The sequence below is a fragment of the Carya illinoinensis genome, chromosome 9 (genome assembly GCF_018687715.1).
Source record: "Carya illinoinensis cultivar Pawnee chromosome 9, C.illinoinensisPawnee_v1, whole genome shotgun sequence".
Taxonomy (NCBI): domain Eukaryota; kingdom Viridiplantae; phylum Streptophyta; class Magnoliopsida; order Fagales; family Juglandaceae; genus Carya; species Carya illinoinensis.
In genome coordinates, this window is record NC_056760.1 from 22,187,191 (window position 1) to 22,259,279 (window position 72,089).

At 36.5% G+C, this 72,089-nt stretch overlaps 2 protein-coding genes and 1 long non-coding RNA gene across 4 annotated transcripts; 2 read left to right on the top strand and 1 right to left on the bottom strand.

Annotated features, from left to right (window-relative positions):
- The first annotated feature begins 5,612 nt into the window (after positions 1–5,612).
- LOC122276441 (transcriptional adapter ADA2-like) lies at positions 5,613–27,916 on the top strand. Of its 2 annotated transcripts, none has more exons than XM_043086160.1 (14): positions 5,613–5,880; positions 6,234–6,299; positions 6,631–6,686; positions 7,094–7,272; positions 9,650–9,715; positions 9,837–9,962; positions 10,108–10,183; positions 19,023–19,083; positions 19,169–19,224; positions 20,378–20,473; positions 21,076–21,298; positions 22,507–22,717; positions 23,079–23,387; positions 27,257–27,916. In XM_043086160.1, exons 2-14 carry the CDS (start codon positions 6,247–6,249, stop codon positions 27,446–27,448), a joined length of 1,704 nt encoding a protein of 567 aa, XP_042942094.1. In that variant the 5' UTR covers positions 5,613–5,880; positions 6,234–6,246; the 3' UTR covers positions 27,449–27,916. The 2 variants fall into 2 exon arrangements, with proteins under 2 accessions (XP_042942094.1, XP_042942093.1); XM_043086159.1 differs by having other exon boundaries at positions 5,614–5,880; positions 20,372–20,473.
- A 10,237-nt stretch (positions 27,917–38,153) lies between these two features.
- Positions 38,154–39,442, top strand: LOC122276733 (transcription factor JUNGBRUNNEN 1-like). Its single transcript, XM_043086645.1, has 3 exons — positions 38,154–38,389; positions 38,553–38,854; positions 38,953–39,442. Exons 1-3 carry the CDS (start codon positions 38,188–38,190, stop codon positions 39,361–39,363), a joined length of 915 nt encoding a protein of 304 aa, XP_042942579.1. The 5' UTR covers positions 38,154–38,187; the 3' UTR covers positions 39,364–39,442.
- Positions 39,443–51,211: 11,769 nt separating this feature from the next.
- On the bottom strand, positions 51,212–51,861 carry LOC122275877. The gene is made up of 3 exons (XR_006228713.1): positions 51,731–51,861; positions 51,484–51,588; positions 51,212–51,361 (listed from the first exon to the last, which is right to left on the bottom strand). It is a non-coding gene; the product is annotated as an uncharacterized LOC122275877 (long non-coding RNA).
- Between the last annotated feature and the right edge of the window lie 20,228 nt (positions 51,862–72,089).

A 72,089-nucleotide genomic window follows, 5' to 3' on the forward strand; every position in this document is an offset into this window, starting at 1 on the left:
CCAAATACTTTCATAGGTGTGCCACTCATAGGAAACAAATGAATTCAATCAAAGTGATTACCAGTGAGGAAGGTGTTAGAGAGCATAGCCAAGAAGGCATAGCCAAGGTCTTCCAAGATTTCTACCAAGTGCTCTTTGCTTCATCCCATCCAGAGAATATTGATGACGCCTTGCAGTCTGTCCAACCGTGTGTAAGTGAAGAGATGAACTTCTGGCTTACTAAGGCCTTTACTGAAGAGGAAGTGACAGCAGTAATTAAAGGTATGAACCCCCTCGATTCTCCTGGCCCGGATGGTTTCCCAGCTGTTTTTTATCAACATCACTGGGGCACAGTTGGGAAGAGAGCTACAGAAGCAATTCTTGAAGCTCTAAATGGCAGGCAAGGTCTTAGTGACCTTAATCAAACTTACATCTCTCTAATACCAAAGAAGAAACTCCCCCAATCAGTTGTTGATTTCAGGCCAATCAGCTTGTGTAATGTTCTCTATAAAATTGCCTCCAAAGTAATAGCAAACAGGCTCAAAACCATCCTACCAAACTTGATTTCATCATCTCAAAGTGCCTTTGTCCCAGGAAGGTTAATCTCTGATAATGTAGTGGTGGCCTATAAGCTCCTGCACTCGATGCAAACTAGACTCAAAGGAAAACATTATGGGTTTATGGCTTTAAAGCTAGACATGAGCAAGACCTATGATAGAGTGGAATGGATTTTCATGCAGAAAGTAATCCTTAAAATGGGCTTTGCTGTCAGTTGGGTGGACCTGGTTATGGAGTGTGTCACAACTATGAGTTATTCCTTGCTGGTCAATGGTGTCCCTCAGAAGGTTTTCTACCCTACAAGAGGTATAAGACAGGGAGATCCTCTCTCCTCTTATCTATTCATTATATGTTCAGAGTTTCTGAGTCACAGTCTTAACAGAGCAGAGAATCAAGGCCTAATTTCTGGTTTACCAGCAGCTCGAGGTGGCCTAAAAGTAAACCATCTGCTGTTTGCTGATGACAGCCTAGTATTCTGTAGGTCCAAGCCAGAGGAATGGAGTAGGCTACGACAAGTACTAAGCAATTATGAAGAAGTCACTAGTCAAAGGCTCAATATAGAGAAGACTTCCATATTCTTCAGCAGAAACATTAGGAAAGAGGTACAGCAGGCTATCCTTCAGCAAGCAGGGCTTAGAGCCCATGGTCCTTTTGATAAATATTTGGGACTCCCTTCTTATGTTGGGAGGCAAAAAACCAAAGCATTCACTTCAGTTGTGGATAGGATCAAATCTAAAATGACTAGCTGGAAGACTAAAGTGCTCTCACAAGGTGGAAAGGAAATATTGCTTAAATCTGTTTTGCAATCTATCCCCACATACAGCATGGGAATTTTTAAACTACCTAAGTCAATTGTTAAGATTCTCAACAGGCTATTATAGTCTTTTTGGTGGGGTCAAACAGATAGCAAGTCAAAAGTCCACTGGTTAAGTTGGCAGACAATGGGGAAACCCAAGGATCAGGGGGGCATGGGGTTTAGAGATTTTGAGTTTTTCAATTTGGCATTGCTGGCCAAACAAGGGTGGAGAATCATTCAAGACCCTACCTCCCTTGTAGCTCAGGTACTGAAGGCCAAATATTTCTCAGGATCATGCTTTTTCTCAATAAAAGGTAAGGCAAGTGACTCATTTGTATGGAGAAGCTTCCTTTCAGCAAGGCATGTACTTATGGAGGGCATGTTGTGGAGAGTTGGTGTTGGAACCCAGATAAAAATTTGGAAAGACAAGTGGCTTCCAAGCCCTTCTACTTTTAAAGTGCAATCTCCTGTAAGAATACAAAATGCAGAGGCAACAGTAGCAGATCTCATAGATCTAGACACTAGACAGTGGAACTTAAACCTTATCCATGCCATTTTCTCAGAACCTGAGGCCAAGTTAATCAGCAAGATGACTATTAGCCAGTGTGGTAGTCAGGATATGAGGATTTGGAGGTGTTCAGAAAATGGGAAATTCACTGTTAGAAGTGCATACCATCTGCAAGGAATAATGGAGGGAGATAGGAAGGGGCAGTGCTCAAGTTTGAATCATATACCGAAGACCTGGAGGAAAATGTGGAGCCTGCAAGCACCTTAAGCCACGAAGTCCTTTCTGTGGAGAGCAGCCAAGGAGTCCCTTCCCACGTGTTTGAACTTGTATAACAGGAAGATGGTTGATTCTCCCCTCTGTCCAGTCTGCTACAGAGCTCCTGAGTTAGTTATGCATGCCATTTGGTCATGCTCAGCTGCACAAGATGTTTGGTCTATGAGTTCTAGGAGAATTCAGAAACTAAATGTGCAAGGTGAACCTTTTTTAGAGGTGTTGAAGCCCTTGTTAGAGAATCTCTCCTCCTATGAGCTAACAGAAGTGGCAGTTACAGCAAGAGCTATATGGAACAGGAGGAATCAGTGGCTGTTTGAGCAATCTTTTCACTCATCCTTCCAGGTATTGAAGCAGGTCCACACAGAATTGACAACAATAAAACAGTGGACAAGTTCCAGGGACAAAGCTTCTGTGACTCAGGTGGTAAACAGAACTGAGTGGGCTGCCCCTCCATCAGGTTTCTACAAGGCTAATTGGGATGCAGCAGTGGATAAGGGGAACTCTAGGATTGGTGTGGGAGTGGTTGTGAGAGACTCGAGTGGTATGGTGATGGCTTCAATGTGCTCTTACATGTTCCTAGATCCAGATCCTTTGCTAGGGGAGGTAGTAGCAGCTCTCAAAGCATCTACTCTTTGCTCTGATATAGGACTGAATCAGGTCATGTTTGAGGGGGATTCTCTAGCAGTGGTTCAAGCAGTACAAAGCAGGGAAGAGTGCTGGAGTCCCACGGGTCTAGTGGTCAGGGATATTAAGCTTGTATTGTCTAGAATCTGTACTTGGTCTATCCATCATATCTCTAGGAGGTTGAATGTAGTAGCACATGTGCTAGCTAAGTTTGCTTTGACATGTTCGGGGGAGCATACCTTTATGGAGGACTACCCTCCATGTATTCAGAATCTACTTTAGTGAATAAAATCTACCTTTAAAAAAAAAAAAGTCTTGTAAATTTCATTCTATATCTATTATACTATAGTTTTCTTGGTTAATATTATCAAGTTTAGATTATATAGGTATACTAGTAGTGGATGCGTTTGACTTAAATAAAGAATTCATTGAAACAAATTTTTAAAACAAATATTTCCTATATTAAAAGAGATTTAAGTAGATCAAGATCTTAATAAAACACCACTGTGACTACGCTTAAAACTTCTTTAGCATAGATGAGCCGACCAATGGATTTTCATAACTTACTAATACAAGATCTCAATATATTTTATTTTCTCTTATATAGGTTATTCTTGTTAAAAAAATCTATATCAATGAATCTTTTTTTTTTTTTTAATTTTAATAAAGCAATAATACTTAGGTGGTTTCTTATACTTTTAATTTTTTCTCTTAAGAACTTACAATGATTTTCAAATTCTTCTATTGTTGCTTGTATACTTTGATATACATGATATTTTTTCATCATTGAACAATAATCTAGTCTCATTTTTAATTGTTTTTCTTTAAGATGCTTTATTATTTTCATTAAACGGTTTAATTCAAGTCTTGTGTTATATTATGCACAAATTAAATTATTATAGTCACGAAAACCAGCATAAATATGATAATAGTTCATTATGAAATTAAAAGTAATAAAATTGTAAATAAAAAAGCAATAAAGCAAATAAAAGAGCAATCTCCATTATAGCAAATAGCATCGTTAGCAGCATTATTATAACTAATTAATCAGGCCTCTCCTTCTCAAAATTATCCACCACATTGGATGGATTCTCAATATCCATTTGATCTGAAACTCTCAAATTATAACTCTCAAATTATATGATTTCAGAAGATTATTACTCCCTCAATCATTGAACTTGACAAGCTAAAGCCATTAGAACCATTATCTCCTCAGTCGCCAAAAGCATTATCTCTTTGAAAAACAAGACAAATAACTTTGTCTATTATTAAGATTGCTATTCACTGTTCTTATTAGACTACTTTCAAATTTAATGCAAGAGTTATTCAATGGGACAAGAATTACTATTCAAGAATATTAAAAACATATGTATTTCAAGATTAGTTTCCATGTTCACTAGAGGATAAATAACTGTCTATTTTAGCTTTTGTAGGATAATAGATAATAGTCCAAAAGACTTTGTATATTATTTAGTCTTTATAGTGTCAGATGGTCTTGATAGTGTTAAGAGTTAGGTAGCATATTATTGATTTGTACTGTACATGTGTCTATATAAAGAGTCTATATGTAAAGGAAGACATTCAGAATTTCTCATTTGAAGTCATTCATTCTCTCGCCTTTCTCACTTCTAAAATATTCTCTCTTATAAATTAAGCTTCCTTTCATGTCTTCTGCTCCCAACTCTTTTGAAAATTAATCTTATTATAAGTATTATGTTATGTTTTCAATGAAGTCAATTTTATCATCTTCTGTCAATTATTTTTATTTGTACAAAGGGTTGGTTCTACCACCTATTATAATAAATATTAAATATATATATATCTATTATATATTACTTGAGATACGTATATTATTAATATAAACATTAGTAATAGTTATAGCTAATTGCTATATAGCCTATATTAGAATTTAGAATCTTAGTCTTAGATTGTATAATAGACTAATAATATTAATACAATTGTATAAACATATTATATAGATATATATTATTATTAATTATAGTAATTAGTATAACCGATACTAATAGTAGACTATTAGTATAGCTATATTTTAGTATTAGTTATATTGTTATAATGATTTAGTATAATCATATTAGTATAAGTATAACTATAGTTTGTATTAGATTATTAGTATTTTTTTATACCATATGAGAATATTATTATTAGTAAAAATATTCGTATTAGTATAAAATTATAAATATTAATATTAGTTAATAATTACAGTATAACTATAGTTTATATTAGATTATTAGTATTTTTTATACCATATTAGACTATTATTATTAGTAAAAATATTAATATTAGTATAAAATTATAAATATTAGTATTAGTTAATAATTACAGTATAACTATAGTTTATATTAGATTATTAGTATTTTTTTATACTATATTAGATTATTATTATTAATAAAAATATTAGTATTAGTTAATAATTACTTAATATTAAGTTAGGATTAAGTCAATAAAAATTATATAATTAATTATATATAATTATTATATAAATAATAAAGTGAAAAATTTTTAAATCGGGACTGGATCGAAAATAACCGATTTTATAAAATTCAGACCGAAATAGATTGGATCTAGCCCCGGGTCAGTCCGGTCCGGAGCGGCCGAATCTCTTCCGGAGAAATTGAAATGCCTGGCTCTGCTTGGCCACTAAGAATTTTTAGATGAAAATTTTGAGTTTTAAGATAAAATATTAAAATATTATATTTTAATATTACTATTGTTTTGAAATTTGAAAAAGTTAAAGAAAAAATTAAATTATTTATTATATTTTATATTAAGATTTGAAAAAATTATAATAATAGAGATGAGAATTTTGAGTTTAAGCTAAAGCAAAACACAAATTTTACCTTTTCCTTTCCCCTACGCTCTAGCGTTTTCCTTTATTGCAAATATCCTGCAGTTCTCTATACGCAAACAAACCGCGGAACGTGTATTCAGCCACGCTCGGAACGAAGAGTAGCTTCTTCCGTCCGTCTCTGGTCACGCACTCACCGCACCCTTCGCTCACATACCGACACTAACTCACCGCCCCCGGCAAGCGCATAAAAAATACGGCGACTAGTTTCCGGCGAGCTCAGCTGACAAATAGGAGCTAGGCCGCTCTAGGCTCGGCGCCCTGAAAAGAATTAAGGTAATCTCCATATTTCTATAACTGAATTCTGGTAATGCCCAACCGAAGTGCTGGAATCCGTTCTCGATTATGGGGGTTTTAACTTTTCAGTTCATAAGGTGTTACTGTTATGTCCTCAAACCCTTGGGAATATGGGAAGTGGTTTGTGCCATTTTGGGGGCCGGGGCCGGTGTGCGGCCATGGCTCTGGGCGAGGCTGAAACCTCATGGACATGTCTTCAAGTTTGGGTGGTTCAACAAATAGAACCTCATATTTTAATTTGAATTAACGTGAAAAATTCTGGGGGGTTGGGTGGGGGGATTTCTGTGTTTTCGAAATGTAATTTTAGGGCGTTTTCTTCTCTCTCAAATTAGGTTAATCGAAGCGATGGGTCGGTCTCGGGCGGTGTTGCATCCTGCGGAGGATGATCCAAATCAAAGGTCCGTATAATTTTGTCCATTTCCTGCAAATTTAAGCTCATTAACTTCCGTCGGTTGTTATAAATCTTAACTTTTCAATGTCAATAACCTAATAACATGAGCCCTTATGTTTAATTTTCTCTTTTTAATTTTCTTGCGAAAGCGTGTTAATTATGATTTGTTAGAAACCAGACCAAGGCCAACTATTTGATTAAAAGAAAATTATCTTTGTACATGTCAGTAGTGATAAACGGTGAAAGAACTATACTTAGCCTCTACTTCTTTCTGTAATTATATTCATTTTTCTTCATAGCGGTCTCACTTGAAACTGTATTTTCTTCAATTTTAATAGGTCCAAGAGAAAGAGGACAGTTTCCAATGTAGAAACTATGGGGATTACTCCTTCAGGTACTTCTTCCACTAGCATCAAGCCACCAATTAGAGGAAAATGCAAAAAATGAAGAAAAGACTGCTTGCAGGACTTGGGATATGGGTGTTTCTTGTTGTTGTTTCTTTTTTATTTTTACGATAATTCTTTTTAACTGTCTTTTTTGCATGAAGGAAGGGAGTGTTGGTTGTTGGTCCTTAATGTGCTAGGGGTACTTTATGGGCCACTATATCTGTACTTGCCTTTTCCTATGATTAATAAACTTTTGTTTGCTGATAAAAAGAAAAAAAAGTTATGGAATAACTCTGGTCTGCATGAATTCTGATGCCTCTTATTTATCATTTGTATGCTGGTCCTTTCTGTGCTATTTTCAGTTTGTAGATTTAGGCCTGGTCACCTACTAACTTAATCTCTAACAATGTGGTAGTTGAAGGAATTTCTGAAGGGAAAGCGGCTTTGTACCACTGTAATTATTGCAACAAAGATATTTCAGGGATGATTCGAATGAAGTGTGTCATGTGCCCAGATTTTGACCTTTGTGTAGAATGTTTTTCTGTTGGAGCTGAAGTTACACCGCACAAGAGCAATCATCCTTATAGGGTTATGGTTAGTACCTTTATTCGGCATTAATTCATTTAATTAGTACCATTACATTCCAACTGTTGTAGTATGATATCAGATGTTTGTAAGTACTCATATTGGTTGTTATACAATATCTATGTTAATGTTCTTTGTTGTCCTCTTAGTAATCCTTGTGAAAGCACATATAACTTTAGAATACTCGTGGATGTTTGCATTCAAACCTTTTTTATATTTAGAACACATTTCTAATTTCAAATTATTGTTTGTTATGTATGATATAGGTTTCCGAAAGAAGGTTTCTAGTTAGACATGCTGCGCTAGGGCTGTAATCGAGCCGAGCTGAGCCGAGTTTTGGCTTGCCGAGCCGAGTTTTGGCTTGCCAAGCTTGGCTCGACTCAAAATACTCGAGCTCGAGCCCGAGATTTTTTTTAATTTTTTGTTCGAGCTTGACTCGATAAGCTAAAATCTCAACTTGAGCTCGTCCCACAAACGAGTTCGAGTCGAGCCTAGTTCGAGCTTGAATTGTTTTTTTTTTTTGAATAAAATTTATTTAATTAATAAAATAAATAAATAAATAAGAACTAATATTAAATTTATACAACTAACAAGTAGAACCTCTATTAAATTATAAAATTTTAAAAAATTTATAAATAATTAATATCTAACTAGTTGATATTTATCCAAAATAACAATATATTATATGCCTATATGTATTATTAAAACATACACTTAATATAATAGAATATATCTATTTCATAGTCTCACTTATAAAAAAAAAAGAATATATCTATTTCATATATGGTTCCCACATACTAGTATATGAAATTATTAAATTTTATCAACTAATTATTATACAAATTATAAAATATACCCATGAAGTATATTTACTATATAGATATAAGTAATTAGAATACATATTATATATTTAATTATAAAAGTGGTATGCTTATATTAGTAGCTAATACATATATATATGCATAGGTGTATGTATATATTTATCAATATATGAATGAGTTTTAATCGAGTCGAGCTAACGAGTTGACTCGAGCATAAACGAGCAAGTCTAAACGAGCCTTAATCGAGTCGAATCGAGTTTTGTCGAGTATGTGTCATTTACAAATCGAGCGAGTATCTGCTTTAACGAACGAGTTTTTTTTTTCACGAGTTGAGTTCGATTCGAGTTTAACCGAGCTAGTACCGAGCGAGCTATCGAACAGACTAGTTCATTTACAGCCCTATGCAGCGCATAAATGTAATTATTATGATTCCTTTGTCATCATTCACTGTCAGAAATTTCCTAAAGTTTGGATAATTTTTTCTCTTTTAATTATGAACTTTATTGTTTGTTTTGTTTCTTCACAGTCATAACCATGGCTAAAATGAGAAAAGGTTTAGATGGATGAGTAGCAAAATAAGGATGCTATAGGTGGAATGCAATTGCCATCAGAAGGGTTAGTTTAGTGTGAATGGCTCACTCACATGAGATTTTTGAATGAGAGGCATGAGTTTGAGTTTCCATAGTGTGGTGTTAAGAGGCAAGACTCATGCTCATTATATTCTTATTCTTACCCTTTGACTTCTGTCTTTGGGGGAGCTTGAGTCAAGCTATGATTTGGTCTGTCTTAAGAAAGGGGCTATGGGACCCTGTGTTCAACCATGGTAGCAGACTTCCAGATTCATTGGGGGAACCATCTAGGCCCCTCTTGTTGGTGCCTCAGCATGTAAGGATGTTACTACAGCCACAATTAGATAGAGAGTTGTAATCTCTGAATTTTTTTCCTCTGCTTCCCCTTGCCTTTTTTGCTCATTAGTAGTCATTATAAAAACGTTAGAATGCAATTTTGAGAAGTTAATGGCAACATTAATTGAAGCTGAAAGGCATTTTGGTCCATGTTTTAATAAAATGCCTCGTGGCTTTTGACTTATTAGTGAATTTTTCCCTGGACGGAGCAATAGTGTTGAAAAGGATTGTGCTTCAATCCTAACTAATTTGGATAAGACTTCTTTTCAATTTTTCCCTTCATCGGCATTCATTCTGCATGTGAAGAAATATTTTACCCTCATAATTCCCTGAAGTACTTACATTTCTTTCAAAGGAATAGAATTTCTTGTTTAATCAAAACATGTATGTCTTTCTTTATTTTTTAACAGCAATTCTCTTATTCTAAAAAAAAAAAAGAAAAAGAAAAAAGAACAAAAAACTATTCTTTTAGGAATGGTGGCTATTTTATACAAATTGATTAATTACTAGATAGATGATGGAACTTATTTTATATTGTGGTTCTCTATGAAATGAAGCTGGAAATTGGAAATATGGACTAATTTATTTGTTTGCCTTATTGCCTCAGTTACTATGCATGTATATGCTGATTGGGAGACATTTTTTTTTTTTTCCTGACAGGACAATCTCTCTTTCCCACTTATATGTCCAGACTGGAATACAGATGAAGAGATATTACTTTTGGAGGTAACTTACTGAAAAGTTCATTTTTCATTAGAAGAATTATAGTTTTGATAGGTACTCCTCATCTTTCATGAATCCATGTCTTTTCCCTTGATGTTTGGGTGATGAATTTCTTGTTTTTCAGGGCATTGAAATGTATGGATTTGGTAACTGGACTGAAGTTGCTGAACATGTTGGAACAAAAACCAAATTACAATGTATTGACCACTATAATGGTGTATACATGAACTCTCCGTGCTTTCCTCTCCCTGTAAGTGTTAACACATGGATACATAAATACATGATTATACACATAAATACTTACATATATATTTATGTTTATGCAGTTACACAATGTAGGTATATTATGCACTTGAAAATTAAAATGCTTGTAATGTTGTAATTTCTTTACCCAGGACATGTCGCATGTTATGGGTAAGAGTCGGGCGGAGCTCCTTGCTTTGGCCAAAGGGCCCGGTGAAGTGAAAAAAGGTCAGTCTGTGTATTATTTCTTTGTCACTTGCTGGCTTGTAGTTCTTAGTTTTGGTTATTCTCAACATAAGATGTGATTGGTTTGAACTGGTTTTTCATTTAGGAGACCAAATACCTTATAGTTTGGATGATCCATACTGATTTATTGTTGTCATTGTGCATGCTTATGTGGGATGTGTTTGGCTATTACTTCTATATGAGTCACAGACCTGCAAAATGTGCATGCATTTTATAAGATATTTAATAGGGGTGTCAAATCGTGTTAACGGGTTGTGTTCGTGTCGTGTCAAAGCATGTATATTATACTATATAGCTCAACCCTAACCCAACCCGTTAAGCTTATCGTGTCAAAATCTCAAACCCTAACACGATCCATTAACATAACGGATTGTGTCGTGTCAACTCGTTTTGATCCATTAGTAAATATTATGAAATAGGTTAACACGACACAATACGACCTATTTCAAACTGTTTATGTAAATTGGTTGAATAGACTCGAAATTAACCAGTTTGACATAATTAAATTTTGCATAATTTTATATAAATTTTAAAATCACAATATTTATAAAAATTATAAAGCTAACTACAAGTCTAAAATTACAATTCAAACAATAAAAATATCAAAATTGAAATTCTAACAATTTTATTTTTAAGTATATGGGTATAATTGTAATTTTAACTTTTTTAACGTGTCATAATAGGTTATAACGCATCATAACGGGGTGACTCATTATCAACCCGTTAAGCAATCGTATCTTAACGGGTCAACCCATTTTGACCCGAACCCATTAAGACTAAACCCTTATATGCTATTATCGTGTCGTGTAACATATTGCCATCCTAATATTTAACTAAAGGTAATATAATTTTTAAATAATTTAAATAGGTTAAATGTCTGAAAGATGTATAAAATGTTTTAGATTCATTTTATACCGTATACCACAATAAATAAAGAACAAAGTTGTGGAATCCATCTTTGTGAACCCTTTTTGGGTAATGACATTAGATAATGAAGTTAACCATGTCGCTATGTTTTTCTCAGGTTCATTTTTTCTTTAAAAGGAGTGAATTTCAAAAATTGATTAAATATATAATTTTCCATTTATTAATTTTATTTTTGGATAAAAATTATTTATTTAATTATTGTTCATTTAATAAGTTTAACTTCATTCATATATATATATATATATTATTTAGAAATACTATAATTTTTTTGATCTGTTATTTAACAATAAATACAATTGGAGGGATGACGTGGCATTATAGAAATAATCTCCACTTGATAATAATTTTTTTTTATAAGTGGCTTCATTGGATAAATGAGATAGTGGATGATGTGGCTTCATGAGAGCAATGCTTTTGCTTTGAAAATTATAGAGTATATATATTTCTGTTGCTCTATGTAAATGTTACTTCTAGAGCATTGAGCTGGTAAATAGCCGATTCACTCTTCTTCTTGGTGATGTGTATATTTTGTGTGCATTCATTCATTGCCAATAACTCATTTTCTTGTTAGTTATAAGATATATGTTTTTGATAATTAATAAAGTTTATTGATCTTCAAAATTAGGCATAGCCCGAGTACACAGGTGATATACAAGAGAGAAATGCCTAATTACAGCCTACGAACAAAAAAAGATGCATACAAGTCACTAATTTTTTTTTGGATAAGTGACAAACTTTATTCATCGATTGAAACTAGGTGAAGCCCATGTACATAAGTTGTGTACAAATACAAGTCACTAAAATTACCCCCTTCTAATGCAATAGTCTTAGCCCAAAGTAACACAGTTTGGAAAAATGAGTCTCTAATCCCCTCCAATGAATGTTCACTATTTTCAAAACTTCTTCCATTCCTCTCATTCCATATATACCACATAAGACATAAAGGCACCATCTTCCAAACATCCGCTACTTGACGACTCCTCGTGTTTCGCTCGAACAAGCCAATAGGTCCACCACCTTTTTGGGCATCACCCAAGCAATGTCCAGCCTTAAGAAGACTTCATCCCATAGAGCCTTTGCCACATTGCAATGGAGAAGAAGATGATCTGTCGGTACTCCATTCTTTTTGCACATGAAGCACCAATCCATTATGAAGAAACCACGCTTCCTCAACTTGTCTATGGTCAGGATTTTACCATGAGAGGCCAGCCAACCGAAGAAAGCAACTTTTAGGGGCACTCTGCTCTTCCAAGGGAAATTTTGAGAAGAGTGGGTGGACATAGACTTATATAAAGACCTAACTGAGAATTTCTTGTTCTCGGGGTGTGTCCACAGCAGTTTTGATAGGACCCCATGAAGAGAAGGGCCAACCTAGCCCACCCATGGGCTCATGCATGCCATGGGTCAACTTGGTCCATGCCAACTATGTTATTGTTTATTGTTTATTTTAATTTAATTATTTATTTTCTAAGGGATCTATTGGGGGTTTCGAAGTTTTAAACCTTATAAATAGGACCCTTAGTCTTTGCATTTACATATTTTGGCAAATTCCCTAGAGGAGGATTATTTTGTTTAAGAGATTAACAATCGGTGCTAGGCACTTGGGCTTTTTGGGTGCAATTCATGAATTCCAAAGAGAGGATCACACCTTGCAATTTGTGAATAGGTGTTATTCATTTATCTTATTCTTGCAACTTGGTGCAATTTGTGAATCCAAGTTGTTGTTATCCTTGTTTTTATCAAGTTACCAATTCATGAGGTTTATTTCAACTATTGTGCAATCCGTGAATTATTAGTTGATTTGTTACCTTTTGTTCATTCAAGTTCTTAAGCATTTTTCTTTGTTCTTGAGTGTTCACCATTTTGTTCTTGAGTGTTCATCATTTTGTTCTTGGCGTTCATTCTTTATTTGTCTCATTTGATCCATCCAAGCACTTAGTGCCACCCACTATAGTGTTTGCCCTAGTTCAACCCCAATGCTCCATAAGGAAACTCATTCCTTATAGGAGCTTTGACTTCCTCCAATTCCAATCCCTTAATTTAAGGAATTGATAATCCTCTCCAATCCCTTAAATCTCTCATCCCCTAATTTAAGGAATTGTCAATCATCTTCAATTCCTTAAATCTCTCATCCTTTAAATCTCTCAAGTCCACTTTGACTTACCAAACTAGCCCCACCAAATCCTCAAGGATTCCTACCACTTAGGAATCCTCCCAAAACCCTATCCTCCATCCACTCAAATCACTCAATCCCTCAAACCACCCGATCTTTAAAATCATTCAATTCCTAGAATTCCTCAAGTCAAGCAAAACCCTCTCTACTTGCCAAAACCGAAACCCTTTCTTTCCTTGATAGATTCTTACAGCTTAGGAATTCTCCCTCAATCATCTCCATCTTTTCAAATCCTACCAAAGATCCTCATCCTTCTACCTTATCCAAATCCTACCTTCCCTATCTTACCTTCGCCAATCCCTAAAGTCAAGGAGCAATCTATCTTACACTCTAACCATAATCCATCACTTCCCAATTTCGTAATTCCCCTTAGCTACCACCCAAAATCCTAGCTACACTTTACCATACCCACCCTAAGCATCATCCAAGTGGCCCCAACATCAAGGGCAACCATCAAGTCATTCCACCTTGCATTAAACACACCAAATCAACACTTAGCCTATCCTATTCCACCATATCTGTTATCATTCCTCCACCCAAACACTACCCTTTGTTGAAGACCAAGCAAGTTGGCAAGATCACTCGGTCACCAACATCACCAAGGCGAGCTCATGGTCCTTAGTGTTAGGGACAAGACCGGGGTCCCTAACAAGTTTGTCCTCCATGGCGTCCACGCCATGTTCCAAATTCAGCGCATACCAGGTGCTATAGAAATGGTTGGTTCAAGTGGTAAAGGCCTTAGGCTTGGGGGTGTGCTCCCTCTAGGTCTAAGGTTCAAATCTTCTTGGGAGCAAACAATCTCTTGGGGCCATCGGACTGGGGGATTACTGGAGGTGTACTTGCGGAAAACTCGTTGCCGAGAGCCTGCGCACCGCCAGGATTAGTCAGGATGCTATTCTGGACTCCTGGTGCCAATAAAAAAAAAGGTTATGTAGAAATTAAAAATGTCTCCCACTTCCCAATCTTGAATTGCATTGTTAAATGACACATTCGACTGCTGTAGGCCATTCGAAGAGCCCATGTAATCAGCAATAGAGGCTTCCTTATGCAATGCAATTCTGAAAAGAGAAGGAAAAACCTCCTTAAAGCAATATAACCACACCAAACATCAACCCAGAATCTAACTCTATTTACACTCCCTACCACAATCTAAAATTACGAGTGAAATCCTCCCAGCCCTCCTAATAAATTTTCATACACCCACACCATACAATCCTCTCCCTTCATTAGAAATCTAGCCTCCCCAAGTACTTTTGAATTTGGCATCAACCACGGTCCTCCATACACCTCGATTTCTTGATGGTACTGCCACAACCATTTCCCAAGTAAGGCTTTATTGAAAATACTCAATTTTCTAAACCCCGTACCTCCACAAGGTAGAGGAGTGCAAATCTTGTCCCATTTAATCAAGTGGAATTTTTTCTCGTCCTCCAATCCGCCCCACTAGAAAGCATGGAAAATTCTTTCCATCCTATTAACCACACCAGCGGGGATCGGGAATAATGGAAAGAAGTACGTAGGTAGGTTAGATAATGTGCTCTTAATAAGAGTGATTCTTCCCCCTTTAGATAGATACATTCTTTTCCAACCCGCCTATCTATTCTCAATTTTTTCAATCACGCTATCCTATATTACTTTGGATTTATGAGGAACCCCCAAAGGGAGACCGAGGTACCTCATAGGCAAAGGAGAAACCTTACAACCAAAGACTTCAGTCAAGTCCCCAATATGGTTTACCAAGCCAACCAAAACTAGTTCCGATTTAGAAAAATTCACCTTGAGGCCGGAAGTAGCTTCAGAACAAATTACAATAGCTCTCGATGAACGAATTTGATTAGCATCCGGCTCACAAAGAATTAAAATATCGTTAGCGAAAAGAAGATGAGATACATTTGCGCTCCCAAAAGAAATACCGCCCACTGAAAATCCAGACAAAAAAGACCCATCCACGGCTGCCATTACCATTCTACTTAGTACATCCATGACTAAGACAAAGAAGAGGAGATAAAGGATCTCCTTGTCTCAATCCATGAGAGCTGTTGAACAAACCCTCGAGAGTGCCATTAACCAACAGTGAGAATCTAGCGGTAGTGATGGAGTACTTCATCCAATTGTGCCACCTCTCCCAAAAGCCAAATTTACCAAGAATATAAACCAAGAAGTCCCAGTTAACATGATCAAAGGCCTTTTCCATATCTAGTTTGCAAAGGATACTTGGCGTGCCGGATTTAATTCTATTGTCCAAACATTCATTTTCTATTAGTACCAAATCCAGAATCTGTCCCCCCTTAAAAAAGGCATTTTGAGGCTTTGAAATGATCTTGTCCATGATCGTGCCCATACAGCTGGCGAGAACCTTGGTTATAATCTTATAGTCTCCACTCACAAGACTTTTAGGATGAAAGTCTTTCACCTCCACCCTACCTTCTTCGGAATAAGGGCTATGAAGGTTGCATTAAGGCTTTTCTCGAATTTCATATGTGAGTGAAATTCAACAAAAACCTTCATAACTTCCTCCTTGAGAATGTCTCAACATACCTGGAAAAATGCTATGGAAAATCCATCTGGTCCCGGCGCTTTATTGCTATCCATTCCTTTTAGCACTTTAAGCACCTCTTCCTCTTCAAACATCCTTTCTAACCAGTCAGCATAGGATTGATCGATTGTGTCAAATGCCAACCTATCAACCTTAGGCCTCCTTGGAATATTTCTGTTAGTAGATTGTCGAAAAACTGCACTATGTGATTCTTATTATCGGATCTGTCTAAAAGGACATTTCCATCCGAATGCAGTACCTCTATAGCATTAAACTTTCTATGAGAGTTGGCTACTCTGAAAAAAGCTGGTGCAATTTTCTCCTTCCTTCAGCCAAAGGGCCTGGGATTTTTGTTGCCAGGGGGTCTCTTCCATGAGATTAAGTATTTCCAGATCAGTCACAACAACAATCTTCCTTGCCTTCTCCTTGTCCATGAGAACCCTGGCAGTCTCCTTTTCATCCAAACATGCAAGTTCCTCAAAAGAATCTTCCTTTGATCGTTGATCTTCCCAAATTCTTCATTGTTCCACATTTTCAGGTCTTTCTTTGAGGCTATAAGTTTTCCAGCCAACACAAAGTTTGGTGTACCAGAAAAATCGTAAGAGGACCACCACATTCTCACCTTCTCCACAAAACCGTTAGCTTTCAACCACATATTTTCAGATTAAAAATATCTACGTCCCCTCATGAAGGCCCCTGCAATCAAGCAATATGGAAATGGTCTGAACAAAGTCTTGGGAGTCTCTTTTGGCATATAAATCTGGAAAGGGGCCTCCCAAGACGAGTAAACGATGAATCTGTCCAGTTTTGACCAGACCCTCCCATTGGACCATGTAAATTCCCCCCCCCCCCCCCCCCCCCCCCCCCCAAACCACCACCCAAACAACCCAAAAAAAAAAAAAAAAAAAAAAAAATCCTTGGCTAGAGGTAAATCAATGTAGTCAAGTTTGAAAGTAAGATCATAAAATTCTGCCATTGCCGGACTGACACATGAATCCCTCGACGTCTCACTCGGAAAATGGGCGATATTAAAATACCCCCCAATACACTATGGCCCATCCCACCAGCTACATAACCCAGCAATCTCCTCCCAAAGGAACCTTCTATTGCTGTCTAGATTAGGACCATATACACCAGCAAAAGGCCACTTGTAATCATCATCCACATTTTTAAAAGAGCAGGCCACCAAATGTTCCCCGATATACTCCTCAACTAGATTAACGATTCTTGTATCCCACAACAGAAGAATACCTCCTGATGGCCCTTTTGGAAGTGAGATAAACCCAGCCCTTGTGAAGGCATCCCCACAAATTTCTAAATATACTTCTATTTATGAACTTCAGCTTGGTCTCTTGAAGACATTGTCAGCCTTCCAATTTCTTAGTAAGTTTTTAACACAGAGGCGCTTAACCGGATCATTCAGCCCCCTTATATTCTAAGATAAAATCTTTGGTTTCATTAATTGCAGGTATTTTCCCTACCCTTACTCCTTCCTCTACTTGCACTACCTTCCTGAGCTTCATAATTAATAGGGCAAGCTAGTCTCTTTAATTCCCTTTCATTTTTGGCATAGGATCTAGCCAAGTGAGGCTGACCCGATTCGATAGCAATGAGGAGGGCTTTGAATTGGTCTTCAAATCCCTCACACAAAATCTCTACGCATTTCCGTATTTCATCCACTTTTTGGAGGACCCAATCCGACTGTGGATCGGCATGTGAACCTTGCAGCATAGAACATAAGGGGCTTGGGTCATCCCTTGTCCCTTCCTCAAAGCAGGCAATACCTTCCTCTGGCTCCCTACAAACCAATTGCAGTTCATACTCTTGCACAAACCCCTCATTCGCAGCCTCCAAGATATTCTCAAAAGGGGTAGGGACACCTTCCTCGGGCAGCCTTCAAGATATTCTCATAGCCCCTTCGTCGGATCCATCTTGGTTAGGAACACCAACTGAGGGGCTACCATCACTTGTGACCAACTAGATGGAACCTTCAGAGACCTGCGACAATCAATTTACGACGGCCAAGCACGGAGAAATCTCATTTCTAGCAACCTCCATGATATTCTTGCTTGTAGGAATAGGGATCTACATCGGCAAGTTAGCCGCTGGCGAATCAAGAGAGGGATCCAATTTGGGGTTTGAGGAAGACTCGGGAAGTGGCTTGGTCTGCCGGGGGTCGATCGGGGCTTATGGGTTGGGTTGTAGAATCCAGCCCATCCTTGCCTTTGTCTAGGCTCCATCGTGAGGCCCATTAGAGGAGCCCATTTCCTAGCTTAGTCCACTTGCCAGTTCAAGGCCCAAGCCCATTTCTCTCTTCTCCTTAACACAGTGTATAAGACATTCCATTATTCATGTCCAAGTGCACTATGTACGTCGACCTCTAGCATACCGACATGACTACCACCACCCCCTTGCCCCTGTTTTTCTGTTGTGCCAATAGTACGACAATCCTTCCCAAGGCCATTTCTGTTATGGTGGCTCACTGTATCTCCTTTCTGTGCTGCCACCCCACCATGCCCATCGCCCCTTTTTTGTGTATGTATCGGTGCTGCGACCAACGACTGATTGAGGACATCCTTATATGATTTCGAGTGATTCATCACCACCATCGGCCTAAAAAGTGGCTGCCCTCTGTTGCTACCATCCTCTCTTAATGCACCTGCCAGCTTCCTCCATCCCATATCGTCTGTTGCCTTCAATACAAAGATAAAATCTCGTCTGCCACCATTTCTATATTCCACTAGTGCCATGTAACGACCATGTGCATTGGAGCATCTCTGTGCTATGAAGCTTCTGGTTCCCTCTCGTGTTGTAGCGTAAAAGTCCTTTTTTACACCCTTCAGGCAGTCCAATGATTTAGCAAACCACTTTACTGTGTTCATCCCCCAACCTCACCTCTTTCACAACCTTTCAACTCTTCTCAGTAATAATCTTGAAACTTCCATTTGTCTTCAACACAAAGAGTTTAGCTTCAATCTACGTGTTTCGTGTTTCAGATTCCCCATTATCCTGCTAATCTCATCTTAAAACTATAATACTCCGAAAAAATCTCACCAGAAAGCCCCACCTACCAGCATTGGAGTTTTAGTTGTACGGAGAGAAAACTCACTCACACATAAGTTTATTATAAGATATTAGTATTATTGTGTGTTAAGGCTGCTTGATTTACCTTTTATTTTCCACAGAAATTCCTAAGATTGGGGAGCTTACGCTGAAAGAAGAGTCTTCATTCTCAGGAAGAGTCAGGTATTGGAAACTTCATCGCTTTGTAGTTATTTACAATTTAGGTCTCTGGTTCTCATGTGCTAATTATTTTGATGTTTTTCATCAGTTGTGATGAATCCAAAAAAGGTCTGGCTTGGCATTCCTCATCTAGCTTAACATCAGGTACTCCAGTCAATATCTTGAGGGTCACTAGTGATGAGGATATTCTATCCCTGTTTAATTGTCCTGAAAATTTGAATTTATTCAATTTGCTTCATCTCATTCATAATTATGTAAATTAATCATGTTATTGCTTAATCTCAATTGAAAAAGCAAGCAGTGTTCCCATAAAACTAAAAGCTGAAGTTAAGTAATTTAAAAAAAAGAGGAGAAATTCTGAAACTCAACTTTTGAAAATTTGGAGAGGTACTTTTGGTGCTCTTCAGAGCTATTGTATTTATCTGCTATGATCTATACCGCTCCAATACATGACTGTCCGTCACTCTGTGGCACAAAATTTCTTGGTTTACAGCGGTGGCATAAATGCTGTGGTTAAATTTGTCCTTGTTGAAGGAAATGGTGGGCAGGGATTGTGTTCTATGTGATTGTGGCTGATAGGATTGGTAGTCTTGTGGAAGATGATCCCTATATGCATCATGTAGTGTTTGTGGCGGGAGTGGAATGAACGGATGTTCAAAGACAAGGAGAGATCGTTGGAGGAACTTATAGATTTATTTTACAGCACACTATGTACTTGGGCCATTGCTGTTGACTTCAATGGCATGGACCTAAGTGATTTTCTTGTCCCTCTGGTGCCTTCTTAGAGAGGGCATACAGCTGTATTTTTAAGTTGTACTAGGCTAAGCCTATTCTTCGATTAATAAAAGTTGTTTACTTATAGAAAAAAAAAAAAGGATTGGTAGTCTTGTTCTGGTTGCAAGCAATCTTTAGGGGCCATTGGACGGAGATTTTCCCTTAAATTACCCAAGGTGCACTTGCGGAAAACTTCTTGACGAGAATCTGTGCACCCCCAGGATTAGTTGGAACGTTGTTCCAAGACACCTGGTGCCAATAAAAACAAGGATTAGTTTTGTTTGATTTATGGATCTGGACGGGGTTGAGTTTGAATTTGTTGATGTTGATGGATGTAAAGACCTACTAAACTGTGAAAATTGAAATCATTAACGTAAAAATTGTATTTGCAGTTAATTGATCTAAAATGTGACAATTAGAGAGTTGCATGATGTGTACTGACTTTCCCTCTATATTTCGTTTTGTGCAGTAGGATTTATGATTGACCAAATCTCACACATTTTAATATTGGCATCAGGAACAGGCACAGGTCTGGATTCAAGCAGTGGTAACACTTTCTCAGGTGTTATAAAGAAGGCCTCCAATAAAGTTCAGACTAAGGATGGCACTAGCACAGAAGGTATGCTTTCTGTATTTGATTATAAGTTCCAATCATTTCCCTGTATACTGCTTTGCTTAATGGCAATTCTTGTAATAGATAAACTTATTGGATAACTTTCTTCAACTGATAAGAAAATCTTGTTGATATTTATTCGAGTAATTTGGATGCTAGAGACATTTTCAAGTTTTTGGCCAAAAGTAGACACATACCCAAGAATTTGACCTTCCCTGAAAAAAAGGTTGAGTATGCATCTATTTCTTGAGTATGCATGGAAGGTCAAATTATTGAGTACACATCTACTTTTTGCCAAAAACTTGAAAAGGTCAAACTCTACCTTTTTACATGAAAAAAGGTAAGACTGCAAAACGTAGGAGTTTTACTTCTGTATCAGGGTTTTGTTGACACTTGAGTTCCCAAAAAATAAAAAATAAAACTAAGATTTCTTGGATTGATAAGTATACCATTTCCATGCAATGAAAAAAAAATTACAATCGTAGATTTTGCCATGGCAATGAGTTGGTGAAGAAGATATTTTTTTTAAAGTAAAATTGGTGAAGAAAATATAAAATCTCGTTTTACAAGCATGCTTAATACATCTTTTTTTCTTAATAATTGTGCAGAATTTCAGGCAGACAGGAGCATTGGAGAGAAAAAGCCTAGGGTTCTGGGGGATGAGGAACCTTCTATGACAGAGTTGAGTGGCTATAACTTCAAGAGGCAGGAGTTTGAGATTGAATACGATAATGATGCAGAGCAGGTACTGGCAGATATGGAATTCAGGGATACTGATGGTGATGCTGAGCGCGAATTGAAATTACGAGTTCTGCGTATCTACTCGAAAAGGTAACCTTATTTTCAATTCAATTTGCTGGTTTCATGAAAGAAACTATTCTTATTCCTAGACAAGACTGATAGTCAGTCTATCGATCTATATGTACTAAAAGGAAATAGATAATTTTCCATTAAGTTTTGAATAAATCTATGTAATCTAGCTCATGAAGGAATTCTTGTGATGTTGTTGAGAGCACCTTCCAGACTCCCAATAGGATAGAGTTTCTTTTATTTTGTCTTTTTTGGGGCTAGATGCCAATTAAATATGATACAACCAACTTGGGGATAGGGTTACCAGTGAGTCATCCTAAGTCAAGTAGTAATTGTTTTATTTTTAGGTTGATTTCTTTAATTTTAGATTGAGTATGAGTTGAGCAGCCTAGAACCGAATTGAGATATATGGTCGAGCTTGGTTGATTAAATATAGAAGAAAGGTCCTTATTCCTTAATTGTTCACTTAATAGATGATCCATTCTTTGTCGTGTAACATACTCTGGTAATTCAGAATGATTGTATATTGTGGTGCATATTGCTGTTTACTGCAGCAAGTTCATTGTCTAGTGGCAGAAACATGTTATGCAACTACATATATCCATTTTTTCCTATTATATGATTTATGTAATCAGCACCAAATCACATGCAGTAGCAGCTCAGCAATGTTGAACCTGGGACTCTGGTTCCTAACACAGCCTAAGTCAGTTATTGTAACTGTACATATTAACATATATCTGTTTTTCATTATTGTTATAACATTTTAATTCTTCAGTGCTATTGCATTTCTCATCATCCCTTCACCATCCTATAATGTGGCATTAAATGATTGGAGACTATTTATTATATTTTACTTGTGAACCTATCATCTAATGCCACATCATGGGATGATGAGAAAATGGATGATGAATAGATTTTTTCATATTAAGGTATGTTAAGGCTGGAACACATCACATAGCACATGTTGCTAAATGGGCTGTAGACTTGTTGCTTCGGCGTTACTGCTGTATGTGAGGTCTAACCGTACATGTTAACATATATCTGTTTTTCACTATTGTTATAACATTTGAATTTTTCAGTGCTAGTGAAATATTAAAGTATGTTATGGCTGGAACACATCGCATAGCACATTTTGCCAAATGGGCTGTAGACTTGTTGCTTCTGCATTACTGCTGTATGTGAGGTATTTTTTCTAGAGATTATTTAAACATATTGTGACTTCTTGACAGGCTTGATGAGAGAAAGCGCAGGAAAGATTTCATACTGGAAAGAAATTTACTTTACCCTGACCCTTTTGAGAAAACCCTCTCACCTGAAGAGAGGGAGATATGCCGACGTTACAGGGTCTTCATGCGATTCCACTCAAAAGAAGAGCATGATGAGTTGCTTAAGAATATTATTGAGGAACAGCGTATAGTCAAAAGAATACAAGATCTTCAGGTCTGAAAGCTCTCACAATCACTCCATATGCTTTAGTAACTTGATCCTATCAACAACTCCCTCTATATGCTTTAGTTTGGCAACACAACCAAGCCATGCTAAGTTCAATTAAGATGCTTCCCTCTGCCACTTCTCTCTCTCTCCTTTTCTCTTTTATTTATTTTTTTCGTTAGGAAAGTTTGAACCTAGGATATACCTTATCCCCACTTTACCACCTGAGCCATGAACATTTGAGATGCTATTTATTGGGTTCTTTAGTTTGTAGCACACATGCTCCTGTCACTTTGCTTAGTACTTGTGTTCATTGCTAGCTATGGCTGAAGAAGACGGCTGACCAGCTAGTTATTGGCTAATTATGCAGAAAGCTCGAGCTGCAGGCTGTCGAACAGCTGCCGAGGCAAATAAGTTTCTTGAACAGAAGAGGAATACGGGAGTTGAAGAAAGTGAGCAAGGAGTTAATGAAAGTGCTCAAGGTGCAGGTAATAAAGTCTTGCAAAGACAAAATCATCTCAAAGGAGAATTTGATGCCAGTCCTCAAGGAGTTCCTAAGGAGTCCCCTGTTCTATATCCCAGTGGCAAGGATACTTCTTCTGCAATGCAAGCTACTTCAAACTCTCTTCTAGAGTGGGACATCACTGGATTTGTAGGAGCGGATTTACTCTCTGAAACTGTAAGACGGCTGTCCTCAAATTTTTATGCTTTAGCATGGAAAGATGACTTCATCATCTGCACAACATTTAAACCTATTGGGTTGTCATTATCTCTATAATTCATTCATGATGTAAAAATAAATTAACTAGTCAATAAATAAAAAATAAAAAAACCATGTGGCAAATTTATATCTGTGACGCCCCCAAATTCCGTTTGGGATCGGACGGACATTTGAAGCGTCGAGACATGCAACACAAGGTTACCTGCCCCCGTTCATGACATATAAGATGCAATAATCCTAACATGCATCTAACATTATGCAATATTCGCAACGGATAATTTTTTTCTTTAGCAATACTATGCACCAAACTGAAAATATCCCAATACTTAAAACATACTTCATACATAAAGATCCATTGAATAACTAAGATCACAGCACTATTCCAAAATAGTTATGATCCAAAAGTACTGGAGATGCAACTCCATCGTATAAGTAGTAATTTAACTACTATATTAACATTAACGACGCACCGTCGTTCAATCGACTGTGTCTAGTTGGTCAGCTCCTGATCCTCCTTCAGGTCCTGTAACAAGATCTACCATTCGGGAGGAATGGTAGTTGGGACTACCACAGTGAGATTTGATTACAAATCTCAGTAAGTTAACAAAAAACTTCCACACATGCTAATGATGCATGGATGACAGTAAAAGCATAAATGCATAATCAAATTCATAAGTGATTAAAGAATAACTTAGCGTACAACATAGCATAATTGACATAACTTAAATTGAAACATGAACTGAACTTGACTTGACATGAATTTGATCTGAAACTTGACTTAGCATGAACTTGCTCTGAAACTTGAATTAACATGAAAAATACATACTCCACAGTTGTTGTGGCCCCATGTATTCTACACAAACTTGACTTAACATGAAAAATACATACTCCACAGTTGTTGTGGCCCCACGTATTCTATGTGTAAATACATACTCCACAGTTGTTGTAGCCCCATGTATTCTACACAAACTTGACTTAACATTAAAAATACATACTCCACAGTTGTTGTGGCCCCATGTATTCTACACAAACTTGACTTAACATGAAAAATACATACTCCACAGTTGTTGTGGCCCCATGTATTCTACACATCATAATGTACTCAAGATGAAATGTGACTGGAATACGAAAGGACTGAAGTCCTGACGTAACATAACGTGAATTGAATATAACTTAGAATACATGACCAACTTGAGATAGAAACATTTCGTAACATGGCATAACATATAATAGACAACATATTTAACATGACATACTTGCAACAGTGAATATTATATGACTTGACTTACATGTAATAGATGACATACTTAGCATGACGTACTTGTAATGTACAGTAATACATAACAGAATATATTATGTAACAGATAAAAATTGATGACAGAATAAATTCTGTATAATAGACAATTACATGATAACTTGACATGGCATGACACATATGATAACATACATACATACACTGTAGTTCTTTTACTTAGCATACATACACAGTAGACTACTAGTAAGTTAAAAGCTAACTTACCTCGATCTCTGCGTTTCTTATAAAACTTCAAGTGCGATCATGAGGAACTGTAATTAGTTATTCTAAAAGTTAGAACTAAATCACTAAAAATTTGAAATATGAAAAATACTAACTTAAAGAGTAAAATTTTCATTTTACTCTCTACATGTGGGAAAATGACCGTTTTACCCATAACTTAAGGATTTTGCATACTAACTCCAAAAGTTTTCAAAATTTACATTTCTCATGTAAATTTTGTCCTAAATTTAAATATCAACTTAGAAAAATTTAAAACAAAACATAACTATGAAGAACACACTATGGCCGAAACATCCATAGGCCATTTCCCTTGATTTTTGTTGCAATTCCTTCCAACTTCAAAACTCCTGCTTAAACCAAAATTTTGCAACAAACATCTTCCAATCCTAAGTTCAAAACCATATTTAAAACATCCATTTAGAAAAAACTAATAATTAATACCAAACTTTTTTTTGTAAAAAGATCAAAGCACTTGAATCACAAGTTTTGACCTTAAATCAAAACATCTCGAAGAATTTCAAAAATCAAATCTTACTTCTAACATATTCATAATATCATCCTAACATCAACTATGCTTTAAATCATCAAACTAAAGTCACCAAAATCACAAAATAACATTTGGAGTTTTTGGTTTTACACTTAGTCCAAAAACAGAAACTTTTTCCTCAACTAGTTTTGATAAATCTCTTGATCTATGACTTATAAATATATGATCTTCAAACCAAACCATCACATGGTTTAAAAAGATGTCCTAAAACATATACAAGCTTCTAATTCAAGATCACATGGTTAGAAATTAACCAAAACATAAATTTAGCCAAGAATATCCACACTTTGGCTTATCTGAATATCTCTTTGCATAAAATTTCATATCTTTGAAACTAACATCAAATATCTTCAAAATAATAATATAACATGTATATAAGATGTTTAGGATCCTCCAATAAAATTATCAAAGTCATTAGAATAGGTTTAGACCACCAAAGAGTTAAACTTTCTCAAAACAGAAACTGTTTTTCCTCTTCCAGTTTCTAAGTTTCTAAATCTAAGAACATCTTTCATCAAAACCTTTAATCATGCAAAAATCCCCAACCAATAGTCACATATACATGTTAACAATACTCCATAAAAATTTCGGACCAATATCTATCCATTAGCTTGGTCAAAAACTCCAAACTATAACATACTCTCCAGATTCACGCCCAGAATGACCTTTCCATGGTTAAAAATACTTTTGACTGACCAAATGATCATGGAATGATACGAAAAATACATCTACGGAAACTAGACTCAAAGAGGAACAACTTATATGAAGGAGACTTTATGATAAAACACTTACAAAAGCTTCGAAATGGGTGTGCAAAAGAACTCCTAAAAACTGTCCGAGAGAGAGTGTTTGGTATTCTTTCAATGGAAAGCATAAATGAAGATAATTTCGTGGGGAGGGGTGGCTGGAGATACTTGTGGATAAGATATGGAAGAGATGAGGCTGGAGTGAGAGTTAAGTGTAGGACTCTCTTACCCGAAGTGAGAGTTAAGTGTAGGACTCTCTTACCGGAGTGAGAGTGGAGTGTAGGACTCTCTTACCTAATAATATCTACAAAAATCAACTCAAGATATTTTTACCCAATAATATCCACGAAATTAGCTTAAAATATTTTCTAAATGTGGAGTAGACTTGGAAGAGTAAGGTGGTTAAAATCTTTCCATGTGTATTTTAAATCTATGTTCTTAAGATATTTTCCAAATGTGTATTTTGCTTAGGTGTCATGATCTCACACCTTGATTTCCTTCACAATTCCATCTAATGGTTTCTCTTTGTACTAAGTATCTAATACTATTTATTATGTGTGGTTAAGATCTTGCCAAGTATCCAAATAAAATTTCGCTAACCTAATTTGGATATTTCACACTGTGATTTTGAAAACATAGCGTTTAGTACGTTTACCGAGATTACTATTCACTCCAAAAATAAACGTAATAAACTTAGTACTGAAAAATCCTAAATATTCAATTAAGCCTAGTGGTGTAGACTATAATGTATTTTGACACTTCTAACTATCTCAAATAATTAAAATCGCATTTCTGGCACCATAGTGAGTGATAACACTAACTATGTTGACAGGCTAAAATCTATGCGATTAGTCGATTCATGTAAACTTACGGAATTTTCACGAGGTTCTTAAGGTCAAAAGAAATTCCACAATTGAATTTCTAGCGGGCTGTTACAATATCTACCAATCTTAACCGGAGATTCTGATTATAGTCCTGATATGATATTTGTATGCAGGAGAAACGGCTTTGTGGTGAGATCAGAATACTACCTTCACATTATCTCAACATGCTGCAGATCATCTCACTAGAAATTATGAAGGGCAATGTCACCAAGAAGTCTGATGCCCATAGTTTGTTCAAGGTAGAACCGAGCAAAGTTGATGTGGTGTATGATATGCTTGTGCAAAAGGGGATTGCTCAAGCATGATGACATGCCCCATCGTTGTCTTCTAAATAGTAACATGTACAGTTTTTACTTTCTAATCAAGAAGTATACCGCTAGTGATATAATAATCACAAGCACGGCCTAGGGGAGTCCTTGCCACTGTCTATATAGAGAATATGTAGGGGAAGACTTTTATCGGATGCATCCAATTGAAAGAGTGGATGTGACCCATTAGACTGATGGATTTTTTGCACTTTCCAATTCTGGAATGCCATTAGATGGTGATGGATGTCTCCGATGCTTGGTGAAATATTCCAACCAGTTTCAAGGTTTGGATGTTTAATTGCTGTCTGTGACAACTAGTAGATCTCACCTGCTTTGAACAGCAACAAGAGCAATATTTGCTTCTCCAGAACTTGGGATTCAATCCATATTAGCTGCCCAAACTCCAGTCTATGTGTTGAACAGTTTTGATTTCAACATCTTCTAGAAATCTTTTACTAGCACCCACTGATGTCTATATGCGACTTTCAAGTTTCGACGCAGTATTTTGTATACTTGTCCTTCCAATTTTACAGGGGGCATGAAGGAAGAATTTCTCTACGGTCAAAAACACATGATCCCCGGGCATTTATGTCATGTTTATTGACTTCGTTGAATTTTTAGAGATAATAATAAATATAGGATCTCCAAGTCCTAAGTGGACAAAAAGGCAAAGAAAAGAGAGAGTTATGCAGGCATACTTCTTTTACCAAAACAAATATTGAATGCTAAAAAGGAATAAAGTCTTACGTACGACTATCTACCACTTTGGTTAACCTCCGAGCTGAATTTCTCCATTTTAGTTATTCTAAGAAATAATTTTCGGGCTTTCTTACAAATCATCTTACACTGCATACAACACGTTTTATTTATTTATATTCCTATTAAATTAACTAAGTTCTTCTACCCACCATTCATACTCTACACATTTAGTAAGGAAAAAAAAAAAAAATCTTGTGTAGTGTGTGGTGTAAGGATGATGAGTAGAATTTTTCTTTTCAAATTCATAATATCTTTCTTGTCCTAAAAGACTAATAAGAAAATAAGAAAACAATAAAAAGGAGGAAATAGCATAAAAATAAAAATAAAATCAACTCTTCCTCTGGAATCAGTTATATTGACCTTACTAGTATTTATATCCCTAAATGCTGCACATGGGTTAAACTTCTAGAACTTAAATTTCTTACTACACATGTATTTACTGATCCCACTACAAACAAATAAGCACCTAATTCTTAAAACTTGTAACAATATTATTGTATTTAGTTTATTGTGTAAATTAATTATCTAAAAAAAAATTAATTTTAGTCACAAAAATGCTAAAAAATAAAGAAAAAATATTGAAGATAAAAAAAAAAAAAAATAGTCTCTAATATAGATCAAACGTACGTGGCAAAGTATTGAAGAAACTATATTCTAGATATGGTAGGTGACGTAGAGATAGAACTAAGATTGACGTTAGATATATAGCCATTGAAGAAAAGAAAAAATGAGATGGTGAAGAGAGAACGAGGGGAAGTGACTTTGAAGGTTATATATTTGTTATTGTCAATTGTTTTTTAATATATAACATATGTTTCTATTTATAAATGCATGAATGAGGATAGAGAAAGACTAAAAATATAATAAATCAATGAGATTGATTGATTTACACAATAATTAAACTATATTACCCTACGTACTAGAATAGTGTGAATATATTTTATAATAAGTATTATAATATTGTAACATCCCTTCAAACTGAGAATGATGACGAAGACGTCATCTTGAATTTATAAATAAGATCACATTGCTGGTTAGGTGGATGAGACTTGAGGATCTAGTTGACAACTTGATAAAAGGTATCTTTGTGGCGCATGGCACAGGTGGATGGTAGGCATAAAGTTAGAAACAAACCAATGTGCAATATTGATGATGAAAAGGAGGGCAACGATCCGATAAATGCATATGAAACTTCTCAAGAACATGTGGTGAACGGATAAGAGCACAAAATAACAATTTAAATATGAGACTTATCACAAATGGCGATCCATTAGTACATAGGAGGCCTCTAGAAAACGTGTAGTGAAGAAAAGCACACCAAATAACACGTTTAGTATGAGACTTATCACAAACAAAAAAAAATGCTCCAAGAGACACTGGGAAATTGGTGGCAAAAATACCAACGATAACTCATAGAGTCGACTATTGGTCTGATATGAGAAAAATCATACTGAAAAGGGGACTGAGAAAATTTTGTATGAAGTAAAATTAGCGGAAGAATTTTAAAAGAAATAGTCCATCGCGCTTGGTGTTAGACATGGGCTCGATACCATTTAAAAAGAAAAAAGAAAATAGAAAGTGAGATGTAGAAGAGAGAATGAGGGAGAGAAGATTTTGAGGGCTCCATCTAATTTGTTATTGTCAATTATTCTTGAATACATAACATAACATACGTCCCTATTTATAGGTGAATAAGACTAACGAAAAAATATATGAAAATGCAATAAATCAATGATACTAGTTGATATTGATTTACATAATAAACTAAATATGGTAGAGAATAAGCCATATTACCGTACGTACTAGAATATTATGAATATATTGATCTATAATAAGAATGGTAATATTCTAACAGCCATGTGAGCACCATGAATCTTGACTTAGGTGAATGATCATCGGGCTGTTTTCTCACACGCAAGGACATACATAAGTAGGTTTAATGTATTTTGACCAAAATGTACTTCAAAGTACTGCTACCTTAATATAACCTAAGATCAGTTCCCAAGTGTTTCTACATCGAGATTAATGTGTTTTTTTTTTTTTTTTTCTCAAAATCATGAGGAAGATAGACATCAATTTTGAGTAATGAATTCTTTGTGAGTTTATCACATAAGCATGTTGGGTTTAAATGTCTAGTATAAATATACCTGATGAGAACTTAAGACCACAAAAAACGTTAACCACTTTAGTTTATCATGAAGACGCAGAGATTTCATGCTATGGAAGGTAGGTACCAAGATCATTGAATAAAGATGCATACTGAATTTGGAGGCATACCCAAGAAGGATTTTCGTGGAGTCAATGGGGAACTTTATATTAAAGCACTATATGTTTGGTTGTAAGACTTAGCTAAGATCAACTCAGTTCAGTCTAATTTTAAATTAAGTCTAACATCTAAACACTTTTAAACTACTAAACTCATCTCAAGTCAAAATCTCCTCATACGTAGAATTTAACTCAACCATCTTTATACATGAAACTTAGAACTTTTTTTCAACTTCCCATAAATAGTACTATTAAACTCATTTTAACATTCAAACACATTTAAACTCATTTTAAATAGGCTTCACATAACTCACTCTACTTACTCAACTCATTACTATTCATAAAGAATTTAGCTTAACTCAGCTCAATTCAATATCCAAATACAGCCTTAGAGAGCCTTACGCAACAGTGTGGAATATATATTTTTTTTCTTGTGTTGGAATCTAGGGTCTTCATTTTGTGGCTGGATAAAGTTTGAACGTAAAAATTGCGCAGGCTAAATTATCTTGGTGAGGTAGGGCTAAAGATCACTAATTACTCGAGTGATAAATTGAGATCTAAATAACAACCATGACATGTGTTAAGTATCTTTACGTTGAAGAGCATGTTGATTTTTTTTATATCTTGAACTAAGGATTATGTATATATAGTTTTCTTTATTGAACTATTACATATAACATGTTAGATGAGATTAATTCAAATTATCTCAAGTGGAGTGAAATCTCCACAATTTCGGATCTTTGCTTGTTTCATGGCCCACATCAAATTGTTGAGATTACACATCCATGTCCATTAAGTGGCTATTAGAGTCTTACGAATAATTCAACATTTTAAGATCAAGAGTTTAAGAGGGTTGTTCTAAAAGATTGGAGAATAGAAGTTTCTATTTTTTCTTATTCACTCAGTGTTTAATTAATGTACGTGATAACTAGATAAATATGTTATTTTTAATACTCTTAACTAGTGAGATAGGGAACTTTATCTGTTAAATTAAGAGTATTAATCAAATGATATGTGCTAGCCCTCTTTGACATGTGAAATGACCATTTACATCTTAAAGCAATAAACTTTCGTGTATATGGCCTGAGTACTACTTTCTTCAATTAAATAGGTTGGCTGGTAAAATCCATGAGGTGTGGCCCAACACAGGAGTGCAGAACTGATCTGTTGGCTGGTAAAACCCATGAGCTGTGGCCCAACACAGGAGTGAAGAACTAATCTGTAAGTGACTTAAGCCCACAAAGCCCATGAGAGGAAACTTAAGCTGAGAAAGCCACGGGAAGATCTCACAACACCTAAGGGTTTTGGGACCACGGGCAGCAGAGGATGGGGCAGCTATGCACGATGGAAAAGCTTAAATCCGTGGAAAGGAGAGAGGATTCTGAGTATAAAAGGAAGAGGAACCTTCGAGAAGGGGGATTTGGGTTTTTCCATTTCATTTCTCTTGTCATTTCTTTCCCTTTTTTTTTTTTTTTTTCCAGACAGTTTCTTTTGAGCTTCTTTTAGGGTTTTTGCATATTAATCTTTTGCTAGTTTTGATGAAGATGTTTGGCTAAATTTATAGCCTGGGTTGCAGTGAAACTGTTCTTTGTGTTCTATCACTTGTTGGATTTTCTTTAGTTTTGATTGTTTACCTCACTTGGTCTGAAATCAATTTCTAAAGAGGAAAATATGATGAATTCTCTTGCTCTTAGTCTTGTTCTACTGTAGACACAAGGCACAACAGAACCTTGAATTAATCAAGGATTCCATCAGTCGAGTGTTAAATTTATCTTGGTGGAAGCTTAGTGAGTGTACTTGATTTTCGGTTTTGGCATAATTATGCTGAGTTCTTATTTTGGATACTCTATGTTATTAGCTCCTTGATTGAGTTAGTGAGTAGAGATTAATGCTGAGAAAACCGTGTAAGTGATGAACACCAAGGAGCTTTAAAAGCTGCAACCCAGATGTTTTCTCTATTGATCCTGTGAACCCTGCTAGTTGAACTGATGATTAACAATTCTGTTTTAGAACCACACCATTTTTATAAGTTAGATTTTACTTTGTATGATTTAATCCTTGTTTTAGAGCAAAATCATTGCCTTGAAAACAACCACAAATCCGCCATATATTCACTTGATAACAAACCCTTCACTGGGTGGAGACTTTTTTTTTTTTCTTTTCCAACTTGTTTTCAAAACAAAAGTCATAAAAATTCAAACAAAGAAAGTCACAGGATGTTCCTTCTGTAACATCATAGTTTTCCAAAAAGCTTTCTCAAGCATGTTGCTGGAATCACACTTGTCCCTATAGAAATGGCCTTGGGACTTCCTTATTATTACAACTGAACCACTTCTACACTTGGGAGTGATAATTTGGACCGAGTCAGTACGTAAGACTTTTATTTGAAGAATCTTCTGATGGGTGATTAATTAACTCCTCTATAAGTTATTTAAGTGCTTGCAGGTGATGTTAATGACAAAAATCATCCTACAGGTTGAAACGGGAGAAAGGGTCATTCCTGTCCCATAGAGGTAACCAAGGTCTCAATAAAGTGATCTGAAGTTCACGATGGTGGCTTAGGGCAAGGGTATAATGTTTGTACGTTCATCCATAATAATGAATAGAGAAATAATACAAAAAATATAAATAAAGAATGAGACACAAATTTACGTGGTTCGGCACATGGCTTACATCTATGGGTCATTTGGAGGGAAAATCCACTATGATGAGAGTATTTTACAAGCTCTCATGATCTCTCATATATCACTATACAATGAGGATTGAGACCCCTTTAGCCTAGAGAAGATAAAAAGAAATAGCATATCCTGTCGTGAGGTTGAAGAAGATATTTCTTTGTCTTCGTAGTAGTCGCTTAGAAGTCTAGAAGTCTCATTCCCTCAAATCTTACATCCCTTTTATTGAGGCTCTGTTAGTGGTTAGTGAGAAATTCAGCTTTATATGACATCATCTCCCTTTTCATGTTTGACCTACCTTTCTCCCTCTTTTGCTTTTCCTGGCCTTATCCTCTCCCTCTTTTTTCCTTTAGCTTCATGATGTTAGCTTTATCATGGCTTGGGCTTGGTGCATCTTGGGCTGGGCCTAATATATTTACCCCTAACAGATGCCCACAATTCTTAAGGCCACTTTGCTCAACAAGAAGGTCTTGAGAATCTTCAAGTCAACCACGATAGAGATAGTCTGTGGAAAACTATAGAAAAATAAATTTTGGGAGCTGGTCCCTGGTTTTTTGTTCGTTTGTGTTAAGCAATAAAGATCTTTGAGTGCAGAGCTCGGCTTAGAGAGATATGTAGAAGATGTGCTTGACCGCGCTAGGTGCAAGTGTGGAGATTGGCTTGGAGAGCTTGGCGGAAGATGACTCGACTATGCTAGGTGTGGGTTGGCTTAGAGAGCTAGGTAGGAGATGACTTGATTGCGCTAGGTACGAGCACGGAGCTCGGCTTGGAGAGCTAGGCGGGATATAGCTCGACTGCGATAGTTGTGAGTTCAGGGCTTGACTTTGAGAGCTAGGTGGGAGATGACTCGATCGCGTTCAATGTGAGCAAAGAGCTCGAGAAGGTTAGTGAAATTTGTAGAAGAGTCTTTGAGAATGGTGCTTTCGCGAAGTTTGTTTGTTTGTACAAACATTTGCCTGATAATCGAACGTTCAGATGTTTGCATGTGATCGTTTATCGTTATCAAAGAGTTTGTATTTGCTTGATTGTTTATGCTATTGTTGGTAGTAGTGGATTTTTTGCTCCTTAATGTGATTTTCTATTGCCATTTCCATTTTGGTATTGATGTTTAGAGTTTACTTCTAGTTACCTGTGCTAAAGTGATTGGGGAGTGCGTCGACCCCCTGGGTCCATCTTAGGCAGTTGCCGAGCTTGTCGACTCATTTTCAAAGGTAACCTGTGTGTAGTAGTTGTGGAGCTTAGAGGTTTGATCTTGAAGGTAACCTGTGCAAGGCGGTTGTAGAGCTCAGAGCCTTGTTCCCAGAGGTAACTCATTGGCTGTGATTGTGGCACGAGTATCAACACTCGACATTTGTTGAAGGAAACCTAGGCAAGAGCTAGCGGTGAGGAGAGATGAGACACTTAGAATAGGTGTTCCCTTCATAGAATAGGTGTTCCTTCATTGTTTGGGGGTGCGAGTGCGGAAGTTCGACTTAGATAACTGAGCAGGAGATGTGCTCAACTGTGCTAGGTGGCGAAGAGAGATGGGGCACTTTAGATAGGTGTTCCCTTATTTGTTTGTTGGTGCAAGAGTTGAGCTTCGGCTTATATAACTAGGTGGAAGATGAACTTGATCATGTTGGGTGGCAAGGAGAGATGGGAGACTTAGTGGAGGTGTTTCCTCCTTTGTTTGCCAATGCAATCAAGGAGTTTCAACTTTGATAACTAAGGGGAGATGGACTCGACCTTGTTGGGTGGCGATGAGAGATGAGACACTTAGGAGAGGTGTTCATTCTTTTATTCACAAGTGCGAGCACGTAGCTTTGGCTTAGATAATCAAGTGGGAGATGGACTTGACCGCATTGGGTGGTGAGGAGAGATAGGGCACAGAGCATTGACTTTGTTGGTGGAGATGCTCGCCTGCATTGAGAGGGCAACCTGTGTGCTCGTGTGGGGTTAGACCAGGCAGGAGACATGCTTGACCACATTGAAGGAGGCTAACCTAATTGCTCGAGTGTGGTTGAACCCTGCCAAAGATGTACTTGGTTGCGCTACTTTGGCAGGAGACAGAGCTTGATTGTGTTGTTGTTGTGAGAGGTGAATTCTAGACTGCACTAAAAAAGACAAACCGGTTAGTGCAGATAACCCAAATCGCAAGATTTAAAAACCTGAACCTTTTCACTAGAGTTTGGTGAAAGCTTGAGGCGCGTAGGTGAGGCCCACGAGTAGCCATGCTTTGGCAATGATGAAGGTCCAAGGTGCCTGTGATATTGAGAGGCCTATTTTAGAGCAATTCAACTGCTGTTTTTAATTTTTTCCAACTGAGATTGTTCGTTGGTGAATGATTTTGGCATGGTAGAGGTTGCCCATATCCTTGAGAGTAAATTTGTCGCGATGGAGATTGCTTTGCTAGCCCTGGTAGTGCTTAGTAGTCCAAATCATGGTAGGTGAACAAAATAGTTTTCTGTAAACAACAACTTATATATTTCATACAAACATTGTACAGGGGTTAAAGTGGCTAGTGCCTTATATTGTTTGTCATACTTATGATACGTGCTTGGCTCTTCCATCTCGTGCCCACCATAGGGGTGGCAAGATATAATGGGTGGGACTTGCCTACCTTGTAGTTGACAGGATGCCATGGTCGGGCAAGGGAGCTTGCCCACCATGTTGGTGACAAGATACCATGGGCAAGTAAGAGAGCCTGCCCTCTGTGTCCCTTGGGCACCATCCATCGGTGGCGAGTAAGGGAGCCTGCCCGCCGTATTGGCTGCTAAGTGCACAAAAAGTTGTGAGTTGCAGCAAGCAAACATTCAGCTCGAGTATGGTGGTAGTGTGTGTGGTGCTTGATCAGGTTTGGTGGAGTTGAGTTCACCGATGACATATGGGTCAAGGATTGCCATGGTCATAACAAAAACCGCCAACGATGCAATCTACTGTTACTATTGACCTCATTCGACCATGGGCGAGGAATGACCATGGGCTTACTCGCAGGGTGCGGCGAGACTAGAGCTTCTTGGTGAGGGTGGCGAGGGGCCTTTATGGCCGAGGATCTTTCTAGGCCTTGGAGTTTCCTAATGAGGGTGGTGAGGAGCTTGTGGCTGAGGAATGCTTCGTGGTCGGCCGAGCAACCCACTATGGCCAAGGTAGTCGTGGTCGAGGAACTTCATGTAGCTGGTAAACTCCTTGCACGTGGTGTACTGCGTGCATTGCCTTTGTGGATAGGAGCCACTTTGGCAGTGATAGAAAGGTCGGTGGTCCACATGGTGGCCACATGCAGACTCACCGGGCTTACGACTGGCCGGTGTTGACCCTTGGACGCAATACAATGTTATATGGCATATGAAAAGGTGAAGGGAATCTTATCTACTTATTCAGAGATGATTCCCTAAGCCAAAAAAATCATCATTCTCCCACTTCCGATATAGAGAATAAGTCAATCCCACATATGGTGCCAACTGTTAATAACAAAAATTCTCACATAGGTAACCCAAGTCTCTATGAAGCGGTCTGAAGTCCACAATGGCAGCTTGGGGCATCTATACAATGCTTGTATGTTCATCCATAGTAGTGAATAGAGAAATAATACATAAAATGTAAATAAAGGAGAGACACGGGTTTATGTGGTTCAGCACATAGCCTACGTTTATGTATTGTTTGGAGGAAAAATCTACTATGATGAGAATATTTTACAAGCTTTTATGGTTTCTCGTATCTTACTGTACAATGGGGGTCAATTGAGACTCCATTAACCTAGAGAAGATAAAAAGAAATGGTGTCTCCTATTATGAGATTGAAGAAGATATCTCTATATTTTCGTAGCAATTGCTTAAAAGTCTGAAAGTCCTCTTCCCTCATATCTCATATCCCTCTTATTGAGGCCTTATCAATGGTTGATAAGAAATTTAACTTTATGTCACTTCATTTCCAATTTCCCATTTTCATTTCAGACTTGACTTTCTCTTTCTATTGCCTTTTATGGTCTTATCCCTTCCCTCATATCTCATATCCCTCTTATTGAGGCCTTATCAATGGTTGATAAGAAATTTGACTTTATGTCACTTCATTCCCAATTTTCCATTTTCATTTCAGACCTGCCTTTCTCTTTCTATTGCCTTTTCTGGTCTTATCCCTTCCCTCCTTTTCCCTTTAGCTTCCCTTAGGTGGGTCTTCGACTAGTTTTGATATATTTACCCCCACAGACGAGGACTTAATTAACTAGCTAACTATTAAGATAATCAACTAGTGAAGAGTTATTTAACTGATGGTAACTTTTCCACCCATAATCATAACCCATGTGAAAGCTATCTTAGTTATGGTTTTTAACTCATTTACCAATTACACGTACACAACATTTAAATCGTTAATTTTTATAATGTTGTTCACCTCAAAAATGGCTCCGCAATTATTAGGTAATTAAAGGGATTAAGTGAGGAGGGGAACAAGTGCATGACAGCGATTAATTGACTGAACCATTGAGATATCTAGCACGACGAAATAGACCAAGTACAAGCCAGTTTCTCACCTGAACACACCGATCAGGCTATGTTCCAAAGTCCGTGCCCATGCATGCATAAATCCAAACAACTTCTTTCCACCATTGACTTTTTATTCGTTTTGTAGCAAATGTTTTCAAACACCCGCACGTCATAATTAATGGCTTGTCGGTTTTTTCTTGATCCAAATATCTGAACTGAAGAAATTTTACCTGTATCATTTAACAAAATATTTTATTTTATTTTATTTTATTTAAATATTATAATTATTTTAAATTATTTTATAAAATAAAATAAATAATTTAATTTTTTTAAATTAAAATAATTTTACAATTTAACATATCACATTAAACCACATCATATTATAAATTTAATTTTATATAATTTCTTTGTAATAATTTTTTTTTTTTCCAGACAAAGTCTTCAATGATATGCCGATGAAAAATCCTCGTTATATGGTCAAACCACATTACTTTGACCGCAAAAAAGTCTCTTCACATTATCAGAATGTTCTGCTATCGTTTTAAAAGAAAGGAAATCGATCGGGACTAGAGGCGTGGAAATGGAGAGGGAGACGATGAGTACTGCTCAAGTTATTGGCAAGAACGATGAAGTTCTGCTTCCAGGGTTTCGATTTCATCCTACTGATGAAGAGCTTGTTGGGTTTTATCTTCAAAACAAGGTGGAGAAGAAGCTTATTATCAATCTTGACCACCTCATCAAACAGATTAACATATACAATCACGATCCCTGGGATCTTCCAAGTATGATCTAGATTCATTTCTTTATTTTCTCTGCCACATCGAGTTTATATCCTTACAAGCAGGAAAATGTTCTTCTAAGCACATGATGTTTGTTTCCTTGTACATATTTATGCATAACTTTCTTTTGATATGTTCCCCTTTGTTTTTGATGGAGAAAATACAGAAGTTGGTAGGGTTGGAGAAAAGGAGGGTTATTTCTTCTGCAGAAGAGGAAGGAAGTATAAGAATAGCATAAGACCCAACAGGGTCACAGGATCTGGATTTTGGAAAGCCACAGGCATCGACAAGCCCATATATTCTGTTGATCAAGAACCTCGTGATCATGAATGCATTGGCCTTAAAAAATCATTAGTCTATTACAGAGGGAGTGCTGGAAAAGGCACCAAAACTGATTGGATGATGCATGAGTTCCGTCTCCCAGACAGCAAAAGCACCAACCCTAAGAACACAAGTACTCAAGAAGCTGTAAGATATTTTCATTAGACCTTACCATATTTATGCATTTATTTTGCAATCATATTGCTTTCCTAACAGAAACATTTCAATCTTTTGAGGGGTTGCAGGAAGTTTGGACACTTTGCCGGATTTTTAAGCGAGATGTTTCTAATAAAAAGTATGGATCAGAGTGGCGAAAGAACGAAATTTCTAAGCGAAGTACTCCGACTCATGATTCAAGCTCAATTACATGCAGTTCTGAGTCCAACAGCGGACACAAGTATTTGAGCTTTGGGGCGCCTTTTGCTACCATGGGAAATGATGGGAAGCCTTTCAGCGATTCGATAGAGGAAAAGAACATGCAGTTCCTTGCACGACAGCACAGCTTAAGTAGTACTGGTCAGGTCCCATATCTGTCCTCATGCTCAAGCTTTTCGAACCCAAAAGAAGAAGAAATTTTCAAAGAAGGAAACTGGGATGAGCTCATGCCAATGGTAGAATTTGCTGTTAACCCATCACTGCTATATAGTTTTAGGTAAAGGGTAGAAAAACACTAACGTTTCGTATAAATTTGTAGTAAATTTGTACCGACCTGCATGTTCCTCCAGATTTTCCTTATCTCGTGCATGAATTGCTGCATTTTTTCTTGCTTTCTATGTGAAACAGCAGACATAATAGCTAGCCGTCTAATTTGACTTCCCAGCTTCAAAAATTGAAAGTGGTTATAAATTAATTAGCTAGTTTGTCAATCGGATCACTTTAATTAGCAAACATTTATATACAACATGATTAATATTGTCTACATGATATGTCAAATAAACCTCGTACGTACGTGGTTTTATTTTTGCTTTTTAAGATTCAGTATGATAAATATTATAAAAAAGTGAGCTTTTGAAACAGTTTTATAATTTTTTAGGATCATTCTAGACAACATATATATAGCATTTGATAACCGAGCGAACTTGACCGAATCAATAAAATTAAATGATTTTGTTTTAATAATTTCTATTGAAAATTTTGAATTTTTTAGAATAAATTAAGTCAATTAGAAAGTTATTTCCATTTAAGAAAATGCAACAAATTGGAAAAAAAAAATCATTTTTATTCAATATGGACTTGTAGTAGTGAATACTAACTACCAAGTATCATTAATTTCCCTAACTATTTTTTAACCTTTGAACCAGTAACGTACGTCCCTTTTGCTGCCCATTATATATATATATATATATACACACACAGAACCCCTTTGGAACGGTCCGTCTGTTTCTAGGGGTTTAACAGCCCCCCAATAAAATGACACCACGTTAGCAATTCTATACAAAATATAGTAAGATGCATTACATCCGATAAAATCAAGACTGAAAATTTTCAAGTATTCCTGTGAAATCATGAAATTGTCTACTAATTTCCTTAAACAAATTGGTTAGATCTCAATATTATGATTATTAAATAAATCAAATACTTAAAATAAATAAAAAGTGTGTAACAACAAATCTTGGTTACGAAGGGAAACTCTTTAAGGTACTATTTAAAAGTAAAACCTTACAAGGCAGCCAAATCTAAAAAATTCAATTTTATTATTTGAAAATCAATTACAAGTAATCATCAATTACAAAATTTTTACAACTTAACTCTCTTATTTGCCCAAACAAATGACCCATTTGTCTTCTACCGCAGTAGTAGCTAGAACTTTTGGTAATATTCAAATATTGCATTTCTCTTGGAACTCCAGTAACTGAAATCTAATCAACGATCCTCAAAATTTGGAGCACGATCACACTCAATGAGAGATTAAAATATGAAAATTTTTCAAGGATTTTTCTCACCAAAATATGAACTAGAAAGTGTTCTAGAAAATATGTAAATTTGAATCTTTAACGATTTTCACCAATAGGATCCCTTAAATAAACAATCCGAAAAGAGTTCTAGTTTTAGTAGGATTCTATCGCGAAGATGTTTCTTGATGGATTGCTAACACTTCGCGATAACTCTTCTTTGTAATAAAAGATTTCTGTTCAACTTGTATTTTAGATAAGTGTAGATCTTTATGGACTCGAATTTCATATAAATAATTTATCTAAACAACCTTTATGACTTCTAGATGAACTCAATAATGTTATATATAAAGTCAATAATTATTTTACATTCATCTATAATTACAAACACAATGATAGGATAAACCTTATCATTTTAGTCACCTAATCCTATCCAAACTTATCAACTAAATCACCTAATCCTAGCCAAACTTTTACATCTACAAGCTCCCCTTTCGGCAGTTTGGTAACAAACTCTTGCATCTACAAAGACTCTTGAGCAATTAAATTCCTTGTTCAAGGATTCAGTTCGATAAAACAAAGCTCCTCGAAAATTCTAAAACTATTGCACAATGGTGTCGAAAGTTTTGTTGGCCACCAAGGTTTGTCACCTAGCAAAAACTATCGCCATAGGAGACCATGTCATCGTGAATGAATTTTTTTTAAAAAATAAATAGCAATCGCAGAGACCACCTTAGTAGATAACCATCTTTATTGAGTCGGTAGAAGGAGTGAGGAACACGAAAAAACCTTTATAAATAAATGGTAAAGAAAAGTTGAAGAATTGGACAATTGGGACAAGATGAAGAACGGTTGGAGATCTATTTCTCTATCCCAAGTTTCTCAAGCACAGAACTAGATTTTAGTCCCAAATTCGAAGAAGACCTTGAGGACAACAAGTGCTTTCTATCACAACAAACTAAGCTCATAGGAGATCTATTTCTCTATCAGTCCTATACCGTATTAGATTTTAGTCCCAAACTCAAACATGAAGCGCAAGTGCTATGTAAAGGTAGAGATGTCATAGGAAGACATCTAGAGAGGTGGCGCAAGGATGCAGCAGGCAACATCGTCTGCAAGCAAATCTACAACTGTCAAGGCTGCCTCTGCTTTGAGTACGACCACATCGTCCCCTTCTCGAAGGTTCTCTCTCTCTCTCTCTCTCTCTCTCTCATCATAATCTTTTGCATTCGAATGCATTTGTTTCTAGGTTTTTCTTCTTTCTTCTTAGTTTATTTGTCATTTCTAGAGAAGTTTTTGGGGATTAGTTTTTAGCTTCGCCTTGCAAATTTGAGCTTCTTGAGTTAAGTTTTGCAATGGGTTTATGAGTTTTGCTTTCAAAGGGGTAATGATATCAATGGTAAATGATTCAGTCATTACGAATTTCAGATGAAGTCCTCGTTTTTGTGCATTGCGGTCCCATTGTTAGCTAAATGGAATGCCTACATGGCAACCACCTATTGGAAGCTGTTTTATGGGAGAAATCAGTGCGATTGGGTAGAAGGTTTTCACACACACACACTAAAGCACATTTGTCTAGTTGGGTGAGACAAGTTTTTTAATAAAAAAATAATTTTTAACAAAAAAATTAATTAATATATAATTTAATGCATAAAAAAGAGTAAATTTGAGGAAATATCTTTGAATAATGATAAATTAGTGAAGTTTAGTAATTACATGTTTTGATAGATTAGAAAACAAAAATATTTGTTTTGTTGGACTCAAGAGGTAAATAAAATTTGGAGACAATTTGATGAACAATGCAAAATGTGAGACCCCAAAAATTAGTGTGTTTTAATTTTTTTATTAGCATTTTTATTATTTATTTTATTTTATTTTTATTTATTACTTTTTAGATTTGGTCCTTTTGTGTAGTGGGTTAGGATATGACTTTTTTTGTGTTGCCAGCAGTTTTGGGCCAAGAGGGTGGAAAATAAGCCCAACCCCACTTAAACACTACCATTTTAGCCAAGGGTGAAAACCCTATCTCATCTCCTACCTCCTACGCGCTGCACCCCCCCCCCCCCCTCCCCCCCCCAATCTCTCTCTCCCCTTTCTTCTTCCTATTGCAGAGAACCCTGCACACCTCTAGTAATTTAATTTAAGAACTCTTAAATATTTTCAAAAAATAAAGTTTCTAGTCGAAGTAAAAACAACCCAACTTAAATATTATGCTCAAATCTACTTCAAATGATGTAATAGTCCTTGTATTAAAATAAAGTCAAGCCCATTGTAAAAATTAGGGAAATTTCTTTGAGTCCAAAATTCGGGACCCAAAGTGTGGTGGATGGAGCCAGGCTGAAGGTGGTGTGTACAGCGGCTAGGAGTGGCTCGGCGAAGCTAACAACAATGAAATTGGGCTGACGCGAGGCTGGCTATGATGGAACAACAGACTTGGTGGTTGAGTCCTGCGGTTGGCTGGTGAGACGGCTGGAAAGTGGGAGTCAGCAAGGATACGTTCCACCGTCTCGGGTGGTGTGGTTGCTCGGCAATCCCTTTTGTGTAGGTGGCGGCATCCCATGATGGCTTCCAACTTGCCCAGTGTTGTCTTCCTTTGGCTTTCCTCTGTTTTTAATACTGAAAATAGAGTTTGTTTGGTCATGGATCATGGCCAAGGAAGAGATCATAGTAATACACGGTGGTGCTGTGACGACAGCATTAGATGACTAAGCTCTACTTTCGTGATGCTACTGCGTTGAGGTTGCCTCGGGTTTGGGCACAACTGACTTCGCTTGGTGGTTTTCGTGCATCTGAGATTGTGGACCTTGATGTTTGGTGGTCAAACGAAGGAGAAGCTCAGTGTGCAAGCTAGACAGGGTGGTTGCATGGCTGATTTAGGTGAGTCGAGCTTGTAGAGGTGATGGTTCATCGTTGCCGTGGGGAAGACATGGGTTGCTTGTTACAAAGCCATGTTTCTTAGCTAGTCATGGTGCACAACAGTGTGGGTGGTTTGCTTGTATCTTTTGGTTTGGATGGTTACCCCACCTCTTACCAATTTACAATACAAACAACGTTAAGTAAAACAACAAAAATTAACAGAAACCAAGAAAAATGGACATAAAAACAAAAATTGATATTAGATAGCCATTTAGATAATAAAGATAGATATATTATTAAATATTACTACATCTCTTTATCAGAATAAGTGATTGGCCATCTTCTCCCCCCACATAATCACTAAAAAAAAAGGTATTAGATAAATATAAATTCTATTCTAGTCAAGCGGTTGGTGCGTGCAACACACTTAATAAAATGTTTACACAGTATAATTTAATTTAGAAGATAAATTTTAAATTTTATCATTTAAATTATGTAAATAGTGTGCTATAAACATATATGGCAAAAAGAGAAAAAGGCAAAACATATAAGAATAAGAAAAAAAGAACAAAAACAAATATGAACTGTTAGGCCACTATAACAGATTTCATTTATTGTGACGGATGAAACCGTCACAAAAAATTAGAAAACTGTCACAGAAAGTTTTTGATGACAGTTTGAAATCATCCCCAAAATCGTCACAAAAAATGCATCATATAAAATATTTTGTGACAGTTTACTACACAATCATCACTAAAAAGTTTTTTGTAACGGTTCAAAATCTATCACGAGTTGCAACATTCGAACTTGAAGAAATCTTGTGATAGTCGAATTCCATCACAAAAAGTACATTTGAATGTCAATAATAACATTCGAATGTTCACCTAACTGATTAGCATTCAAACAATAGATATCTAACGTTTGATCTTTTTCATTCGTACGATCGAATTACACACGTTTGAACGTTTGTGATGTGACGTTTAAATTTTGATTTCACATGTTAATGGGAAATTGTTCAAACATCAAAGATTAAATGTTCGGATGGTTAGTAAATACTTTTGAATGCATCTTTTTAATTCATTCAAAAATTAAGAAATATTCGTTCAAACTTAACATAATAAGTTCAAACATTTGTGGAGCATATATGTTTGAATGTAATACCTTACATTTGAACGTATGTATCAGACGTTCATATAGTTATGTTCAAACATTGTTTTGAATGTAAAGGCAGGTTCGAACGTTTTTTATTTATATTCGAACATACTAATCAAAACTAATAATTTCATAAAATTAAATATCATTCAAATTGTATCATATTACACTACACATAGTATCATTTCATGAAAATGTTTTAGAAAATTGCAAAATTATACAATAAATGTTTTGAACAATGATAGGATTTATTTCTTTTTGTATCATCGCCCACGACGATCCTACTGCAGTGACATAACATGTTCTATCTGGATGAACCCTCTGTACTTATTCTTGAACTTCAATGCGTATGCTTTCCTTCTAGTCTTTTTGTTGCTCTTGTAAATGCATTTCTAAATCAGACTGTCAGGATAAAAGAGCCTCAAACTCCTATTGTCTCGACTTCATCTGCTCAAGCCATAACATACAACATAAGCTATAACACAAGCTATAACATATAAGAGCATCCCCATTCGGTTTTACATCCTCATCCCTATAATTTAACTCAAATACTCATTTCCTCAAATTTATCCCTAAAATTTGTTTATCTTCTAAAAATCTCCTACATCCCATTCTTCATCCCTATCTCTATTCTTTTAAATAATATTTCTCTATTCTTTTTTATTACTTTTTTCTCTTTCTTCCATTTACAATCTTAACTACTAACTCTTTTGTCTTATTATCTTTTTTTTAAAATATCACTTTCTACTAAATATTTATTTGAGATTTTGACTATCCAATACAGTATATTTTTTTTAAATTGAAATTCGTAGTATTAAAATAAAATTTTTTTATTAATTAGTGCATTTTCTAACGTGATGACAAATTTAATTAGATCCGGACTCAATATCTCTAATGAAAAACCGAAAGTCACGTATTGATGATAAAATTTTTTAATTGGATGCAACAGTAATATTTCTGCAACTTTTCTTCAACGGTAATATTTCCTGTCTTTTCTCAAACGGTAATATGTTTTATTTTTTCTCCAACGGTAATATTTTTTGTTTTTTCTCTAACGGTAATTTTTTTTATCTTTTCTCCAACGGTAACTTTTTTGTCTTCTCTCAAACGGTAACATTTTTACTCCTATGTGTAACGATAGGTGTAATTCCTCTATAAATATGCAAACTCAAGCCTCATTTCCTCTATACAAACCAAACTTCTATTGTATCCTTTGATCTCCTACTACTTTCATCAAATGGCTCGTACTTTCTTTCGCAAATTATTGACATACGTATCCTCTGAAGATGATAGCGATGTTCAAAACATGGAGGCGGATGGACAGTCATCGAGGCGACGTGGCAATAGCCAACGTCATAAGTTTATTCGACATGATCATGTTCAGGGACACGAGCGCCTATTTTGTGATTACTTTGCTGAAAATCCAATATATCCCTCGAATCTATTTCGAAGGAGATTTCGGATGAGTCGTCCTCTATTTCTTCGTATTCTAAATGAAGTAGAGTCTTACGACCCGTACTTCGTCCAGAGAAGAGATAATGCCGGCCGACTCGGTTTATCTTGTATGCAAAAAATCACCGCAGCACTTAGAATGCTGGAGTATGGGGTTACTGGAGATTTTATGGATGAATACATACGTATTGGTGAAAGCACCACAATGGAGAGCCTAAAAAAATTTACTGAGATAGTAGTAACTGTTTTTTCAGAAGAATATCTAAGGTCTCCAACTGCTAATGATATAGTCCGATTGCTTGCAGTTGGTGAACAACGAGGATTCCCAGGAATGCTGGGAAGCATTGATTGCATGCATTGGAAGTGGAAAAATTGTCCCGCAGCTTGGAAAGGTATGTACTCCGGCCACATCCATGAACCAACTATTATTTTAGAAGCAGTTGTTTCATATGATCTCTGGATATGGCATGCCTTTTTTGGTATGCTCGGTTCACATATCGATATTAATGTGCTAGAGAGATCTTTTATTTTTACGAAACTTGCCTAAGGGCGTGCTCCTCCAGTCAATTACACTATCAATGGCAACAACTATACTATGGGCTATTACCTTGCGGACGGTATTTATCCCAAGTGGCGAACTTTTGTGAAGACGATTCCATCACCACGTGGGAATAAGAAGAAAAATTTTGTGAAAGCACAAGAATCCGCAAGGAAAGATGTCGAGCGTGCATTCGGGGTACTTCAACAATGATTTGCTATCATTCGTGGACCTTCCCGAATGTTTAAAGTGAAGGAACTAACGAATATAATGAAAACATGTGTTATTCTACATAATATGATAATTGAAGACGAGCATGATGATAGTGAGTGTCTGAACATTAAATATGATCAACTTGATGATAATCTCACCGAATTGTTGCGCAATCATACAACTAAGTTTACGGACTTCATCCAGCGTCATCATGATATTAGAGACAGCTCGGCACATCATCAGCTTCAAGAAGATCTAATTGAACATCAATGGCTTTTATATTCACAACATTAGTCAGGGTTGCTTTAGATTTTATTATTTCCTTAATGTAATTGGTGACCTATGTTTAAGTTAATCGGAACTTGCATTTTTATTTCGTTATTGTTATCAATTTCCCGAATATATTAATGGTAATCAAGTTTGTTTCTGAAAATGTCATTGAGTCATTAATTGCACAACCCTATCATACTTCCCATATTATCAAATACAAAAAAGATTAATTACATGTATTTTTACACATATAATTGTTACAAACATAAAATAAGAAATCAAATACAAATAAATCAATCCAAATCGTCGAACCGACTGCGTCTCGCCATGACCTCCCTTTGGAGTTGCTGGAAAAACTCACGCTGCAATTCTGGCATGACACTCACATCCATCATCATAATGCGCTGATCTGATTCCTTTTTTGCGAGCTCCACTTTCTCAGCCTCCAACCGAAGCCGTTCGTCCTCTTGACATAATTTTCTGGCCTCCGTCTCCTTGTCATACGCCATCTTCTCGACTTTAAGACGAAAAAACTCTTTCTCCTGAGCGCGTGACTCCTCCAACAGAGTATACTTCATCTTCCTGAGTTGGAAGTTCTCCTCTGCATGCTGGCCTTGGGCCTTTCGTTTTCCTTTCTCAGCTTTCCTTCCAATTGGTCGGTCGGGCTCGATAACTTCATTCTCCATCACATGGTCGGCCTCGAGATCAAAAACTGAATCAACTGTAGCTCCAGAACATCGAGTTGGGGTCGGGGATGGGGACATCGTCTTCCTCCGCTTTGGATCCTCCTTTGTCGCGTGCCAAATCCACTTAGGTTGGTCATTCAACAGGTGCCAACAATGCTCGAACTGGAATGAGCATTTCTCTAGCGATTGGTACATAACCTTCACTTTGTCAAACTTGTAAGAGAAAAAGAAACCAATGTTAAATCAATAATTGTTGACAGAAATTGTTTGAGTAAAGGACTTTGGGATTTGATAATGTTACCTTGTCTTGCTCGGTCATGCCACTTTAATTTAACCCTTCAACTATTACTAGTTTCGCACAAAATTTATTTGTGGCCTTTTGGATCACCGGCCACCGGTGAATTAATGACTTTATTGTCCGCTCATTTGTGGTTTCTTTAAATTGTTGAAAGTACTCAAAAATTATTTCCCAAAGCTGGGAGTGTTTTTGATCTGTTCCCTGGATGGCATCAAGGTTACAATTTAGTCATGCGGAGACAAGTAACTTGTCTTCCTCGGGGGTGAAATTCGCTCCCTTCACTGATTTCCTAACGCCAATAGGCTCGTTAGAGGGTTGAGGTGGAGAGTCATCAAGGGTCACTGGAGATGTTCCACATTGCCCACCATAAGTGGGCTCGAGTTGAGGATCTTGACTTAGGAGGTTCGTGAAGTACATATGTCCACAGTCTTGTGAATCCATTGCTAAAAACGCATTGAAAATGTTAGAAACGAAATTCGGAAAGTTTAGGGTGTTAGTCCGGGTGGATGGCTCAGAAACCGTTTGGTATGATCTTGAAAAATTGGCCACCCACTGATGGCCAAAACAACCAGTTGCCAATACTTATTGGCCGTCCTGATTACCTAGCCATTGGGGAAATGACCATTAAATTTCCCGTATCTCCACAAACGGTTGTCATCATCACAGCCTTGTGGTTTAGTTTACACATAATATAACTCAATTAATCCATAATACCAAACAACATACAAAATAAAATAATCCTAAATACGAGCATCCCCATCTGGTTCTACATCCATATTAAATATATAAATAATTAAAAAGGCTCAGAATGGTGTAAATATTGACACCATGTGTAAGCAAGGAGCCCAACATCGAATGGCTGCAAAATCTCACCCGAACCCCGATTGCCTTTTGTGGAAAGTACCACAAACTGCAATATGGCAATTCGGGTGAGAATTACCCCGCCATATCGATGGGGGCCCATACACACTTCTGACATAACCCGCACTATAACACCATCATCACAGCCTAATATAAACCCTCTCCCCTGCGAGATACGCAACACTGCAAATGACCCATAATTGAATATCAAAATGAGCAAACTATTTTATTCCAAGGACAGTTGCAATATTCCATCAATTCAAGCATAAAGTTATGAGCATGTTGGGCTATTAATACCTTCCATAATATAGAGTTATGTGGAGAGAAATTTCACTCTCTAATTATATTAAAAAATAGGAGTCCGAAAGCCCAAAAAATGCATTTTCCAAACACAAGTTCTTAATAACAAACAAGAGCAAGAGACTAAATTAAAGGGGCCGAATACAGCATGTTAAAGGACCAAGAGCAAGTTCTTAATAGCAGCATGTTATTGGAGCACCAATAAAAATCCATCAATTCAAGATTACACATAAAAAGCATTCTTTCATTTCCAACAAGATTTAATAAAAGTATGATCAACTATTATATATGTGATAAAGATCAAATGTCCACCACGTATGGAATTAATCCATTCAAGTCTCTAATCAGAGATAAAAATTAAAATCTAGAAAGTAGTTGTAGTGGAATTAATTGTCTTCTCAAATAATCACAGGTTACAAAGATTGCATAATGTATTTTTATAAATTGCATAATGAAAACATAATTTAGAAGATAGATCCGAAATTCATCAAGCAAAGATGTTCACAGCAACTGAAAACCAATCTTGGATCACCAAAGATTCAAAATCATAAATCTATTCTGGCCCACCAAACAATACATGTGAGCTAGATAATCATCACAGGAAAAGAGTATACATTTTCACAGCAACCAAACAATAGCCAAAGGAAAATATGACAGAAACATCATGAATGATTTTCGGGGTTCCCAAACAATCACAGAAGGAAAAACAGGACAGCAAACATTTTTTGAAATTCGCACCAACCAAACAGGGGCACCATTCATCAAAACGCAAGCCAGACCTCATTTGGTTTCACAGCAACCAAACGGGTTACTCAAGAAAATATGACACCATGCCCGGTTCACATTTTCACAGCAACCAAACGGGTTGCTCAGGAAAAAATCAAAGCAAAGGTCCAGTCTATTTTCACAGCAACCAAACAGGTAACTCAAGAAAAAAGTTCCCTTCACCGAACAGAAATTTTCACAGCAACCAAACAGGTAACCCAGGGAAATAGCCACAAGAAAACCTTATGACTTTTCACACCAACCAAACATTGGTTCCAAAGCATTAGATGTTTCATCATCAAGAAACACGCAAGAAATTAACAGGGGTGAGAAAATGAGAAGAAAAATACCGATTTCCTAGCAGGAGAGGCGATTATTGGAGCACCAACCGTCGAGAGGGATGAACGCGGGATAGGATAGGGAAATGGGATTTAGGGATGTACAGTAGGTCCCCAAAGATGGGGATTTTCTGTACACCCTGAAAATTAGAACCCCATTTTAGGGAACCGGATGGAGGGAGGGTTTTAGAGAAAACCCTAAAACTTTCAACAAATAATAGGGAAACGGGGGGGATGGGGAACCGAATGGGGATGCTCTAAGCTAGGTTGTGCTTTACATTATTGATTCTGAAGAAATTTAGTTGTAATTTATTCATGCAATATAACACACAAACTATAACATATAGCTATAACACAAGCTATAACATATAAGCTAAACATTATTGATTCTAAAAAAAATTTGTTGTAATTTATTCATGCAATGTCACACACAAACTATAACATATAGCTATAACACAAGCTATAACATATAAACTAAGTTGTGCTTTATATTATTTGATTTCAAAGAAATTTAGTTGCAATTTAAGTTTTACTATGATGCTAAACTTCGTCAAAACTCTTAGTAAGAACTTCATAGTTGGGTCTTTACTAAGGATTCCGAAGAAATTTAATATGTCTTGTTCTAAGTTTAATATATACTAATGTGTGGATTTAATCTTAGTAGTTTTTCTCAATTAGTTATTTGTTTTATTTGTTATTTTTTTAATTTCCTAGCATTTTAAAGTGGCCATTATTTTTTTTTTCATAAATTAAATTAGATATGGATAGTTGATATTTTTAATAGTTCCTCTTTGGACCAGTGAATCCTATAAGGGGAGTTTATCGAATACCAATAACAAAATGAAACATCATCTGAGTACATGGTTTTAGGCTAAACCTGGCCACACCATAGAAATGGCATCCCCTTTATAGAAATAGCCAGCCGTGCCTCCACGATTTCATCCCTTCCCTTCAAACGCAAATATCCAACAACACGATTTACAGATGAATTGGCTTAACGTTGTACCGGTGGAGGAGCAACCCAACTGCAAATCTAGACCGACAAACCCACAATAGTAAGATATTATTGAAATGCAAACACAATCCAAATTACCAAAACTAAAATAGGCAAAAAAAGAATGTGAACAAAAAATAATTCCGGTGTTCAATTGCTACCTGCTATAATTTCTCTAGGAATTTAAAGTATTAGATTGGTGTGACTATAGATTGATCAGCAATCAGTTTGTTATGTTATAGACTGCCAATCCAAAATGCCTCCTCCTGCAAGGATAAAATTTAGATATTACTTTGTGCCATGAATACCACAAAACCAAACTTCTAAGCAACAAAAATTTAAATGACATACAAAATCTGAAACAGAATGCAAGCACATAATCGAACAACCTAGTGACCTCCAACATACCTCATCAAGCACGGGATCAATAAGATTTGAGAAAAAATTCAAGATCTTGACCCCTGGAGTTTTGTTCTCAAGGACATTTCGCAGGGGGTAGGTTTTGTTCGCAGAGACATTTCGACCCTTGGAGTTTTTTCTTTCCTCTTCAATACACCCCACCATTGAGAATGTGTGTATCCCACGTGGCATGCTACCGTGGTTGCCGTTGTTTGGAGAATAACGTATACACTTGTTTGAAGTTATTTACTTTATACTAATGTGTAGATTTAATCTTACTATTTTTTCTTAATTGGTTATTTGTTTTATTTGTTATGATTTTAATTTCCTAGCGTTTTAAAGTGGCAATTATTTTTTATTTAGCAATCTAAGATTTAGATTTAAACTTGCCAATTTTTTTTTCTTTTTCATTTTTCTATACATTGGAAATGTGTTGGTTATTTGTGTGGTTATGTACTAAAATTAAATATGTGATTTAAGTTTATATTTACTCTTGTCTAAGTTTGATATGAGTTGGTTAATTGGTTAATTGTTTCTAACAATTCCAAATCAACACAAATCATTACACATGCATGTTTAAATTCCACAAACCATAACACATGCATATTTAAACAACACAAATCACAACACATGCATATTTAAAAACACAATTCATAACACATGCATATTTAAATTCCACAAATCACAACACATGCATATTTAAATTTCACAAATCATAGCATTTTGTTTGACTAGTGATGGAAAAACTACAGGAGATGTGGGAGAACTTCCAGTTGAACAAGGAAGAAGGTGAGGCTATTGATATTGAGGGGGAGGGAAGTATTGAGGTGTTGCGAAAGGGTGACCGTAGCTTGATTAGAAAGATATGGGCAGATAGGGTGATTAGGAAAAACATAGTTGAAAATACCATGGCTAAGGTGTGGAAGCTAAGTAAACTTGCAATATTTAATATTTACAGAAATGGGACAGAATGCTTTTATTATCACGTTTGCTGCCCATGCAGATAAGAATCAGGTGGAGAGTGGGAGGCCATGGTTATTCGACAGCAATATGTTTGTAATGAATGCTTTTGATGGGTATTCCCCATTGAGTAAGATGTCCTTTGATACGGCAGCCATGTGGGTCCAATTTCATAATCTGCCTTTGGTAAGGATGTCCAAAGAGTGTGGGGTGTAGCTAGGAACTTCTATAGGGGTGGTGGAGGAAGTGGAGGTGGATGTGGATGATGTGGGGTGGGGAATGTATCTTCGAGTCAAAGTATTACTGGATTTGAAGAAGCCTCTGGCCAGGGGTCGAACAATAAAGTTGCAAGGGGTGAAAACAGGGTTCCGATAACATATGAGAAGCTGCCGCACTTCTATATGCGATGTGGTAGAATTATCCACGACGGTGTAGAGTGCCAAAAACCTACTGTTAGGGATGTTAAGAGTAAACAGTTTAGAAGCTGGCTTCGAGTGGATGGAGGAGGTCGTCAATTTCGGGTTAATTCTCAGCGGGGGAATAACTCAATAGGGAAGATCAACCAATCAGAGACAGGGCAACCAATAGCAGCAGAAGATGGAGAGAAGATGGCAGTTAATTTGAATGGTAACGATGCTGAATTCTTGGAGCATTCGCTAATGGGTAGCGAGTTTTTAGGCAACGTTGTAGAAGGAGATCGGGAGGATCTTTTTCAAAATTTAAATAAGGATAAGGGGGGGGGGTTGGTTGATGAGGAAGGCCTTTATGAACATGATCAATCACTGAAGGATAGGATTGATTTTGGTATGTCTGTTACGCAGAATTTGAAAGGTGGCAGTTTTAACGGAAATTTGAATGTTGTCCACGTAGATACTACTTTGGTAGGTGAATTAGAGGCCTTCACAGAGAAGGTCTTCTCGGACTACTTGGAAAAAACATGCTCGAAACTCAGGCACGAGAACTACTACTCAAGCTGTGAGTGCATGCAAGAAACATCAATTAGAGGGTGGGAGTAGGATAAGCTCATTCCATGAAGGGAAGAAGAGGACTAAGTTGACAGGGGTGGCAGTAGGGGTGACAGGAAGTTTTATAGGAAATATGAGTAAAGGCATTGATCAAGATAATGTGAAATCGGCAGAAGCTGTTGAACAACCCTGTCGAACCCAATGATTCTCCTCAGTTGGAACTCTCGTGGGCTTGGGAACCTACAGGGAGTTCGAGCTCTCTTTGAGTTAGATAGGGAGGAAGGTCTCAAGGTCATGTTTTTATAAGAGACTAGGTTACATGAGAAGGATATGGAGAAACTTAAGTATAGTTAGGGTATGAGAATTGTTTGGCAGTAAGTAGTGAGGGGAGGAGTGGAGGACTTGCTCTTTTGTGGAGAAATGATGTTAGTTTGGCTATTAAAAATTATTCTAAGAGTCGCATTCATGCATCTATCCAGGATTCTTCTATTGACTATGAACCTTGGTATTTTACTAGGGTGTATGGTCAACCTGAGACTAGTAGGCGACATTAAACTTTGAGTCTTTTACGATCTTTACAAGTTCCAAGTGATCAAGGATGGCTTTTGATGAGAGATTTCAATGAGTTGTTAAGTATTAATGACAACAGTGGTGGAAGAGACATAACAGATAAATAGATGTAGGATTTTGGTGAAGTACTTGATGATTGTGAGTTGTTGGACCTAGAATATCACAAGAATCCTTTCACCTGGTGTAATAAGAAGGAACCTGATCAAAGCATAAGTGAAAGATTGGATCGAGGACTGGCTAATCTCAAGTGGAAATCCTTTTATCCTATGGCTAGTGTTAGTCGTGGTAGTGTGGCATATTCTGATCATGTGCAAATTAAGTTGCAACTGCAATATGACAGACATCAAAGGAGGGGGAAGAGGCTATTTCGTTTTGAGGCAATGTGGGTGGAGGATAGGACCTATAAAACAATTATAGAGAATCCTTGGTTAGGCACCTCTGGGGAGAGAACTATGGAGGGGGTAATGAGACAAATTAAAAGCTATGGCGAACAGCTAGAAAGGTGGAACAAAAACAGCTTTGGCTATGTGTAGAAATAGCTAAGAAAGGCAAAGTTGCATTTGCAAAGGATTGAGGATTCTGATCATAGGGGTCATAGGAGAGATGAATTGAAAAGGGTTAGAATTGAGGTTCAGAAATGGTTGGAAAGACAGGAGATCATGTGGAAACAAAGGTCAAGGGCTTTATGGTTGACTAAGAGGGATCGAAATACTAGTTTTTTCCATAATAAGACATCATAGAGAAAAGCTAAAAACGTGATCAAGGGTATTATGGATGATACTGGTAGTTGGCAAGTGGATGAGGCAAAAGATGAAGTCATCCTTAATTATTTCTAAAATCTATTCACAGCTTCTACTTAGCGAGGCAATTGCAATTTTTAGACAATTTGGCTGGTAGAGTAACAGATGAGATGAAGCAAAGGCTCGAGATGGAGTTTGTTGCAGTAGAAGTGGAAGTAGCTCTAAAAGAGATGAATTCTACAAAGTCTTCTGGTCCAGATGGTATGGCTCCTTTATTTTATCAAAGATATTGGTCTATTATTGGTAGGGATGTTACTCAAGCTGTTTTACATGTACTGAACACTGGCAATTTTCCCTCTCAATTAAATCATACCTTTGTGACTTTGATTCCCAAAAAGAAAAAGGCTGAGTTGGTGTCTGACTTTAGGCCAATCAACCTTTGTAATGTCATGTATAAATTGGTGCCAAAGATACTTGCAAATAGGTTAAAGGGAATTCTACCTCAGCTGATTTCTGTTTCACAGTGTGCTTTTGTCCCTGGAAGGTTAATCACAGATAATGTGCTCATTGCTTATGAATTAGTGCACTTTATTTGAAGAATGAGGCAAGGAAGGAAAGGATTTGTCCCTTAAGCTTGATATGAGTAAGGCTTATGATCAAATAAAGTGGGACTTTCCTAAAACAGTTATGAACAAAATGGGGTTTGGTGCTAAGTGGATTGGTTTGTTGATGCATTGTGTGAAATCTATCTCATTCTCTATTTTGGTGAATGTGGAGCCTAAGGGTCTAATCTATCCTACAAGAGGGCTAAGGCAAGGGGATCTTATATCCCCTTACCTCTTCCTTCTTTGTATTGAGGGCCTTATTTCTCTTCTTCAGAAAGTGATATGAAAGATGTAGTAGAGGGGATTTGTGTTTGCAGGGGTGCTCCAAGAATTAATCACCTTGTGTTTGCAGATGATAATGTTTTGTTTTGCAGGGCCACTTTACAAACTAATAGAAACATCCTTCATCTGTTGGAGTATATGAAAAAGCCTCTGGACAAATGGTGAATAGGGACAAGACTTCCATGATATTTAGTAAAAATGTCTCTACTAATACACAAGTTGAGATTATGCAGTTTTGGGGTGTCCAACAGCACCAAAATTATGATTAGTATTTGAGCCTTCCTCCTATGGTGGGTAGAGGAAAATATCAAACCTTCTTTGTGTTGCAAAACAAGGTGTGGAAAAAGTTATAAGGGTGAAAGGAGAAGTTATTATCACAAGGGGGTAAAAATGTGCTTATTAAAGTAGTAGCCCTCTCAATCCCCACTTACACAATGAGTTGCTTCAAGCTGCCAGGTTCTTTGTGCACTAAGGTAAAGAGTTTAATAGCCAAATTTTGGTGGGGGCAAAAGAATGAGGAAAATAAAATAAGTTTGGTTAGTTAGAGGAAGCTATGTGATTCAAAGACTCATGGGGAAATGGGTTTTAAGGACTTGAAGACCTTTAACATGGCACTCTTGGCTAAGCAGGGAAGGCATATTCTGAAGCAGGAAGACTTGTTGTTACACAAGATTTATAAAGCTAGGTACTTTCCTTCTTTTAGCTTCAAAGAGGCCAAGCTAGGAGCAGTACCTTCTTTTGTGCGGTGGGGCATATGGGAAGCTAAGAAATGCTTACTAAAAGGGTGCAGTTGGAGGGTAGGAGATGGTAAGGCTATTAATATTTGGTCTGACTAGTGTTGCTAAATCACAAATTGGTCCCAGTCTCAGATTCAATCACTCAAACCCAGATGAATTGGAAGGTCTCTGATCTGATAGATGGAAATACTAAAAGGTGGGATATAGAAAAGGTTAGAAGATGCCTACCTCTAAGGGAAGCAGAATAGGTGTTTCATATGGTGCTAGCTTCTGATAATAGACCAGACAGCCTAGCGTGGGAACATGAAAAGAATGACCACTTTAATGTTAAAAGTGCTTACAGGTTGTTCATGTCCTTCGGTGAAGATAGGCAAGAGGGTGAGGTGTCATATCGAGAGGAGAAGAAAAGAATGTGGAGTAAAATATGGAAGATGCAGGTTCCCAATAGAGTAAAAATCTTTGTTTGAAGGGTGTGTAAGAATGGGTTACCATCCTTAATTTACAGGCAAAGAAGGTGGTGATAGAGGCATTATGTAGATGGTGTCAGGTGGAAGAAGAGGATATAAATCATGCCGTGCTCAATTGTACAAGTTTCAAGGATGTCTTACTGGCCAAACTTAGATTCTTGTAGGATACCCAAGTTCAGAGAGATTTTGTTCAAGTCATGACCCACTTGGCTACAAGGAATATATCAGGAAAGATGGAACACCTGGCCCTATGTGTGTGGGGATTATGGTACAAAAGAAATAAACTTATGTATGAGCATAAGAAGATGTCTCTTGAGCAAGTTTTGGATCATGCTCTTTCAATTCAGCAAGAGAACAAATCAGCAACAGAGGAGCAGAGAAGGGGATTGGTGCCTCGATGTAGTTGGAAACCTCCACCCTTGGGGGTCTTGAAGCTTAACATTGATGGTGCTATATTCCATGACTAGGTCTAGTGTAGGCATGGTTCTTCGAGATAAGGGGGGTCAAGTGATTTTAACATCTAGTAAACCAGAACACAAGGTGAGTGATCCTATGGAAATAGAATTCTTTGTGGTATTGAGGGGTGTCCAAGTTTGCTTGCCTTTGGGAATCAGTGAGCTAGAAGTGGAAAGTGACTCTTTATTGGTGGTCCAAGAGCTGAACAGAGAGCAAGAGTCTATGTCTATATGAGGAAACTTGGTCCATGAGATTAGGAGACTGCTACATAGGTTTCCTAAGGTTATTGTCCAGCATAGAGGTCGCATGGCCAATGTTGTAGCCCATTGTTTGGCAAAACATTCATGGCATATAGATGATCTAGTGATTTGGTGGGACTCTTTCCCTAAGAGTGTTTCTCAAGTCATATGGCACGATGCTTCGATGTAATTTTATTATCCTGATGAATAAAACAGTTTACAATGTTTATTAAAAAAAAAAAAGCTCCAATACGTCTCTCCCTTTCTCCAACTTGCTCTCTCTCTCTCTCTCTCTCTCTCTCTCTCTCTCTCTCATAAAAATTCTCTCGGTTACTCGTTCTCACCAAAATGGAATTCCCCATTTTGTAAGCATGCCCTAGACTTATCAGGGGCGTGATAATTTTTTTTGAAATTTTTTTACCTGCAATAGGTTAAACTAAACAGAACAGTAGAATAAGTTTTGCTGTTACTTTTTAAATGAAAAGTCATCGCAAGAAAATGGCGTAATGTTCAAACGTTATAAAAAATTTCTCAATCCCACTTAAGTGTCCCACTAAGTTTATGCTACGTACTATCACATTCAAATGTAATACTATTGACATGGGAATGTAGATGAAATTAAGTTTTCCATATATGACATAGAATCAATGCAGGAAAGTACCCACCAATTTCTTTTTCCAAACATTTAAACATGATACTGAAACGTTCAAATGTAAATGAAATTAAGTTTCCCGTATATAACATAGAATCAACATCAAAAAGTTCCTGCCAATTTTTTTCCAAACATTCGAATATAAAACTCAAACATTCGAATGTAAAATTGTTAACATGCAAACGTAGATGAAATTAAATTTCCCGTATATGACATAGAATCAATGCGGGAAAGTTCTAGCCAATACTATTTTCAAATGTTCGAACTTTTACTATAACATTTGAATGTAATTCCTATTACATTTGAACGTTTATTTAATGTTCAAACGTGATTTATATATTATGATTCTAATACTATAATAATATATATTATATAATACTATAAGTTATTTTTAATTTAAAAACAAATATATTAATCAGTAGTATATATTATATAGTAATCTAAATCTATATAGTATATATTATAGTTAGTAGTATAGTGATATAAGTGTACTATATAGTATAAGTCCATATTGCTATATATTATTATATAGGAGATAATATAAGTGTACTACACATTATTAATAGGTAATCTAGAGTAGTAGTATATAGTATTATTATATAGTATATGTATTATTAGTGGATATTACTATATAGTAGATAATATATAGTACTATATAGTATTATTAGTAGATATTATATATATTATTATATAGTATGACATTCAAACCCATTTGGGGATGAGTGTGTAACTTCATTTTCTGGCCACCATGAGTGGCCAATGGCTAAATGATCACCGTAGATATTCTACATTCAGTGTATACTTCATTTCTATAGTGACTATTACAAGAGGAATATCTTATTTGTGAAAACTAAAAATGGCTTAGTCAACTAAGCCATTTTTGGATTCGAACATGCCAATTTCAATGTTTGAACGTTATACTCAAGAACAACTTTCAAACATACAATGTTTCATTTGAACGTTATACAACCATTCGAACAAATTGATGTTTGAACATATATTTTTGCTTTACACATCAACAAAAGTGTTAGTTGTGCTTCAAATGTATGTTAATTTATGTTTGAAAGTACTTTCACGTTTGAATGTATGTTAATTTATGTTTGAATGTACTTTTACGTTTGAATGTATATACATCAAAGATTCAAATGTAACATTTCGTGGGACGTTTGACTCCTAATGTTCAAACGTAAAATTGTAATAGTTCAAATGTGATTACCTACACGTTCAAATATTTTCATTTTATGTTTGAACATTAAGATTCAAACATTCAAATGTACTTGAGAATAGTTTTAATTTGTTTACCTTTATATATATATATATATATAAATATATGTCTAATCATGTTTTTTCTTTCTGCAAGATATGTCTCATCATTTGACAATTAAGAAATAGGATAGGGAAGGAAACCCGAACACCTCTCGGATAGGCATTTGAAATGTTATGGCCAAAAGCAAAGTGTTGATAGTTTGAGTTCACATGGGAGGACAAGAGTATGAGGTTCGTCTTTATCGAAGTTGGACCAACATTTACACACTAAGGGGGAGGATATACCCCTTTATGGTTCATGAGTTCTACATGGAAATGTCAGTCATGCCTCAGGATGCAACTACTCACATTGTAACTGTACACGATGTTCAGTTCAAAGTATCGACGGTTGTTATCGTAGACCTACTTAGGATCCATCGCGTATATGAGGCATCGACTATAGTGATTGATCAGCCTGAGGACGCATGGGATGTAGGTACATTTGCATCGTCTACTGCTTTAATTGAGTTTATGGCCAGAGATGTAGACTGGTTGGAGGGTGAGTGGAGTGATCAGCCTCAAGATGACAATCAGGATGAGAATTTCTTCATTCTCATTGGGAGATACCGCACACTCTTTGATAAGAAGATCACATTCTCCCAGACACTACTGCTGCCATTTTTCCGCATCTTGCATCTCATAGTTGCAACAAAGATAGATCTCGTGACACAAAAGGCCATCTTCAGTCAGACTTGCACACAGTTCCTCCTACAAGTGGCACATGGAGAGCTCATCAACTTGCCACAACAGATATTTAAGAGGATCCGTTATGAGGCGAGCATTATCTCCACTGACAACTTACCATATTGAAGGTGATTATTACTCAGCTATAACTGGAGTGGAGAGCGGCACCCAAGCGGAGGAATGGTTGACTGAGCATATGAAGCCACTAGACATGACCTCACACCATCAAAGCATTGGACAAGTCAGGAGGCATGCTTAGAGTGAGCCTAAGCCTACGCCATATCTTATTCCACTGACCCAATTTGGGGCTGATGTTGCTCCACATAGTAGGAGTACTAGTTAGCAGTTGATGGGTACATCTGCAGGGGATGTGTGCCCTGCTTGGCTTGATGCGATGGTCTCAGATACTACTACACACATTGATCGACAAATCGTGTCAGTACAGTAGAGTGTCTCCAAGGTTGGCCATCGTTTAAATATCCTAAACGAAGAGGTCAACACATTCACTAAGGAATTTCATACATTTGTAAATAACTCGTTTTGAGTTTTGTTGCACTTTTCTTGTATTTTGTATTTCTATTTTAATATATTTCTTTTTCTTGTCTTTATGTAATGAAAAATATAATTTAATATATCTAGTATTTTTGTATTTTAATTCCCAATCTTTTTTAATTTGAAATTCCATGTTTAATTTTAAAACAGTTCATGTTTGGACATTATTTACGATTGTTCAAACATAAACTAAATCGTTTGAACTGTAATACAAAACGTTCAAATGAATAGTCTACACATTCTAACATTCAAATGAATAACTTGCACGTTCGCACACAAGTGGACTTAATGTTTGAACGTACATGATCCGATCGAATGTAACATTTTATACGTTCACATGTACTCTTTCAAAAATGATATCATCTAAGTTACGTTCAAATGAAACCAAAGTTTTAAAAACGGTTCTGTACCAGCCTGTACGACCAAAAATTACCATGCCGAAATAGTAGTCGGCACGGTAGAGGTGGGTGTTTAGTACTGTGTCAAATACTGGTTATTTCGGTCAATACTGATCAATGCGGATTGGTTTTTCAGATTTCGCTCGATATAGGCTCAGATTGGTCCAAAATGTTAATTAAAAGTGAATGGCAATTTTGTAATTAAGAGTAAACTCAAAAGGATTTTTCGTAAATAAATTTTTCTGAAACTCAAAGCCTAAGGGGCGTCTTCGGTTTTTCAAATTTTTCTTAAATCCTCTTTGTCAGGTATCAACTCTCTCTTGGCTTTCTTCTTCAGATCTTCTTCAGTGTATGAGCAACCCCGTACAATGGATAGTTTGTCAACTCTAGTTTAAATAGCTGATGTGGTACTATCATGAGAGTGACATCATACTGAGATAAATTTCTCACAATTAGAAATATTATTAAGTTTTACAAATATATGTTGTTAAGACTTGTACTGAGAAGTATTATTGAATTTCTCATGTATATACATTTTTAAGACTTATTGTTGTTATTTTAAAACATAGTTTATATATATAGACTATTCTGAAAGGGTATCGGTATAAAAATATTACGTTTCAATACCTAAATCGAAATAATCACTAGAACGGTATTAAAACTTTAAACGAAACACTACTATAATTCGAATATATAATCATTTCTCATCCACCTTTAGTGACCTTAAACTGTGACGCCCCCAAATCCCCACGCACGAATACAGAAAAATCGAGACGTCCGGATGATGACATCACGGGTCACCACCCTATCGACGTGTGCCAAGTGTGTGTATAAGCAACAATTGTGCACGAAGAAACACGCAGCGGATAGCAAAGTCATATAACTAAGTGCCAGAATTTTTCTTAATTTAATACAAAGCTATTTAAACATACATAATAAAATATTACAAAATACAAATATAGTTTTAAACCAAACATCAAAGCTTAAACTTTAACTCAGAACTCCGACGGAGCCACATCCTCGGGCTCAGCCTCCTCCTCTTCTTCGAACCCTGCACCAAAATTTACGGAACCAAAAATGGTGCCGCAGGTAAGTAAAATTCAAACACCACTAGATAAAAACATATAAAACTCAAACAATATGCATGAAAGAAAAACCAATGCACATGTCCCGTAAAACCATTTTTTCCACGCACGCCAAAAACTCATTTGGCCCAAAAATATAACGCTTAAAACCAATCCTCGCCATTATCCCAGATAATGGCCCAAACCACCATTTTCCCAGAAAATGGATCAAAAGCCTCAACACATCCTCACCATTTTTCCAGAAAATGGCCCGTATCCGAAAACCATAAAAACGATCCAATTATACATGCACCATGATCTCCCCTAGGGATCATCCGCACACCCTGGCTCTGTGTTATACCGCAAGTAACGACTACGCATGTGACACCTAAATGACCGATGCCACACTCGCGCCCAGCGCGTACCTGGCTAGGCCATCCTCTAGTCCCCGCCACTTTAGGGACCACGGAGTCGACACAGCAGCGTTACCGTATCGTGTGATCTGGTTGTCACCCTACGACAACTCAGGGGACGTTACTCAGTATTATCCACTCCCGAGTAACCAGAGGAGCTCCACCGAGATAATAACCCATCTCGGCTTGGGCTCGTGAGACACACGCACCCGAAAACCATTTACGCCAACAAAACATGATTTTCTCACTTAAAATAAAATACACATGTATGCAATATGTAACGCACGCCTCATGGCTCAAATAATCAAGCAATCACAAACAACCAAAACCAAGCACTCCGTGCTCAAACCATCCAACCCCCGAACTCCTCGGACTCAGTCTGGAATCAGCCAACCAACAACAAATATTTATTGTAGGAGAAAAATATATTTAAATCTAAAAGTAGAGTTTAGAAAATACTTACAGCGCTATATGGTATTTTTCAAAAGCTCGCGGCGTTGCAAACGGCGGAGGAAAAGCAGCGTAACAGTGTAATTTACACTGTGGCCGTGGGTAATAAATTACCCACTTTTGAATGGGGACAAACCAAGGCACGAAATTGATAGGGAATGGTCTTGAGATATTTATGAAGCTAAAGGAAATGAATTTTGGCTGTGGGTGGCGATGGAAATGGCGGAGGAAGCGGAAAAAGTTCAAATCGAAGTTGAGCTCGTGGGAGCTGCTTCGGCAACGGATCGAGGCCGAAAATGGGTGGTTTAGGTCAGCAAGAGGTAGGGAAATAAGCTGTGAAGAGATGGTGGTCGGAGGTGGTGCAACGGCGCCAGAATCGGTGAAAAACCGTATGGCTTGGAGGAGCTCGTGGTGGCTAACGGTGGCTCGGATGGAGGTGAAACTTGGTGGGGATGTTCACCGGTGAGAGGGGAAGAAAACTGGGTGGGTGGTATAGGCCACGCCGCCGGCGAGCGGCGGTTCTGGGCTGCGAAAGCAACCGGCAACAGGGGAGAAAAATAGGCAGGTGTCGTGACTTCCAGGGGCTCGTGGCAGCTAACGGCTGATCCGATGGCTCTAAAAATTAGTGGGGATGATCTCTGGTGGGGGGGAAAGAGAATGGTGGGGGTGGTGCACTACACGGTGGCCGGATGGCGGCGCACCGGGCTAACAAACAGGCGGCGACGGAATGAGAGAAAAGGGGCTGCTGTGCGCACGCGGGAGAGGAGGAAGAAGAAAGAAAAAGAAAAGGAAGAAAAAGACGGAAAAAGAAAGAAAAAGGAAAAAGAAAAAGAAAAAAGAGAAAAGAAAAGATAAGATAAGGGAAAAGAAATGAGGTCCAGTCCTCACTCCGGAAACCAAAACAAGTCCGCCGAAAATGATATTAAAAACCGTAAAACGACTGAATAAATTAAACACAACATCAAATAAATTAAAAACTAATTTAAAACACAATAATTTAAAATAAATAAACCAATATATTAATTAAATTAAAAATAACTCTTCAGTGAAAATACACGTAAAAGCTGGTCATCACATAAACCGTCACAGAAAATCATTTTTGGTGACGGTTTTAGGACTGTCACAAATTCAAAACTGTCAGAAAACTCAATTGTATTTTAGTAGGCCTTATTTAATTACATAGATAAGATGAGTGTGATGATAAATCTATGAATAATAGTGAGATAATTTGTAAATAGTAGTAAAATGGTTTAAGTTGAGATTTTTATGGAGTTTTCGGAAATGAGAGAAAAAATTTAATAAAAATATTATAAAGTTAAAAAAGGTTTAGAATATAATTTTGTTTTGAGATCTGAAAAAATTGAATTATTTTTCGTGATTTATTTAAAAATTTAGAAAAATTGTAATGATTAGCCTTTGTAAAAGTGCACAACACAATCGTAGACTATGGGATGGGGTTGGCCCCTTCTTGCACCCTGCCTCTGCATGTGTCTCATTCTACAGTCAAGTAGGGCTTAGGAGTCTTGTCTACTATTCAAAACATTTTTCAAAATATATAGATCAAACATCATGCAACTCAAAGATCAACTCAATGGTCATACTCATCTTGCTCTCATTTCCAAAATTGAATATCTAACCCAAGCCCCTACTTCTACGCCATCAACCTTTGTCATTTATAAATTATTTGAAAAATACTTGAAATACTCACCCTCAAAACTCATTTCCTCCTCTTAATTATCCTTTGTAGAAATGCACAACATAATCCTAGACCATGAAACCTTCCATCTCCTCAAAGGGAAAAAGAAAAGAGGAGCAATGCCCTATTTCACCCACCCATTCTTTATAGAAAATCTCTTCATTTTTGTATACAACATTTAGGCCTAATTTGAATAGTGGTATGAGATAAGATGATCTTTGAATAGTAGTAAAATGTTTTATGAATTGTAGTGAAATGATTTGAGTTAATATGTTTTATGAGATTTTAGAATATGAAAGAGAAAAAGTTGAATAAAATTATTATAACGTTAAAATATTATTAAAATATAATTTTTATTTTAAAATTTGAATTAATTTTTGCATTTTATTTAAAAATTTAGAAAAGTTGAAATGCTTGGGTAATGATTAGTTCAAAATATTGAAGTTTTAAAATTTTGAAAAAATGTTTTTGTTTCTATTGCATATTTAAATATTGAGATGAGTTAGGAGGATTTTACTATTCAAACCAGGCATTAATCTTGGGCTTTCCAACAAATAAATATCTAGAAATTTAAAATCTTTTAGCAAAAATCACTTCCCCAATGTATGCAACTCCCTCTTCTACCCCTATGTCAATATTTAACCAAACTAATCAATACAAATCTTACTTATCTAACCTCCCTTCAATCAAAAGCCTGAACTTTTTGAAGTTTATGGATGGCAAATTAGTTACTATCACAACCTACATGCACGATTATTATATAATTAGTATTTTTTTTAATCTCTCCCTCCTACCTACAACATGTCAGCATTTCTACTTTTCTTCCACTAGAAAACATCTGTCCCTTCCCAGACAAAACAATTAGATGCTTTTGGAGGGAATTGGCAAAAAAAAAAAAAAATCACTTACTACTTCATCCCATAAGGAAGGAATCCATTGGTGTTTCCAAATATAACTCTAATCATAACAAAATTCACCTAGAAACTCCTCTGCCCCTTTGTTGACTCAGTGCAATAGAATAAATCCCTAAAGAAAAATACATTAAATCCATTTATTAATTCTCCATGCTGGTCTCAAATCTTATGATTCTTGGGTCTAGAATAGTATACTACAATTCATATATATATAAATATATATCTATTCACAATGCATACATGGTTCAATATTCCATGAATTCCTTAATTTTCTACCAACCCAACCCTTTACCCTAATACAACCTAGCCCTCAATCAACTTAAGTTGTCAACAAACAAATTAATTGATCATTCAATTGAAAGCTGGACCAACTCACTTCTAAACTTAATTTTTGACTCAACAACAATAGTTTAGCTATCTTCCCCATTTGACCATGCATAACAAACATGGACTACTCCTTCATTTGGCTCCTTAATACAAAAGGCTCTTACACTATCAAATTAGCCAATATATAGCCTCACCCAGAAATGCAAAACAAACTCTACCAAACCTTTAAAATTTGTGTTATATCTCATAAAAAATATTCACAATGGAAGAGAGAATACCCTAATGTTAGTTTTTGTAGTTGTTCCACAAGTGAATCCAACATACAAGTCTTCGATAGATCTGAATTTGTTTCTACATGGTGCGTGAATGTGCTATGTTGATAGACTAGAAATACACTCAAAATGCCCACAACCTAGATGTTTTTTCACAGAGAACAAGTCTTTGAGAGGGTTTTGCAGGAAAGAAAGAATTTTCACCAATTTGGGAAGGAGTATTGATTTAAATCAGTCCTTATTTGTAACTGGTGACTAACCTTAAATGACAGCCTTTACCATCCCATAACTCCAACCATAATGCTTGGAGTAATGCCAGGCAATACTACTTGGCATGTGCATTAAGGGTGCCCTTCTCCTTTAATGCATCTTCTTCCACTCGCACATAGTGAGCATGCCCTAAGCATATATCGTGCGACCACTGAGTACACCTAAAAAAATGTGTGGAAGCACTATACCAAATCTCTCCTAGAGAATACCAGCATAACGATATTCCTAAAGTGCCTTGTATGCCCTAGACTCATTCGATAACATCTAATCAAGCCTATTTGATACCTTTTGAGTTCCAAAAAAATCAAAAATATGCTTGATCACTTTTAAGTCATCACAATGTGTTCACAATTTTTTCACTATCACATTATGGCACCAAAGTTTGATGTCAGCAAACACAACTGAGGATGCGTTGTCGAATAGACTTCCCTTCGCCCTCATGTTACTAAACTTTAGTCTGACAATTTTTCTAGAAATGCTTCTTTAGACTATGTCAATTATGGTCATAGAAAACAACATTCTAAAGTTGCAAACATTAGAACTTCCAGCTTAAGACATAGTCAAAGGTCAAGAAGGGCATTTAAAAGTAAGAACAAGACTTATACAGTAAAGAAATAGAGAACCATTCACTCACTTCCACATCTAGTCGAATAAGCACATGTAATATGAAATACATAATATGGTGGATCTCTCTTTCTCAAGGAATGTATGTTCATATCTAACACCATATAGATTTTAGTCTAGGCACCATTTTCACATCTAACTTGAGTCTCTATTTGCTCGCCTCCAAGGTGCCAAAGAGTGTCTTTCATTTGGCTAACTACAAGCTATATGAATTGTGGGGTATCCATGCATGGTCCTCTTAAATATGATGGACCTCATCTTAGCTCCCACTAAGGCGACGTATCTTTTGTGCTATGCAACCTATCTCTTTATGGATTAGTACCGAGTGACATAATGTCTCATCTTTACTCGTTATCTTTTTATAGCTCCAAAAGCATGTGTATGAGCTGACCTAACCTTGCCGACATACCTTGTGTGTGTGTGTGTGTGCACAAGTCATGCCATAGGATAAAGGCAAATTGAAAAAATGTCATATTGCATTAATATCTCAAGTGAAAGTTTACATTACTTTGTCAATTAAAAATAAATTATAAAGGCAGTTCTAAACTCTTAACATGAGCCATAAAAGCGTCTTTCGTTATAGGCTTTGTTAGGTGATCAGCCACTACGCGACTCGTAGAAAGATATTTCAAGACTACTTCTTTTTGTTTCACCATATTTCTAATCTAGTTATATAAGATATTAGTGTGTTTGGTTCTCCCATGATACTTTTGTCCTTAGCATATGCGAGAGCAACTATGCCGTCACAAAACATTGTCACTAGATTAGAAGTATCCACACCGATGTTTAGGTGTTAAAGAAACCTTTTCAACCTAACAGCCTCTTGAATTATTGTTGAACATGCTATATATTATGCCTTCATGGTGGATAAGGCTATGTAGTGTTGTTTATTCCTACTCCATGTAATGGCATTATTGTTTAGTAAGAATACATACCCAGTTATTGATTTGCACTTATCTAGATCACTATCTCAATCAACATCGTTATAATCTTTCAGCTGCAAATCTGAAACCTAATAGCATAATACATAGTCCGCAGTTCCTTTGAGATATCTCCAAATTCTCTTGACTACTATCCAATGGGCCAACTCAGAGTCAGATTGGAATCTACTAACCAAGCGAACTACATAAAATATGTCTGGTCGAGTGCATATCAATGCATACATCAAACTTCCAATATCACAAGCATAGAGAACACTGGGTCATCTTCTCTACTTCTCGTGGAGTCTTGGGGCACATTAGTTTGAATAAGCTTTTACTTTTGGTAATAGGGGTGTCAATGAGTTTACAATCACTCATTTGGGAGTGCTCAAGAACCTTCTTTATGTAAGTATGGCTTGTTGAGACAAAAGCAGAAGTATCTTTTGATGATCTCTATATATTTTAACTCCTAAAATGTATTATACTTTACCCATGCTCTTTATCTCAAAGTTGAGAGACGACAACTTCTTAGTGACGACAATCATCCCTTAATCATTTCCAATTAATAGAATGTCGTCAACGTATAAAGACAATAGTATGAAACTCTTTCTGGACCATTTTACATAAATGCAATGGTCTTTTGTGATCATCGTAAACTTATTCAAGAGAATGGCTCGATGAGATCTAAGATACCACTGTATAGATGATTACTTTAGGCCATATATATATCGCTTGAGCTTGCACACTTCGCACTTTTGTCCTTTGACCACAAAGCTCGTGTATTAATTCATATAGATCTCTTTATCTAGTTTATCATTGAGAAAAGTCATCTTAACGTCTATTTGATAGAATTTCAAATCCAAATATGCTACTATAGCTAAAATTAGGCGAATTGTGGCAAACTTTCTATTGGAGAAAATTTTTCTTCATACTCAACCCTCTTGTTGGGTATATCTTTTCACTACGAGACAAGCTTTTTACTTTTCTATTGAGCTATTTATTTTGAATTTGACCTTTAGAATCCATTTGTTCCCAATAGCCTTCTGTCATGGTGGTAAGCGTACTAGATCCTAGACCTAATTAGTCCTCATAGACCCAATTTCATCATTGAGTATTTTCATCCACTCATTTTTAGTAGATGAGAGAGTCACTTAGATGGTCCTAAACTCATCGTCATCTTTATAGCCACCATAAAAGTTACTTCTTTAATTTTAACTTGACAACGGGGAACATTTCCACGTGAGCTTGTGGTTAAGGTTGTTGTGGATGACCAACATGTGGTATGTTGCTGCTTAGAGCCAAGTCACTCCCATTGTTCCTACAAGCTTAAGGAAATCCTCATTCTCAACTAGGATGCTTGGAGTGGCTTCCTTTGATTCACAACTTCTTGGAGTTGCAAATTCCTATATATCTCTCCTCATTCTTCCTTAATGAAATTTACATCTAGTGATTCAATTTCAGACACAAATCTATCAGGTTGCTCACCGATGAATATATATATCCCATAAAATGGTTTGGTACCTTATAAAGATACACTTATTCTCTTTGTGGTCCAACTTCTCAAATTTATGAGAAGAATCATGAATGAAGCCCGTTGAACCCCATGGCCGCAAGTTACTCAAGTTGGGTTTATTCTTGGTCCAAAGTTTATATGGAGTGAAAGGTACTAATTTGGAGGGCACTCAGTTAAGGATGTAGGCTATAGTCAAAAGTTACATCTCCCCAATATGATATTGGTAGGTTTGCTTACACAATCATTGACCTAACCATGTCAAGTAGTGTCTAATTCCTCTTTTCTACCATATTGTTTTGTTAAGGCATATACGGTATCATCAATTGCTTTTTGATTCATTTTTCATCACAAAACCTTTTAAATTGCTTAGATATATATATATATATATATTCATGTACACAATTGGTTTTTAGAGCCTTGTTACTTTTGTCTAATTGATTCTCAACCATGCTTATATATTATCTAAAGCAGTCCAATGTTTCAAACTTGTAAGAAATCAAATAGACATGACCATATCCTAAAAAATCATCTGTAAATGTGATGAAATAGAAAGTCCCGTATCTTGTCCTTACATTCATTGTCCCACAAATATCTGAGTAGACTAATTGCAATGGAAAAGATGCCTTTGTTGCTTTTCCAAAAGGTTTTCTTGATGCATTTCCCATTAAACAATTTTCACATGTAGAAAATGTGACTTTAGCGAGATTGCCTATTAGGCATTCTCTAGCTAACCTAGTCATCCTATCTTGCTCGATATCGCCAAGCCTAACATTGCATTTATATGAATCTAAATTATCAAATGCAGTGTGAAAATAGTGGATTCATTCACATTTAAATAATCTAAACTCATTATCATAAAACCGTCTAAAAGAAAAGCACAACCATAAAAAAAATTGCCAAATAATGTGGAAACATCATTGTTTTCAAATAAAATATGGAAATCAAATCCAACTAAGGTAACTATGGAAAACAAGTTTCTTCGTATTTCAGGAACTTATAACACATTATGGAGAAATAAAGTGTGATTGCCTCATAAGTTTCGCTTGTAGCTACTAACTCTTAGCACCTCAAAGCTAGCTCCATTCCCCACCTTGATATCACAACTCTCAACTTGAATTCAACGATACTCTAAATGGGATAGGAATGAGCAGCCATCACATGACTTGTTACATAAACAAAAAAGTGAATAGTCTGTAACAAACAAAAAGTGAATAGTCAGATTGTACATTCTTTAACTTAGTGCAAGCACAAGTGAAGTGGCATTTTTTTTCCAAAGTTGAAGCAGTCTAGCTTGGACTTACCCTTCTCATGCTTGCTTATCTCGTTCCGTATAGAAGGTCTTGACTCCTTTTGCACACATCTAGTAGCTAAGTCAATCTTGGTGTTCTTGCACTTGGGCCTAAATCTCTTGCGCGAGCCAGACTCAACCACATAGGATGCAGGTTTAGGCTTGGTAGTTTCTAGGTGCTTAGCCTCAAGTATTAAGTGACGCGACACATTATCAAATATTTTGATGTTCTCATTGTGCGTTAAATTCTAACTTATTGTTTCCCAAGAGTTAGTTAGTGAGCATATCATCACTTGGACTTGATGCTTATCAATCAAATTGTTTCTGGCCACCTCGAATTCATAGATCTTGGATGACATCTCTCTAAGATGCTATTTTATTGTGTGTTCAAAGCGCCTCTTGTAGGAATCAAATCTCATGATCAACCCATGCAACTCGTGGTAGAAGTTCCCCCTGAAATCCACTTTTAGTGCTAGCCATATATTTTGAGCAATGTTGTACTTTTTGAACTCACCAATAAGGTGGTTATGCATGCTACTTAACATTGTAAAGTGTGCACATCAATCATTCTTTAGCCAATTTTCAAAGGCCTTGTGATCCTTTTGATATTGTTTTGAGTTTCCTTTCTCAGGTTCAATCAGAGATTGAATTAAGATTTCCAAGACCTTCTACTCATTCAAGACATATTGGATCTTGCAATACTTAATATCATAGTTCTCCCCAAAGTTCAAGTCGGCAACAATACTCTTGGATGTCATTTCACTATAAGAGGGCATAAACAAGATATTACACAATCTTAAAAGATTTGTCGTGTCAATCTAAGTTAAAGAGAAAAATCATTTAGAAATAAATATGGGTTTGGATATTTTATTAAAACCAGCCCATGATTCTTTTTTAACATAGATGGCTAAGAGGGTCATCATGTTCCTCGGTTTGGGATTATTATTCATATGAAGAGTAATCGTATCCTAAAGAAATAGTGCCAGAGCAACTGTGAGCTGTTGA

Excerpts from the sequence above, each read along its gene's own strand:
- LOC122276441 (XM_043086159.1), top strand. The coding sequence starts at position 6,247 with ATGGGTCGGTCTCGGGCGGTGTTGCATCCTGCGGAGGATGATCCAAAT. Across the intron at positions 6,300-6,630 it reads GAGGATGATCCAAATCAAAG|GTCCAAGAGAAAGAGGACAG; the intron begins GTCCGTATAATT and ends CAATTTTAATAG. Across the intron at positions 20,474-21,075 it reads GGATGGCACTAGCACAGAAG|AATTTCAGGCAGACAGGAGC; the intron begins GTATGCTTTCTG and ends ATAATTGTGCAG.
- LOC122276733 (XM_043086645.1), top strand. The coding sequence starts at position 38,188 with ATGGAGAGGGAGACGATGAGTACTGCTCAAGTTATTGGCAAGAACGAT. Across the intron at positions 38,390-38,552 it reads CGATCCCTGGGATCTTCCAA|AAGTTGGTAGGGTTGGAGAA; the intron begins GTATGATCTAGA and ends GAGAAAATACAG. Across the intron at positions 38,855-38,952 it reads ACACAAGTACTCAAGAAGCT|GAAGTTTGGACACTTTGCCG; the intron begins GTAAGATATTTT and ends GAGGGGTTGCAG.